Below are 72,089 nucleotides of genomic sequence, written 5' to 3' on the forward strand. Positions count from 1 at the left end.
CAACCAGCAAGGTAAACGACCAGCAAGATTTGTTGCCAGTGAGCAAACCTGACAAAAGCAGAGTCTCCACTAAGGCAACTGTACATTGGAGCAAGCAGCCATAATTCTAAACATGAAAACCACGAATTCCCGTTGCAAAATGTGTCACCAGGAGCTTCTTTCCCGAAGGCATTTTAGTCTGTGACTCCAAGAGGGACAGTGTTCAATCCCTAGCACAGTAAGCCTTTGAGACCAGGTGGGTGTTGTATACCCACACACACTTCAGTTGAGTGACCACATTTCACACGCTCCATAGCCACAAGCGGCTCCCGGCTGCCACCCTAGACAGTACAGCTCTCCAAAGATGGTTATGGCTCTGGAAGGCAGCGCAGCTCCAATGCGAGCTCCAGAGCCACAACCAAGAGTTTGCTCTTTAGGTAGGAGGCAGTCAACCCTAGGAAGAAGTCTGACCTCTGGCCAGCAGGGTCACAAGCAGAAAGCAGGTGTGTTTCCAGGAAGCATCTTGGGGAAATGAGGACTTGCCGCTCAGCCGGGGATAGTCAGCCTTGAGAACTTGCTGTCGGGGCTCACGGTTCAGTGACCAAGTGGAGACTGGCTGGAACATCTGTCCTTGGGTCAGCGGGGGTTCACCAAGTCCCACAGTTTGTTCTATCTGCCACGGAAAGCCTGTGAGCTCCAGGGGGGCTCGCCGCAGCATTGGCTAGAACAGAAGGTGGGCTCTCTGACCATTCACGTGTGATTCTCCATCGGTGACCAGAGACAGCATAACCAAACTATGCTAAAACTCTGTTTCCCAAAACTGCAGGCAAACCGAAAAATAAACAAACAAAAAGATGATGAAATAAGAAAACAGTTATTTAAGACAGATCATTCCCTTGATTCCCACGGGATAATAACAATGAAGCAATAATAAACAAACAACCCCAGAGAAGAAAAAAAAAAGGCATCCTTTGTTGTATAAGGCTACACTGGGAGCAGAAACAACCCAGGTCATACACACCACCGACAGATACCCAAAGAACTTCAAAAGGATCAAGAAAAAGGTTTGGCTGTACTAAGATCATTGCCATGGCTCATTGAGCAGCTGGAGAACCCTAGAGAAGGTTCTCTGTGTGCTTGATAAGTTTCAGTTCTACCTGTGTGGACTTTGATGGGAGTTCTTTTCCCACGGCTCAGGTGACTCTGAGAGTCTCACGAGGGCTCTAACCCGCCCGAGGCAAAACTGTGACGTGAGCCTTTGGCAGCTCCAACGTCTCCTTCCTGGGACTTTAGCTTGCCTGAAGACTCTTGAGTGAGTCCTCTCTGCTTGCCAAGCCCTCAGCCCCGACCATGGCAGGAGAACAGTCCCGTGGCTGCGGCTGAACTCAAAGTTCAGGTACCTGAGCCAAACTTGCTGCTTCCCCTGCTCGGCATCCCTGCCCCTTCCTTCAGTCCACAGCCACACTGCTAGGCCAATCATTCCTTCCTTCTCTCTCTGGGGTTGACACTGAACTGACTTCACCCCCGGAATCCGGAACGGGCACATGTGTCACCCCGAGAAGCACGTGCACAATCCATGGGTCACAGTGAACGGTGAGGAAAAGAAAGCCGAACAAAGCCAGCCAGAGGAGGGCTGCCCCCCACTCCCGGGCTTCACCACCAGCCCGAGCAGGGCATTGTTCTTCCAGCGAGGCTGCTGGGAGGACCAGCTCACCATCCTCTGACACCAGACTGCCTCACTGCAGCCAGAGAAAGACAGGTTCAAGAAACAGAGGCTGTGTCGCGTGCATCATTCCAACATCTGCTTCCGACAGTACAATTTTCTGCATAAGCCACTTTGTACTGCTTTGTCTGTCATTTGCAGCCAAAAGTATTGATGAGAAAGTAGCCAGTTCCTTGTGCCAACTATCCTGGATGGCCACACGGTACTTTAAATTCTGAAAGCTTAAAAAAAGCAAAACCTGCCTTCGCTGTGTGCTGAGTAAGGGGCTGAGGGAAGGACTTGTACGGACAGTGAGAGTGCTCTGGGGGCCCATGCTGCATGGCCTCCCCATCTCTCAGGCCCCCAGTCTCTCTCCAGCACCCTCGTTTGTGCACTGCTCACTCCTAGCCCCCTTGGTGCACTGCGTAGTGAGGCTCAATGATGGTTGTACCCTTGCTAAACGTGTAAAGACTTCTTCCCTCGGCATTATTCCCCAAACAGTATGATCTAACAATATTTACATAGCATTTACATTGTGCTTCTGTTACTCATATAAGTGATCTAGAGACAGTTAAAGTGCATAGGAATGCGTGTGTAGGTTCTATGCAAAACACAATGGGACCCTCAGAGGGATCCTAGAACCCATCCTTTTAGGATTGGACAGCCCTGCTCCATCCCACCACCTCCAGCATTACCCGAAAAGGACAGTACCAACTAACAAGACAAAGTTCACCAATGATTCCAGACACCCATGGGGAATTAGAAAAAATGGAACATTTATAGTCAGGGCCTGTTTCCCGCAGCCACACAGAACATGATGCCGCTGTCAACTCACACTGTCTCTGGATGAATCTCAGAGCTTTCTGACTCACTAAGCCCAGCTTAGAAACAGTCTCCACAAGCCAGGTGCTTTCACTGGATCAAGGCCGAGGCACAGTTGCAAGCTGAAATGACCTTATCTGCTGAGTTAACTTAGCAATGAATCTTTGATGCCAATCTCACCCCACCCATGCCTCCCCTGGCCAGACGCTCTGGCCTCTAACACTTAGCTACCTGTTTTATTGTCCTGCTCAGAATTCTTGCATGGAAGAAGAATTATGTCAAAAATCCTTGGCAATGCTCCCATCACCTTGTGGCGGGCTGCATGGACAACCCCCACTCTGTTAGTGCACTGAGTATGTGGGTTCTTCATCAAGTTATGAGAAAAAAATGGGTCTAAAGATAGGTTACTTCCAAAATGAAATGTCTTTGAAATCCAGAGTGCTTTTTTTTTCATAGTGCATGTCTTCAATGGGGTTTTTTTTAAGCCCCTCTGACATCCCTGCAGGGCACAGCACCCAAAAGCCACCTGTCAATGAAGGCTGTTCGTGAGTACGTGTCTCTGTACCCAGGTGACGTACAGATGTCTTCACCTAGGTCCTGCACGTGTGATTCCCTTAAGATCAGAGGATTTGGGGCCCAGCACGATAGCGTAGTGGTTGAAGTCCTTGTCTTGCATGCGCCAGGATCCCATGTGGTCTCTGGATCTAATCCCAGCATCTCTGCTTTCCATCCAGCTCCCTGCCTGTGGCCTGGGAAAGCAGTCGAAGACAGCCCAAAGCCCTGGAACCCTGCACCCATGTGGAAGACCCACAAGAGCTCCTGGCTCCTGGCTTCGGATTGGCTCAGCTCCAGCCATTGCGGGAGTGAACCATCAGACGGAAGATCTTCCTCTCTGTCTCTCTTCCTCTCTGTATATCTACCTTTCCAATAAAAATAAATAAATCTTAAAAAAAAAAAGATCAGAGGATTTTGTCCTGGTCTCCACGTGGCCAGCCGGGTCTCCAGTACCAGGGTTATCTTCCACCACTTTCTCAAGCACATTAGTGGAGAGCTAGATTTTAAAACTGGAACTGGCTTTCTGATACAGCATTCAAGTGGTGGCTTAACCCACCTGCCACAACACTTAACGTTTATATTTTTTACTTTTATAATCTTTGCTTGCATTTTCCCACAAGTGTCTTAAAGTTCCCTCGTGCTTTAAAATCACCTCTGGATTACATACAATTCTCAATACTAAATGCTGTATCCAGAGTTGCTAAGCTGTAGTGGACAGGAAATGCTGAGCCAAAGAAAAATCTATGTATTCAATACAGACACATCTGCTTTTCAAATATTGTTGACGCACAGTGGGCTGAAGTCGCAGATGGAGAACCATGAACACAGAGGGCAGGCTGACCAACTCGGGTCACTTCTGTTTGTGCCTAGTTTTCCAGGACACGGGCCAGCTATGGATCTGTAGCTTTCAAATCAGTTGTCACTCTCTGGTCCCAGAAGCTTGGCCAGTAGTAGTACTAGGGTCACATGACGTAACATATATCTGCCTAGCATTGCCCGTTATCATGAGCGGGTAAGTCATCCTTAACTAAGTAAGGCAGACACTCTCCAACTGTCCTCAGTACCCAACGCTATTCCCAGGAACTCCTAGAAGTCAGCAGAACCCTTCTGCCATTTTCCCCATTTGGAATCTCATCCTTTGTAAGATTCGAGTCAAGTATGGATTGTCTGAAGAAAACTTTAGCCAGTCTCCCAATTGGGATCAAACTCCAGAATCCTCAAAGCAGAGGATGCTTTCAATGTCACGTGTATCACACGTTGTCCCAGATGCTGAACACCAGCCTCTTATTTTCCTTTCTTATTATAGATTTCTCAAGGGCCAAAGCTAACACATTCATAGTTCAGTTGCCACAGGTTACACTCATCCAGAGCCTAGAACACAGGCCTACTCAACAAACTGCAAAATGAAATGAAATTCTACACGTGTGAGTTACAAAGTAAGGACAATTGGGGGGTTATTGTGCCTAATCATCTATTGTGCTTCCAGATTCTTCCCACTGCACTCACACAGTGCCTAAAACACATGCTACTGTTATCCCATTGCAGATCTCGAGTTAGTCTGCTCCTTCAGGTCTCAATCAATTCCTTCCCAAATCCCTCCGGCTGCTCCCACCCTCAGCCAGAGCAGGGAGGCTCCATTCCTCCAGGCCTGTGGTCAGGCCCCCCAGAGCCCAGCGGCCAGCTCACGGCTGCAGCCTGTCAGAGCAGCCTTACCAGTTCAAGACACTGAGACAGCTTCCCGTAGCCCAAAGTTTGGACATTTTGTTCAAAATCCCTAAACTCACCAACGGGATGTGCCATGAATACAAACTTGAAAACAAAACAGACTTTTGCTTTTTCACAAAAATGTACAAGGAGCTTAACTTAGTTCCCAAACAAGCGAACAGGCCCGCTTCTTAGATGAGGAACCTGCCAGCATTCTACACAACTAATGAAGCAATCTGAGATTTGCTTTGAAGGTTAAATCATTCTGAGCAATCTTAAATGCCTATGCTGGAAAATAGAACTCTCAACTGTTAAGAAATTTTAAAATAGTCCCTCCTGCTACACAGAGCTTTCATCACACCATTTCAGTGTCTGCCAACCTACCAAGGCAAAATAGCCACAGTTGTTGATTGTTCAAATACCTGATGGGCAGACTCCCTGCTTTTGGAATCCAATTCTCTCCTCTTTCGTGCTTTTCTGATCCCTGCTGGCAGAGGCTGAGTGGAGCAAAGTTTGAACATGAAAACGAAATGAAGTGTTAAAACACACTGTAGGCGGGATGGTGCCAGGCTCCGCAGGCTCATCCTCCGCCCTGTGGCTCCAGCATCCCGTCCGGGCACTGGTTTGTACCCTGATACTCCATTTCCTATCCAGCTGTCTGCTTGGCTTGGGAGGACAGCCAAAGATAACCCATGTCCTTGGCCCCCTGCACCCACATGGGAGACCCAGAGGAGGTTCCTAGCTCCTGGCTTCAGATCAGTTCAGTTCTGGCCATTGCATCCGTTTGGGGAGTGAACCAGTGGATGGAAGACCTTCTCTCTGTCTCTTCTCTCTTTCAAATTTTAAAAAAAAAAGTGCTTTTCAAGTAAAAACAAATAAGTCTCTCTCTCACACACACACACAGAGTGGGGAAAGGCCTTGGCATGGTGTTTAAAGTACCACTTGGGATGCCTGACTCCCGTGTGGCAGTTTCTGCATTTAAGCCTCAGCTGCCCTGAGTGCACACCAGGGGAAGCAGGAGATAATGGCCCAAGAACTTGGGATTCCACCACCCAGAGAGAGACCCAGGGTGAATTTCCAGTTCCTGGCTTTGATCTGACACAGCCCCAGCCGGCATCTGGGGAGTGAACCAATGAATAGTCAATCTCTCTCTGTCTCCTTCTTAGTCTCTCTTATTTGCTCTCTCTCTCTCTCTCTCTCTCTCACTCTCTGTCTCCTTTTCTCCCTCTCCACTGTGTTATAATCATCCTTTTCTTCATGTATATTAACTCTTCTTTGGCCTTTTTCATTAAGGAAAAAGTTCTTTTCTGTATGCCAGTTGCTGCTGTGATGTTGCCACCCTGCCAGCCCTGGGTCTATTCTGCAGACCCCAGGTAATCTGTTCCCAGAATGCAAACCAAGCATCCCTTCTGCCTGTGCGCTCAAGGTGGATGGGAAAGGTATTAGAAGCCAGTGAGTTGCAAAGGGCTGTCAGGGCTTAATGCTCTAATACTCTAGATTATTTTTATCTCAGCAAATAGAACTATGCACTTTTAAAAGGTCAGAGTTTGAATGTTGCAAAGTTCATACAGAAAAGCTTAATGACTTATCAACAGCTGGACACATCTACTGAGGGTTATTGTCACAACCCGCCACCTTTCCGTACAGCTGTTCTCAAACAGCTCCATTTAAGAGCTCTAATTCCTCTTTTTAAAGATGGCAAAGTCAGAGAGACAGAAAGCAACCATCTACCCTCTGGGTGACTGACTCCCCAGTGACAACAAGGGCTGGGGCTTGAGCCAGCTGAGGTCAGGAGCCTGGAAGCCCCTCCAGATCTCCCACATAGGTGGAGAGGCCCAAGCACTTGAACCGTTTTTCAGTACTTTTCCCAGGCACATTATCAGGGAACGGGATTGGATGTGGGATGCTGGCATGGCAGGTGTCAGCTTCATCTACTACTCCACAATGCCCGAGCCCTAAAATTATATTTTCCAAAACCAAAGGAAATTTATAAAGAAAATTGGTTTATACTTTGCTAATGTATCTAATGTCTAGCTTAACAGGAGAGATCTGGATTCTTCTATCTGCTTCTGCATTTAATCTGTTGCAATGTGTTGTTCTGGTTGAAATAGCTGAAGAGAATCTGGCTTCACATGATTGTGGCTGGAAAAGAAAGATCTCACAGATGCCCTGCAAGGAACCACTTTAGTCTAATAGTTCAGATCTCCATATGCATGTTACAGTGGCTGGGTTCGAGTCCTGACTATTCTTGAGTCCAACATCCTATAAATGAAGCATCCAGGAAGGGAGCCATCATGCCACGGCTGGTTAGAGCCTCAGTACGCATGTGGAAGACCTGGTTGGCATTCTGGGTTCCAGGCTTCATCTGGGTCAGTCTTGGTTGTTCCAGGTACTTAGAGGATAAATCAGGGAATGTGCTCTCTTTTCAAGTAACATAAATATACAAATAAACTTTGTTTAGAAAAGAAGAAGACACACTCTGAGAAACGCTGGCCAAATGATCTGCCTCCATTTATAGCGCGGTGCTGACTGTGTGACTAGCATCCGGGGTTTTGAGCTCTGCTTCTGCAGGCCATCCCTCTTGGCTGGAAACAAGGCGGTCTGGAGCTGGAATGCAGGCTCAGCCATTTTCCACTCCATGCTCTGGCCTAGGCCCCTTCATTCCCTCCGTAAGTGCAGTTGCTGGGAGGATTTCTAAATGCCTGGCCCGCAGCTTTGGCCTAGTGGGCAGTCTATTAGTGCTTGCTTTCTTCCTTTTCCCTTCTGCAACGGTCCGTTTTGTGCATGAACTTGACAGAGCCACGGGATGCCCAGATCTCTCCAACCTCTGCTTAAACACTGCCTGGTGTGCTGTGAGGCTGTTTCAGAGGGAGATTAACTTTGGAATTGGTGGACTCAGTGCAGCAGATGGTCCTGGTACGGGTGGCCTCAGCCTACCCTGGAGGGCTCAATACAAGCTCAAGTTCTGGCTCTGGCAGGTCGATTAAGCTCAGACATTGTCCTTGCCCCAGTCTTGGACTGGGGGCCTACATTCCAGTTCTCAGGCCTTTCACATCTACTAAAAACAAAACATGAGTTATCTGAAAGCCAGAGTGACAAAGATCAAAAGAAATAAAAAACACTGTCCACTTACTCCTTCACTCCCCTAACACCCAGAGCACGGCCAGACCTGGACGAGGGGGAAAGACAAGATGCAGGAACTCCGTGTGAGTCTCCAGGGTGGGCGGCAGTGCATGCGCTCAGCCCTTCAGCCACTGCCTTCCCAGGTACATCCACAGAGAGCTGGAGCCGAGGAAGAACTAGCGGAATCCACTGAGCTACTGTGCTGTGGAAACCAGCAACACTCACATTACCTGCGCGGCATCGCATCCAGCTCTGGCTGCTGCTAACAAAAAGATGTTTAATCAAGACAGTGGCAATGATGGGGACTCTCAATTGATACCGCATGATTAACTATTAACGCTCCCCAGTACTGTGCGTAAACCGCCACTAAGCCATTGTCTTACATTCTCAATGTTTGATTCTAAGCTGGACGGTTTACCCAAGAAAATATTGAAAAAAAAGAAAAAAAGAAAAAACATTGTTGTCTGGCACGGCTTGCTACAGAACCCTCCGGCCCGACTTGTCCACTCGCCACAGCTGTGCACCGAGCTGCCTGGTCTCACAGATTCGGGCATATGTGGGTGTACCTTCCCCTTTTTGCAATTTCCAGTGAGTCCCTTAAGCATTTCTGTTTTCAAGTGACTGGAATTTTCTGACGGCCTCCCTGTCAGCAGGAATGCACTTAGAGAATGCTGATGTATCAAAGGTATTCTTGCAATGTGTAAACTACGAGTAGGAAATTCCCCCACCACAACTGAGCTGCTTCCACGGGGCCGGGGTCAGCTAACTGCAGAGCAAGGCCACTTCACATCTCCAGCACTAACTAGCCGTTTTTTGTTGTTGTTGTTGTAAAGATTGATTTATTCTCATTGGAAAGGCAGATTTACAGAAAGAAGGAGAAATAGAGAGAAAGATTTTCCATCCGCTTGTTTGTACCCTAAGTGACCACAGTGACTGGAGCTAAAGCAATCCGAAACCAGGGGCCGGGAGCTTTCTTCTGGGTCTCCCACACAGGTGCAGGGTCCCAAGGACTTGAGCCATCCTCCACTGCTTTCCCAGGTAAGGATCAGCGGAGCAGCCGGGACATGGACGCCTGTAATGCAGATGGAGGGTTAGCTGGCCCAAACAACACCAACCATACAATTGGGTCGGCATCTTCAAACACCTTCCCCAGAAAGTGAAGAGACAAACTTCATGTGATCACCCCAGCTCTCGCCTCCTGTGGACCACCGAAACACAATCTAGCAAGAGGGAATTATAGTCAGTAACAGAGAGTAAAATTAAGGCTAAACTAGACATAGTGCAGCAATTTCCTGGCTTGACAGATTGATAACATTCAGCAGGTCACTTGAGTTTCTTCTTTCCATGAATACCACTCCCTATCACCCACCATCCTTCAAAGATCCTGTTGACCTGTCTCCATCGCCCACACAGCACTCTCCTGCCAGCTATAAGCGGGTCAGGGTTTCGGAGGCCACACGTTTATTTCATTTGATGCCCCTGTTCTAGAACAGAACAGCAGAAACAGAACTGGGGCGTTTGTAGCACAGTGCAGGGAGTTAAAGCCTCAGAATGTCACGGTGGCAGCCATGTCGGAGTACCAGCACGTGCCTGATTCCCCTGCTTCTGATCCAGCTCCCTGCTAATATGCCTGGGAGGCAGCAAATGATGGTCCAAGCCCTGGGGCCCCCGCCACCTACATGAGAGAGCCAAACTTTTTTTCTGCCTTCTGGCTTAAACCTGGCAAAAAGTAATCCTTTAAATTAATTAGTTAATTAATTTTAAGGGCTACAGGATCCTGCCACACAGACCCCTTTGTATCTGTAGGTTTTTAATAAACGTCTTTGATTTCCAAGAAATAGAGATTCTGCTATGCTCTCATTAGTTTCTCTCTGTGCTATCTTGATTTTTAGTGGAAAAATAATTTCTTTTGAAAAATCAATAAATTATAGAAACCTATAGAAAAACTCAAGTACTGGAATGTTCTATGTGAAACACCAACAAGTAGATTATCAGAAGTTGTTGTGTTTTTCCTGGTAAAGAAGCAATACTAAGCATGGACCAAAGACTTGGCATAACAGAACAGGAAGTCCATGGGACTAAGTCTCCCACACACCCACAAGATCCAGAGCGCCCACAGGCATCCCACAACCTCCTATCCCAAGTCCTGCTCTGTCTGGCAATCACTGCACAGATCTGTATCCCTCTCTGCCCTCCAGGAGAAATAAAGAGCATTGAACAAGTACTGTAACCCCCTGGGGTCTCACCCTGGCCGTTGGTGAGCTGTGTCTTCAGCTGTGACGTAGAAGAGATGCACTGCTCGTCTAAGTTGTAGTTTAGGAAGTCAACGTGTTTCCTATAGGCCGTGCAGACTGTGCAAATGGGTCCGTCTTCCAAGAATAGAGAGGTGCAAAATGGAAAGATTTTCAATAGTTTCAACTGTGGAATGTGGCTGGGACAGGCAGACAGAATGCAAGAAAGCAGAAAGCCCCACCTCTAAGGGAACAGGAAAAGCTCAGGATGAAATCTGCCTGGCTCAAAGAGAGCTCTGGGCTCTGAATCCACGGATTCAGCCCAGGGAGAAGCCGAGACTTGATAGAAAACCCTCATGTGTGCGGGCACACACACACACACACACACACACATGCACACACACGCACGTACACACACACACACACATCAGCTCAAGTCCCAGCTTCCTCTTGTCTTTCCATCTTCATTTTCAGGGAGAAAGTCTCCTTTGGAGTAAAAGATCACACTTTTTCAAAGCCCCTGAATTAATCTTCCATCTCCTCCCCCCCAAGATAAAGTTTCTCTCACGGGACCTATTTCTGGGAGAAAAGACCTTCCCCTCGGTGGAATGTGCTAGCTTCCCCACAGGAGTCGTGACAAGTGCATACAATGGAATGGATAGATGCGTTCCACCTGTCTGACACAAATGCACACATCCAGACTGTCAGTTCTAGAAGGCATCGCACCAATACCCCAGGGAGGAAGGCCAAGACTACTACGCCAACTAACAAACTCAGAAGACTCACAGAAACTTCCCAAAGCAGAAAACACTTTTCAAATAATCTAGTTGTTACAAAGAGAGAGGTAGGAAAGTATTATTTCTTGGGCCAGTGCGATAGCCTAGTGACTAAAGTCTTCACTTTGCACGTGCTGGGATCCCATATGGGCGCCGGTTGTAATCCCAGCAGCAACACTTCCCATCCAGCTCCCTGCCTGTGGCCTGGGAAAGAGGAAGTTCTGAAACCTTGGGACCCTGCACCCGCATGGGAGACCCAGAGGAAGAGGCTCCAAGCTCCTGGCTTTGGATCAGCGCAGCTCCTGCCACTTGGGGAGTGAACCAGTGGGTGGGAGACCTTTCTCTCTGTCTCTCTTTTCTCTCTATAAATCTGACTTTCTAATAAAAAAAAATAATAAGTTACTCGTATTAAAAAAAGAAAGAAGCTATTACTTCTGGAAGTTAATAAGGAAAAGCTGTGAAAAAAAGAACAATCAGAAAACAAGAAATAGATTCCTAAGAATTAAAAACCTAATTGCCTGGATTAAAAAGAGATTTAGAGTTTCTAAAATAAAGCTGAGAAACTCCCAGAACACATACAAGATAAGGGATTAGAAATTCAGGACACCCAACAGCAGCTAATAAAAGTCTGAAAGAATGAACAACGAAAATCAAAAATATCTACAAGATAATGGCAGAAGGAAAAAAGAGAGAGAGCCAAGAGGCGGTGGCTTCTGCGGGTTCTCTCGGAAGTGCCACACTGTCACGTCATTTGGACTGTTCCTGCTATTGGGAAAACTCTACAAGTCTCACATTATTTGTTCATTTCCACTCTGGGCAGGTGTCAGGACCAAGGGTGTCTTGGAAAGTTAAGGATTCCCATCACTTCAAAGCTTCCACCAGTCAAATCCATTTGATTTTTCCATGAAAGTAACTTCAAGACTTCAGACACCTTCAAGTGAAACTTCAAGTTCACTCTCCCTTTTCTTGTTAAATTGCCTTCCTAGTGTACCTTCCACATTGAAATTCTGGAGTCTTCTGTGCTCTGCTAACCTGCAAAACCGTTGGTCCAGCCAAGTGAGTGACACAAGCCAATCTCACTCGCTATTTAGACTCAACTACCGCAACACCTCTTCTATGCTCAGTTTCCTTCCATCCCTGAAGACAAATCGTCTTAAATAACAACGCATCTCCACCTATCGAGGGCTAAATCACCATGAGCATGAACTCTGAAGGGCTTGCACCCCAAGGACAAAACAGTAAGTAGAGGAGAGGAATTTTTGTCCAGGGCTATTTGACTTCAAAGCCCTCACTTTTTATATTTCATGGCAATGTTGCCTTAACAACTTATATTTGCATTCATAAATACCATTTATATGTGAATCGGGGTCTTTTGTTTCAGTAACACTGACATGCAATTACCTAGTCGCATTTAACAGGTGAAAACTGTGAGGTGCATAAAACTTCCTGATTTGCCATTGATCACACTATCCATTTAATCCCACTAATGCTTGTTGCCACAGCTCCTATCTTGATGGTAGTTTTCTGCTCAAATTTCAGCACTGGGCAAACATTGTACCCTCACGGCGTATAATTCAACTGCGACTTCTCGAATTCTGTTGCTGATTGTCTCATGGCTAAAGCCCTCCCTCTACCTCACAACACCATCCTTCATCTGGCACGGCACACACCCTTCACCCTCCAGGCACCTGCACTCTTAGGTACATCTCAGCTGATGCACCTAAACAATTTGGGCGAGAAAACACTGATTTCAGGTTACAGTTTGGAGGGTCACAGTTCAAAATCCTTCAGCCCCATTACTCTGGCACCGCGGTGCAGGTGACAATGGCAGGATGTGTGCAGAACAGTCCGGGACATTCTGTGGATGCACCTAACTTCCTGGTGAGAGCTACCATCCAAGGGCAAGCCCCTAGGGACTGACCAACCTCCAACTGGACAGGTCTCCACCCTTCAGCTCCCTCTGATCCATTATCCATTAACATAATGCTAAGGATTAAATCTCTATTTGCATGGGCTCAAGGAATAAAATCCCATTCAAATTATAGTGCCCGCTGTGCCCTCATGCTTAAACTTTGTCCGGATGCTACCCCCTCCTGGGACAACTTGCTTCTTCTTCCTGCCCGAATCCTTCCCATTCCCATCACAGCCATCTCAAATTGGAAATAAGCATCACGCCTATTCCTGAGAGCTCAAAGTAGCTATGCTCACCCCATCACATGTTGGGGATGTGTAGTCTCTATTCAAACGCCTTCCTCCTGTTCACTTATCCCCTGGAAAGGCTTTGTATTTTGCAGAACCGTCTAAGCCTTGTGAAGTTCACAAACAAAAACGTGCACCTTTTTATAACTTCCCTTCCCCTGTACCTTAAGGCCTATAAGGCATACAGCTCCTAGAAGCTCTCGAGAAACTAAAGGAGCTGCTTTTGAGTTGTGTGTCCCCACATCAAGCAACTCTCTTTCCCTATTGTTCAACGTCTCTTGAAAGCCGGCCAGATCCTGATGACTCCGCTTTGAGTCATTTGCTTCTCTCCCCTACATTTTTCAGGCTTATTTTTTCCACTGACCTGATGTTCTGATGTGCCCCGTGCATATTCCTCATTTATCTTTACTTTCTGCTCTTTCACAAAGCGAAATGTGAAGTGATCCATGCTTTCATTGGCACAGTTCAGTCTTGGGTCCCCCCGCCCCCGCCACCCTTCTAACTGAACCATTCATGTGGAGGAAGCTTTTGATCCAGGATTCAGATATTCAGTCACATTTTACATAACCAGAAACCATGCGAGCTGGTTATGTAAACTCTGGTTTTGACTTGAATAGCCAGACAAGATTCTTTATAATTTGACTTAAAGCGTGTTGTCAGCTTCCATTCATTCCTGATGATCTGAGTGTCAACGTTATCCCACAATGGTGCTGTCAGAGACACTCATGGGTGTGTCACAGAGAGTATTTGAACACAGAAAAAAACACATTTTTCCAGCCTCCTTTTACACATGTGCTGTCACTATCCCATAAAAATGTCCAAAGAGAGATCAAGTTTGTTCTATCTAACGGACAACAGCTAGACAGGATACCACACGGCAAAGCAAGGCATGGGGACGGTAGTCAGCATCCGGGTCCTCGTTGGTAAGAAAACGTCCAGGCGAGTGGCCACTTCATAGTCCACTGACTTTGTGTGGTCATCAACAACTCTGGCCAAGAACTGCTGTCCACTGCAACGTGCACTGTCACTTAGAGGCTGTCGCTCGCACCATTTGTGGAAGCAGACGACAACCAGAGCATAAAGCAAGGAGAAACGGAGGGACCCTAACCCAACCTGAACAAAGTCTCCCGTGTGCAATTGCAGATTTGCAGCCACAGTTCTTGTCTTTGTTTGCTAACTCCTTCCCCTTGTGCTGAGGCCTCTGCGTCTCACTACTCTTCTTACACTTTGGCTTCTCTAAAGAACGAAAGGCACTTAGGAGAGGAGTCTTAAAAGTTTGTAGAAAAAACGGAATTAAAATATAAGAGGATTTTTGGTACAAAACATTTTTAAGACACGTCCATCTTTTTTTCCATACAATTCACTTTCCATGAATATTTTGCATACACCTCCCTGCACAAATTTCAATTTTTTTTTCACCAAAATAAACGCGCCTTTGAATGCCATTTTCTCACAAAGTTGTTCAAGTCCCACACTGGGGACGGGCTCAACCTCTTGTCTCAGGCGTCTATATGAAACAGTTGACTCGCCCATTGGTCCGAGGATGACAGACGCACCTCACGTGACCACTTCATGCCAGGAGTCTTGAGCACGTGGTTGAGGTATGCCACGGTTGGTGTCCTGAACAGCATGGAGATGGGGTGACATGAGCCCCACTTTGCCTGCCCTGGGGTCAACATTGGCCCAGAGACTCCTGGGAGGAACGCTGCTCTGCTGTGCTTTGGAGATGACAGAAGAGTCTATACAGACACCTGTGACGCTGCCTGCTGACCCACAACGCCGCAAACACTGCCAGCCTTCCCATGACGTCAGCTCATTCAAGCATCCTGGTCCGTTACTTTAGTCAGTGAATGTTATCTTCCGAAATTAAACAATGCCGTGTCCTGTAGCAATCATTAGAAAACTTTGATGGGCTATCAGTACAGAGTTTTGTCTGAGCTTTGTTAAATTTTTATCAGTGGCAACACTTGTAACATAAAGGATCCCTAGATTTGATATGAAAGTCTTTAAACTCCCTTACATCTCCCTTACAACTCAAAAACTGCAGTAGTTCCCCAACCGGGTATTCAGAGCTGCTCTGTCCAAGCTGGGGAAACTTTTTACCATATACAAAACTAACATGAGTCAATAAGAGAAACATTAAGACACTGCTACATGAGTGGGTGTATGCAAGCAGGCTTTAGCAAGAAAGTTTAGCAAACATGAATGTAACACAGATTACTAAAAACTTTTAAAAATATAAATCATTTTCTTCTATCACACTTTTCTAAAAAAAAAAAGAACAGTACTCAGCAAGCGATTGCCAAAACAGGCAATGCCTTCAATTTGTCTTTTTTTAAGAAAAGATTTATTTATTTTTATTTAAAAGACAGGTACAGAGAGAAAGAAGAATAGAGAGTTTCCATCCACTGGCTCACGCCCAAGAAGGCCGCAATGGCCACAGCTGGGCTATTCTACAGCCAGGAACCAGGAGCTTCTGGGAGGTCTCCCACATGGTTACAGGGACCCAAGAACCCAGTCCATCAGCAGGGCCCTGCCTTGGCAGTGGAGCAGCAGGACCTGAAATGGGTAATCATATGGGATGCTGTGTCACAGGCAGGTGACTAGCATGCTGCGCCATGATGTCAGACCCACTGACATCCTTTCTGAAATCAACATGTCTTCCAGCAGCTTTAGAAAGAATTTCAGCAGAAATTATCAAAGACATCAAACCACTTTCTGACATTTCATCCCAAGGAAAGGATTTTGAATATGGTTGAAGTATAAGAGTGCATGTTTTACCGAGGTGTTCTTGGAGGGGGACAGAGTATATGATTTACAATTTTTTTCAATGATTATAATATTAAGTGCTACTTCCCCGGTACTCTGAAGCTGAAATCATTCTCAGCTTAAGTGATTAAGAAATTTATCCCTGCCGGAGTTCTACTAGCTAATTTTACAGGTGAAGAAATGAAGGTCCTAAGAGACTCAAGGGCTTACCCAAGGTAGGGCAGAAAGAGGAGGGACCAGAACAGCCACCAGGAGCTCCCACCCTCCCCTTCTCCCCATCGGGGTACCAGAAGCTCAATACAGAGAACTTCTGAAAATATGGGCAAAAATAAGTGAGAAGTTTCATTTATCATTATTATTAGAGGGAAGCCCTATCTCCTCTCAGTCATTTTGATATGCATATATAGAATTCTATCATGGAATTCAATCTTGAACTGGATTTATTCAGCAAGTAGTGGGAGAATGTTTCCATTCTCTCCCAGGAATGACCTGGGTTCTGCGTACTAGGACAGCAGAGGAATGGATCCAACCGCTTAGTTTCTGCTATGAAATGTTTTATTTAATAACACATTGAACATCTTTGTATGTAAGATTTTCCTGTACTTCCTTCCTAGAAGCAGGAACTTTCTCTTTTTTGGGGGGGGAAAGGGATGGCTACTTTTCAAACATTTGAAGAGGTTTGACTTAGAGTGGTTTCTCACTGTATGCGTGACGGGTACCTGCTAACCCTGAGTACACCCTAGTAATACCCTTTGTGGAGAATTCCAGCGTCCAGCTGCCATCTCAGCATCATTTTGGTTCATCAAAACTAAAGGCAGGCTGGCCGCCTTGGAGGCTGTCAACTAATTCCCAGCTGGGGAGGGCAGACCACCAGCCAGAGAACTAAGACTCCGTCCCCACCTTTGCTCACGGTTGGCCTGCCTGTTGCAAAGAAGAGAAGATCTGATCAGGCTGGATGCTGAGGAAGGAGGGAAGGCCACCTGCAGCCATTCAAGTTAGTTCCCCAGCTCTCTGTCTACCCTCGGCGGCCATCACTGTCCCTTTGTTAGCCATAGGCACGGCCACGCCATTCCTACTGACTGTGGCACTCACAAGCATTTTTCCAAAAGCCGCAGTATACCTCATACCAGAATTGAAATTAAAGACTGGAATGTGAATCCCTCCATCTTCCCCTTCATCTGTTAACCCTGAGTGCACACTGGAGCCACCTGCAGCCCTGGGAAGGAGGCGGAGTCAGAAGGACCCGCAGGGAATTAGAACCTGCAGCCAAGGTCTGAGACTCTCTGGGCAAAAGTAAGGCAAAAGCAAATCCAAAATGTTATTGGGAAAATGGCCCAGTACCCTTGTAGAGCTGCAGTATTTGTAAGGATTCAACGGCCTTCCAGGTTCCAGGACACCTCCGGTACCTCAACCTGCTTCTCTCTCTCCTTCCCCCATGTTCACAGACTGCACAGAAAAGGTACAAATAGGCTACCCAGTGTCCTCTCGCCTTACACAGGATGAGACATGGATAGACTGAATAACAGAATGGGAGCCTAAGGGCGCAAACCACAGCCTCAAGCCGTGCCTATTAATAGGTCATTGTTTACATTGGCGGGGAAGGGCTCTGGAATGGAATTGGTGGATGTGCAGAAAAGCGTTAACCCGGTGGAAGACTGAGAAAATATTGGGGAGAATTCTGCTGTTCTTCTCATTATTAATCCGTAATGGGGCTTTAATAAACAACAAATGGGAGGAGCTCCGGCCAATCGAAATAACGAGCGAAAGTCAGTGTTCTAACGGACGTTTTCAAGACAATTACTAGATGTGGATTCAGCGGTGAAACTTCTATCAGAATCAAAAGCCAAACAAAACCTCCCAAGTTAACAAAGCATGGAACCTAATGTCAAAAATGTTAGACTAAAATGAGAGTGATCATGAGCAATATAGATGAATGGTTTCTCCATTAATGAACAGAATGTAACTGACTCCCAAACTTGGCTAACGTAGTGATCTATTTTACTGATAACTTTATAATCTGAAAAGGGAACAGAATCTATAAGGAAAAAAAAACCTGTAGGAGAAAAACAAGAATGGATCATTTGGTGACTCTGATTCCTGTTTACATGGGAAAGTATGCCAGATGCTTGAAATATATTTCAGATTTCCTAAAATGATAAAAATGTCTTTAAAAAAAAACATTAAAGGAAGTTGAAGGGGAAACTTACTAACCTCAATACAGACTGTGTTGCCTTTCACACTGTAATTTGGTTGTGGGTACCTGTACTAGATAATTAAAAAAAGAACTGCAACAGGGGAAAAAAAAAACCCCACTTAATCCTCTTTCTGAAAAATATTTGTCAACAGGCAGTAACAATTATTTCTAAACGCCTGTTCTCCTGCACAGCTGTTTGTATCTCGTTAGCATGAAAGATCAGATACTTAAAGCTAAGGAGACAAGCAGGTATAATTAGAGCGGGAACTGGAATCGGCAGTGGGTGAACCGGGAAAGGCTGGGGAGAGGGAAGATTCGTTCTATTCTCTGTTCCCAAGACCTATAGTTAAGCAACAGGTTGAGAGAAGAAAACTCATGCTTTGCAGCTGGAGACAAGTTCAGCAGGTTCCTGGACCCAAGAGTGAATTCACGGAAATGCCAATCCATCCACAGTCAACTATTAGTGAAATGGGGTAGCTGACAGATCTGGAAGGACCCACTGAAAGCCTGGTTGAAATATTTAGTTGCGGAATAACACCAACAGAAAAACACAACGGTGGTGTGTTTGGGGGCTTCGGGGGGGGGGGATGAGCCTTGGTCGTTGCCCCCCCAAAAGGCCACGGAATGAAACCAGTGTCTGTACTGGCTGGAGGGGGATGTCCCGGGGGGCCGTGTTTACCCCTTAAGAGGAGTCCTTCTGCAGACGTGTGGAAGGGCTAAGGGTGCGCTGTTGTGTCTGTGAAATGTGACTAATAACTGCTTGCTGTAGGGGAGATGGACAACTTGATTACAGGAGGACCTCTTCTTTTGTTCTGATTTAAACCACACACACACACAAGTTAACTTCTTTTTAAATCCTGTCACATTCAGGGACACTTTCTACATTTTGTTACACAGATAACCAAACACTAAAGGCACATATTTGTAGCGTGTGTGTGTGTGTGTGTTAAGACAGGAAAAAAGGGGGATTGGAGAAGGGGCACCTGCCAAACTGGTTTATTTTAGAACCCCCAAAAGCTCATAAAATCAAAACTGACTGGAGCAGACTATGTAGAACTGCAAGCAAATGCCAGGCGACCTGTTCCCCCGGCTCGGAATGGCATCTGCACTCGGCAGCTGTAATTTCTTTGCTAACAAGTAAATCCTCCCCGTTCTCTTTGTGGCTTCTGATGTGTTATTATTATATACCACGACGGAGCGAGCGCCGAGGGTGGGCCAGAGAGGGAGGGGCCTGACACCAGCCATCAATCTTTTTACAAACCACAAGTTCTAAAAGAGCACCAAATTTATGGGCAAAAAAAAATCCAGAGCACCCCAGCCAGATGGTAAAAAAAAAAACCCTGTGAAGCTGGGATGACCGTGAACATGAACCACCTTAGAGGGGGGCGGGATGGTATGGTAAAAATGTCTTCCTTGTCTGTCTGATCACCTGACTTTAGAATTTATGGAGCTGCTTTTTTTCTTTTTTCTTCTTCTTCTTTTTTTTTTTTTTTGGTTAAAAAAGCATCTGTGAGTCATGTGTTCAATGTTTGGAGAGTACTTATATTGGGCAAATATCAGTGTGAAGCCATCAGCACCTGTCCAGTGCTTGGAAGGGTTCAGGTGCGTCTCCGGTAGATCTGCTCCACGGAGCATGCAGAGTTCTTCCCACAGTAAGGCAAGGCCAACGTGAGAGCATCACCTGAGTGGCACTGCAAACAACTGACATTACAAAACAACTCTACCCCTTTCCCTGTCTTTCATTGCTTCATCAGTGATCCAATGCTCTTGGAACACTCCCCCCAACACATCTCTAATTCACTTTTTTTCCTTCTCATTCCCAGAACTGCACCCATTCCCCATCACCAAAACAAAAAAAATCAAACAGCAGCAATAAAAAAAAAAAACACCCTGTGATGCCTCAACTATCGCAGCACCTGTCCAGCCAGTCTCCCAGCTTCTTACTGACCGCATTATTGCCAAGTTCGGGCATTGCCAAGTTCAGACAGTTGTCAATCATCGTGGGATGAAGCTTCAGTCCCCTTGCTGCTATTTGGAGTCCCTCACAAACCCATCTGCCCGGGCCTCTCCAGATGTTCAGCAAACCTCAAGAGGAAGTCTGTTTGCATCAAGCTCAACTCCTCCCTGGCCCACTGGGGTATCTGTGCATTTCTGTCTCCATGGCATCACTCTGGCTGCTCACCCACTACCCCCACCTGCCACTGTCTTGTCTTCTCTGCGTTTCACTTTCATTCCCTCCATGCTTTCTGTGGAGCCTGACCACCACACTGTTCCCTAAGGGAGCCCTTCAGAACTCCGGTGGCCCAGGATTGTCACTTGGTCTGCCCATCCATGCCTGGATATTAGAACGTCTTCTTTCAAGAAGTGTTTGGCTAGGTTCAGGATTTTGGCACAACAGGTAAAACTCCATCCCACATGGGCCCTATTTCCTGTCCCGTCTTCTTACTCCAGTCCTACTCTTTCTTCATAAGCTTGGGGAAGTAGCAGGGCATGGCTCAAGTGCTTGGACCCCTGCTCCTAGGTGAAAGACCCCCGATGAAGCTCCACACTCCTGGGTTCAGCCTGACCCAGTGAACATTACAGCCACCTGGGGAGTGAGCCATCAGATGGAACTTCTCTGTGTTTCTTCCTCTCTGGCTTTCAAATCATAACTGCTAAGTCTTTCAAAAAAAATAGCTGGAGTTTCCAGTAATTAGCTCAGAAATGACCTTATGACACAATCCAGTAAATAGGATCCTTGCTATGACAACTATGCTTTGATATTCTACTGGACTTGAACTTGGGAGCACACAAGTCTGAAACTACTGCTATCACCCACCTGACTGTCAGAAAAGATTTCCGTGTCAAAGTTAGAGTGACACGGATTCCTGAGTTTTCAAATCAAACCATGCCTGAAGCTTTTAAGATCCACCTTAGATTCTAATAAAGTTCCATGTGGTTTAATTCATCCCCCCACAATAATTTTTTTTTTGCATCTTTGAGCTGTTTTCCATTCTTTCCTCATGGTTTCATTCAACCTGCATTTATTGATTACCTGCATGGTGCCAGCCACCAAGAAATATTTTACAATGCAGGAGCAATGACTCCTTAGGGGTGCAGATAAAACATTCAGTCTTTCTGTTTGTCTTGTCCCCGTGAGGAAGGCTGCTGAAATGATAGCTTAGGAAATCTTTACCTAAGACAGAGATGAGGAAAACTTAAGAAAGGACGGGAAGGAATATGTAACTCACAATGTTCTTGGGAACACTTCTCGACTGCCCTCTCCTTCCATGGACTGGCCTGCTCAGTGGCCTGCGTTTGCTTCCAGCCTGGATTCATTAAAGTCGGAGTCGAGGAAAAAGGAAGATTCTCAGACTTGATTTCACAAGCTTTCTTCACCCTGGGCTTTCTTGCTTGCTTGCTCTAAAAATGACCAATAACAGAGTGCGTGGCAATGACGCGGCCACGTACGTGGCCTGTAACGCAGCCCCATAGAGCAAGCGCGATCCGCCAGCTGAGCTCCAGTGCCTAGCTCTTCCCTCCTGCAGGGCCCCGTGTACCTGCTCACCTCCCAGGGAGAAGGGGTGGCTTTCAGAGTGCTGACAGCCACGGCCAAGAGGGTCAGCTGCCAGGCACTTAGGCAAATGACATAATAGGATAACTACCCATCTACGTATCTGTGGCTGGTCATTTCACTTGGTCAAGAAATAAAGACTCAATTTTTTTTTAATGGGTGCTGTTGACACAACAGACCCAAAAGTTTCTGCAGGGGATCCCTTTTACAAAGCCGCATGTTGTTTGCATGGTGTCAAGGGCGCATTGCGCTCCTGGGAATTGTCTAGGATTACGAAGACTCCTTCCAGTTCAACTGGATGTCTGTGAGCTGCCTGTTCTCCCCAATTCCCCGTGTGCAAATCATAGTCTGCCCATTTGCGATAATGTTCCCACTGGCAGGTCTGGAAACTATTAAAAAACAGATGTCCAGCGCAAGGCCCAGCCAGCTGGGCACACAGCTACCTGGGCTGTCACACGCATGTCTCTGTGTGTGGAAGATGCACTTCCTGCAGGTGTCTGCGATTGTCTCATACTGTACAGGTGACCTCCAACGGATAAAGACAGCGTCTCTGCATCTACACAAGCATCGTCTTTTACATCGCTTAGCTCGAGCTGCCGAGGCCTCCAGAAAGATTACAATGAGACCACACATTCGGATCCTGTAACTAGAGATCGCACCTGTTTACATTACCCCCCCCCCCGAAAATGCCGCTCCAACTTCACTTCATCCTATAAATGCTGCATGGTTGGAGGGGGGAAGAAAGGAGGTAGAAGATGGATCACGGTTTTGAAACCAAGTTTGATTTCTTTTCACTGTTACTGCGAATTGTTCTTCCAGTATTTGCATCATTTCTGGAATTCCGTAAACCACACAACATTTGCCATAACATTTCTTTGGTAATCATGTTTTGTCTGTTCATACTATCAGAATACAGGGAGGGCTTCAGGCATGAACAAAAGCTAATGATTGGAGACTCCCAAAAAATCAACTTTTCTAAAGCTAGATTTACAACTGAGCTAAATCTAGCACCTTTATTCCTAAGTTAGGGATTTTTAAAGCTGATTTCGTTATTTATGGCTTGTTTTCCGTATTGCAGTCTTAGGAAATCATTCAAACTCATCCCATTTCAAAAGGAGTATATTTAAATTAGCAAGCATCGAGATTCTAAAAGCAAATATTTGCAATTGTCTCTTAGTTGTCATGAGAGATTGGCTCCAGGACCCCTGACAGTATCAGAGTTAGCAGATGCGCGAGTCCCCCTACTGGGTGTATACCCAAGGGAATTGAGATCACTTTGTCAACAAGACATGTGCATAAGCTTATGTTTCAGTTTTTTAAAAAGGGGCTCAGCACATTGAGCCACTGCCTGGGTTGCCGGCGTCCCGTTCCAGAGCACCAGTTCAAGTCCTGGATGCGCCTCTTCCCCCGCAGCTCCCTCAAACTCCCACAGGAGATATCGGTGGACTTCCAGGTTCCTGACTCCAGCATGGCCCAGCCCTGAGCCTTCCTCACTGGGAAATAAACCAACACATGAAAAATCCTTCTCTCGGGCCCGGCGCGGTGGCGCAAGTGGTTAAGTCCTCGCCTAGCACGCCCGGGATCCCATATGGGCGCCGGTTCTAATCCCGGCAGCCCCGCTTCCCTTCCAGCTCCCTGCCTGTGGCCTGGGAAAGCAGTCGAGGACGGCCCAAAGCTTTGGGACCCTGCACCCGCGTGGGAGACCCGGAAGAGGCTCCTGGCTTCGGATCGGCTTCGGATCGGCATAGTATCGGCCCGTTGCGCTCACTTTGGGACCCTGCACCCGCGTGGGAGACCCGGAAGAGGCTCCTGGCTTCGGATCGGCATAGTATCGGCCCGTTGCGCTCACTTGGGGAGTGAATCATCGGACGGAAGATCTTCCTCTCTGTCTCTCCTCTCTGTATATCCGCCTTTCCAATGAAAAAAATAATAAAAATAAATCTTTAAAAAAAAAAAAAAAGAAAAATCCTTCTCTCTGTTTCTCCTTCTCAACCCTGCCATCGCTTTCAAATGAAGTGTATACATCTTTTTGCTAAAAGACACAGTGTTTGCATAGGACCTCTGAACAGCTTCTCATGCGCTTTTAGCTATAATTAATAAGTTATAATACCTGGTAAAAGATACATGCTCTGTGAATAGTTTTTACACTATATTGTTTAGGAAATAGTTATCTTGTTTGTTTGTTTGTTTAAAGATTTTTTATTTTTATTACAAAGTCAGATATACAGAGAGGAGGAGAGACAGAGAGGAAGATCTTCCGTCCGATAATTCACTCCCCAAGTGAACGCAACGGCCGATGCTATGCTGATCCAAAGCCAGGAGCCTCTTCCAGGTCTCCCACACGGGTGCAGGGTCCCAAAGCTTTGGGCCGTCCTCGACTGCTTTCCTGGGCCACAGGCAGGGAGCTGGAAGGGAAGCAGGGCTGCCGGGATTAGAACCGGCACTCATATGGGATCCTGGCACGTTCAAGGTGAGGGCTTTAGCAGCTAGGCCACGCCGCCTGGCCCAATAATGATTTTTTAAAGTATGCATTTCCAGCATGCATTTAATTTTTAAAATGTTGTTGACCCATAATTAGTTGCACATCAGGATGCAAAACCAAAAAAGAAGAGTGAACAGTTTTTTCCTCACCTTCTCCATCCACACAATGTCCATCCTGCTCCCTGATGCCAGGAGCACACACCCCCTTGTGCAGCTTTGTCCTCTCTCAGGCAGTGGGTGATGCTAAAAGAAGCCCATGGTAAACACGGGGTTGGAGCCTCCAGGGATGAAGGGTGACTGCTTGCTAGCAGCTCATCAGAGACCCAGAGCACAGGGGCAGGAAGGGAGCTGAGTCTGCTAGCTGTCTTTCTACTGGGCCCGGGGAGTTGCAGAGTGAGGGTTATGATACCTAGTAAATGGTAAATCAACTCAGCATCCCCAAAAGAACAGGAATACAGGATGTTCACCTCGAGGGAGTTGTGTGCTTGTTTGCTTGCTTCCAGCGGGTCCCTTAAAGTGGTTTTGAAATGTTTGCCCATTTTGTAATAACCAGTTAATTATTGGTTATATCGTCACATTCTCATGATATTCCCAGGTTTTTCCTTAATGGGACTGAGGTGACTTTTTATGTCCTTTTAGTACAAAGGATCACAGATAAAGAAGAGAAAATAGGCCCACGATGGTAGCCTAGTGGCTAAAGTCCTCGCCTTGCATCTACCAGGATCCCATATGGGTGCCAGTTCATGTCCCAGCTGCTCCATTTCCCATCCAGCTCCCTGCATGTGGCCTGGGAAAGCAGTCGAGGACAGCGTAAGTATTCGGGACCCTGTACCTTTGTAGGAGACCCAGAAGAAGCTCCTGGCTCCTGGCTTCGGATGGACTCAGCTCCGACTGTTGCAGCCACTTGGGGAGTGAACCAGCAGATGGAAGATCTTTCTGTCTCTCCTTTTCTCTTTAAATCTGTCTTTCCAACAAAAGTAAATAAGTCTTTAAAAGAACATCTATTTATTAAAAAGAGAGAGAAAGAAAATATTCCTCTTATTTCACAAATTGAAAAAGATGAACAATGAACAACACACATAAACATACATTTATTTAAAGACACGAGCTAAACAAAAAATTGCCCCTTAGCAGGATGAAAATGTAAAATATTGGGGCTGGCATTGTGGCACTTGGGTTAACCTGCCACTTGCAATACCAGCGTCCCTTCTCAGAGTGCCAGTTTGAGTCGCCGTTGCCCTACTTCTGTTCCAGTCTTCCATTAACGTGTCAGGGAGGCAGCGCCAATGGCGTGGGACTTGGCTTCTGCCCATGTGTGAAATCCGATTCGCGTTGCAGCTTCCTAGCTTAGATCTGGCCCGGACCTGGTGAGTACAACCATTCAGGAAGTGGATCAGCACAGGTAAAAGTCTCTTCTCTCCTGCTTACTCACTCTGGCTCTTTCTCTCCCTCTGTCACTTGGCTTTGCAAATAAATAAAATAAACCCTCTGAGACAGAAGGTGCAAGGTGTTCCTGTGAATTCAAGCTCTTTCAGACACGTTTGAAGACGATGGAGGGGAGACCTTCCTGTATTTCCTTTCCACCTCTACCCCTAGGGCCTCCTTACCCACAGTCCTGCACATTCGGATCTAACCAGAAGCCCTCACTGGCTCCTGGATTATTAGGACGACCCCAAAAAACAGAGAGGATGCATCCAGCCAGCCAGACTTGGGCTTACTAAACAAAAACTTGGGGTGGGAAACAGAGATTATATTTGTGGTCATGCTTCATTTTCTTTCGAATATCGTTTCTCCTGTAGAGAGGGACGCATGTCCACGTGGGCCTCTGATCAGGAGGGGAGGGCCGGGTAGGAAGAAGGCGAATGGGACACGTGTTTCAGGGTTTTGTTTTGTTGCTGTTGTTGTTTCCTCTTGTCTCCACAGGAGAAGGCAGCTCCACGCTACAAACTACATCAGCACCCCGAGATGAAGGACAGTCCTTTGATGATGATGCTTTAGAGACCCCAGGGTGGGAAAGTAACACCCCAGGCTGTTACTGGAGTGGTGTTGATAGCTCTGGGACATTGTCAGCTTCCTAGCCAAGCCAACAAATCAGATGAAGGTGTACATCGGAAGTTTCTCCAAATCCTGCCCCGGGACCACCCACCTCAGGGCAAGATCAGGAGGGAGGAGAGCTGCTAGAAATCGGCAGAGAAGAATCTGAGAACAAGGGGGGAGACCGGGCCTCCCGGCAGCAGCCTGAACTGCTGAGAAACCTCCAGGAGAGTTCCCGTTTGTCCGCATGGCGCGGCACCTGCAGCGCGCACTGAAGGGTAGGTCTGAGGCGTTTCCCTGGACCTCACCCCCCATGCCAACATGTGTGGGAGCACCGTCCTATGCCCTCTCTGCCTCGGTGAGGGAGCAGAACGGCTGAGAACTGCGGGCATCCGGACGGAGGGAAACTACAAATCAGGACGCGTCGGACAACAGTGTGACCACACAACTGCAGGCGTGCTTCACTGAACAGCCAAGCAAGACGGAACACCAAATGCCTTTCCCTGCTGTTCACTGGCAATACAGAGCCCTCCCCTACTCGCCCCTGCAGCCCAGGGGAGAGTTTACCCCTAATTGACTAAGTTTTAATGCTGCCATTAGTGGATTAGAGCTCAATTTAGAAATTAAGTAGTTACCCTGTCTAGGGTTCCGAAGCTCCGTTTTCTGCACACTCAAGCTCGAGGCTGGGGGCACTTCTGTTCTTGCTACACCACATAAAAAGAGCATTTTAATAACCACGTAGAACAGCCCACATAACAAGGGCTGTCCAGAAATCTTAAAATCCTGATAAACTAAGATGGGTCAACAAGTTAGGTCACTCGCAGGGTCGCTTGAGAAATAAACTCCCTATGATTTAAGTAAGTCTGTGGACACTGAGTGATCTTGATGATCAGGAAATAATTCAACAAACTAGGAAAAAAAAACAATACAAGAAACGAAAAAAGTGAATAGTGACGAAAACCACGATGGAGTCAGGAAAAATTAAAAATGGCCTTCTATTGCTTCGAACATGATAAAGAATGATCATCTCCGCAATGAATGAGGATACAATAAACGCTGAGCACTTAGTATACAGTTTTTTATTAATAATAATACATTAATTATAATTTTTTTACAATTTTTGTTTTCATGATTTCAAGCTCTCAGTCTCACAGAGCCAAGGATGAGGAAACCCTCCCAAGGTCCGTTGGCCGACATAGTCCACCTTACGGTCTCGATTCGCCCAGATATTTGTTGTCGTCGCTTGGCTGGGGTAGTTGTCCAATTTGTTCTGCCCTCTCTCCTTTGCCATGATGCCAGATGTCCCCTGCGGGACCGGAGGGCTGCTACAGCCTCTGCGTGCAGCTGGGCAAGCCGTATACTGCTCCATCTTTCCACTGAGGAGGCCCAGCTCTGACACACGCACTCTACACTCAGACCTCCAATCCTGGACTTCAGTCTTCACGTCCATGCATACCCCCACCTGTACCTTCCCCAAGAGCCCTCTGTAAGCCCACACACCAAGCTCCCACAAGCACACTGCCAGGCAGCCAGTGGACTTTGCATGGCACCTCTGGCACCCCAGGCCTCTGGACCCAGGCCCTGCCAGTCCCTCCGCCACCAGGGACCATGCATCCAGCAGCCACAGTGCATGTGGGCCTAAGGACCCAGGCCACTGAACCCCAGCCCCCGGGCTCACAGACCCGAACCCCACACACTCATAATGCAACCTAGGCCATTGCCCACAGCTGAGGAGTGTGTGTGTGTGTGATATTTATTCTATTTTTATTTGAAAGGTAGATTTATACAGATAGAAGGGGAAACAGAGAAAAGAGTAAGATTTTACATCCTGTGCTTCACTCCCCAGATGGCAGCAATGGCCTGGGGTGGGCCTGGCCCAAGCCACTAAGCAGGGCATGCTCCTAGGTCTTCCCCTTGGGTGCAGGGGTCCAAGCACGCGGGCTATCTTCCACGACTTTACCAGGTGCATTAGCAGGGAACAGGATTGGAAGTGGATTCGAATCATCACCCATATGGGATGCCCGTGTTACAGGCAGTGCCTCTCCCCAGGAAGCAGTTCATGTGATCAATAGCGGTAACTATGCTTTAGAATATGCCGTATACATCCATAAATATACCCGTAATATTCCCCTTTACATTCTTCCCCTCCTTTCTGAAAAAAGTTACATTTGAACCCTTTCAATTATTACTTCAAAACATCATTACGTCATGTCTCTTTTCTAAATTCTTTCAATCTTTATACATGAACTATTTCATTTACACCTGCAACGATTTAGCAACTCTGTATTCAGTTCTCGGTTATGCACCAAGCAGTGTTCTAAAGTTTTGCAAATCCATCAAAGGAAAAAAAACAGACAGAGATCATGCCCAAGCAAGCTTTACCTTCTAATGAGAGCGCCAGACACTGGACAAAAAACAGCAGAAGGTAGGGGCCATGGAGAACCTCCAGCAGAGAGGAGAACCAGAAGTGTCGAAGGAGGTACATGACAATCCTAACTTCAGTGACGGCATCACCAGAGTCCACACCCACAGGAGGTGAGTAAATGAGATTCACAGGGACCATCGGAGGGATGCGGTCCTGCGGGATGGACCATGGGCTGCCAAGGCCACAAAAGGGCCACAGACCTGGTGTGTACATCGAAGGACAAGGCGACAGCTGGGGCCGCAGCAGACAGAATGCAGGGAGAGGCGGGGCGGAAGAGATCAGGCCAGTCCATCGAGGGAACCACATGTCAGGATGACAAGGCTGTCACTGTGACTCTGCGGGACTGTAAGCAGCGGGATGACACGGAAAGCGTCACAGCCTAGGTGGGCCCTCCTGGCTGCTCCCTGGACTGGGACTAAACAGAAGGGGCAAGGGCCAGGAGCGAGCCAGGGATCCAGCATATGTAAGTGACAAAGCGAAAGCATGAAGATGCAAGAAGCATGAAAGAGAAAGGTTGAGGCAGAGCAGCCACGACAAAAGATCGGATAGCAGCTATGGCGTTATTGAAAAGCAACGTTATTATTTTACAGAAGAACATTTCTGAAAAGAACAGGTTTGCTTTATGAAAGGTCTGCAAAAAAGTTCATGAAAGAGGCATATGTTGTAGCAAATGATAGGCAGCTTTCAAAATTTTGTTGAAAATGAACTTATCTTTTAGCTCCATTTTTTCACAAAAGGTTTGAAGTGCCTTCGCATTAGCGCAAGCTTCAATTCACACACAAAAAAGAAGAAATAATAATTCTACATTTTACATGTGTAATGGTAGACTCCTTAAAACATAGCTAACAATACAACTATGGCAAAAACTCATAAATCAGCCATATCGATAATTAGTAAACCAAGTAAATAAGCATATTTTTTAAAAAGAAAAACAGCCCAATTAGCTAGTTTGGATTTGCATATTCCAGGAGAACAAGTATGCGGCTTGAGACACCCAGTGCATTTTCTGAGTGGATCACGTGCTTTAACATAAAGTAAGTTTTAGCACATTTCAAAGAATTCATATCATATGTAGGCCCAGCACAATGGCTCACCTTGCAAACACCAACATCCCATATGGGCAGTGGTTCGCATCCCAGCTGCTCCACTTCCCATCCAGCTCCCTGAATATGGCCTGGAAAGGAAGTAGAGGATGGCCCAAAGCCCTGGGAGGAGAAACAAGTAGGAGACACAGAAGAAGCTCCTAGCTCCTAGCTTCAAATGAACTTAGCTCTGGTTGCTTGGCCATTTGGAGAGAGAAGATGGAAGATCTTCCTCTCTGACTCTCCATTGATCTACCTTTCCAATAAAAAAATAAGCAAATCTTTAATGAAAATAATAAAAGATTTTATATCATATGGACAAGTTCTTTTGCAAGAATGAAATTGGCTTATATCCACGGCCAAGGGGTCCGGCACAGTAGCCTAGCAGCATAAAGTCCTCGCCTTGTCTTGCAAGTACTGGGATCCCATAAGGGTGCTGCTTCATATCCCAGCTGCTCCACTTTCTATTCAGCTCTTTGCCTGTGGCCTGGGAAAGGAAATGAGGACAGACCGAGTCCTCGGGACCCTGCACCCACGTAAGAGACTTGGAAGGAGTTCCTGGCTTTGGAAGGGATCTCTTTCTTTCTCCCCCTCATGACTAAGATGAAAATAAATAAATGAACATTTCATAAATAAGAAAATCAAACTAAAAATGTAGAAATAAGGTAACAATTTTAAAAGAACAGAAGTGGGGCCAGCCTTGTGGCATAGGTGGTAAAGCCACATGCCATCCGGGTTCCACTTTTGATCCACCTCCCTACTGATGGCCTGGACAACCGGTTCAGCCATTTGTGTCCCTGCCACTATGTGGTAGACCCGAATGCAGCTCCTGACTCCTGGGTGCAGCCTTGTTCAGCACTGGCTGTTGTGGCCACCTAGGGAACATGTCAGCAAATAAAAGCTTTCCCTCTCTCTTTATCTAAAGAAATAAATGTTTTATTGCAAAAAGAACAAAATTGATAAAACAGAAGACAAGCATACAATAGAGAAAATCATAGTCAAAAGTTAAATTGACAGCTTCCTGGCCAAGCAGCGGTTGCATCCAACAATGCGTTTACGGACTGGTGCTGCACCAGCCGATATACGTGAGAGAGCCAGGTCTGAGAACCTCCCCGTTGTGGTTGTTGAGATGACTCCCCAGCTTGACCACTGTGCTTGGTCTCCAGCCTCAGGAGAAATTACAGAAACATGTGGTCTAGCCCAGCGGCACATGAAAGACAAGACAGCCAGCTAAGTCTAAGCCCATCGAGTACCTCTTCAAAGGATGGGAGGAACAGGTTGAACAACACTCCTGGCCAGGTGCCACAGCAAGCACCTAGGTCTGTGCACACACTGAGGTATGCAGGACTCAGAAAGAAGCTCTCAGCTCTGATGCAACAAAGCCAGCAACTTCTCAGAACAATCAAGCCCAGTCAGGTAGCACCCTCAGGACACCCTTGCCCACATCAGGGCTTCAAAAGTGATATCAAATGACCTTCTCCCTTCCCGGGTGCTGACTGAGCCTGACAGCAAAGAGCAGTGCTCCACCCCTCCCCAGCTCCAAAGACACAGGACGGACGATGAAACCACGGTCCTAACCTCCACCTTCTCCTTTGTAACAAATTTTCAAATAAAATTAAGAAAGACAACTTCTTGTAAGATTGAATAAAAGAAAGGAGATGGTGCAACAGTGATGGGGTCCCTAGGGGGGTATGATCACAGATGCCACCAAGATCTTAAAATATAAAATTACAGAGAATAAGTCAATAAATTTCAAAACCTACATGAAGTGGAGAAATTCACAGAAAGAAACTTGACTTACCCAAATCAATTCAGAAAACAGAAAAAGCTAAATTTGCCCTGTAACCATTGTTATAGTCAAAATTCCATGGCCATTAATGTGACAGAAAAATTGGTTCCATAACATGTAATGTGATCACAAAGGTGAGAGTCTCACCTTGCTTCATGACATGCTAGCAAGCTTTTTTTTTAAATTATCATTTCAATTTTATTCAATTTTCAGGAAAATAGAAAAGTGGAAGGCTAGCACCATGACTCACCAGGCTACTCTTCAAATGCCAGGATCCCATGGGTGCCGGTTCATGTCCTGGCTAGTTCATTTCCCATCCAGCGCCCTGCTTGTGGCCTTGGGAAAGCAGCTGAGAACGGCCCAAAGCTTGGGACCCTGCAGTTGCCTGGGAGACCTGGAAGAAACTCCTGGCTCCTGGCTTCAGATCAGCTCAGCTCCGGCCATCGTGACCATTTGGGGAGTAAATCAGTAAGGGAAAAATCTCTAAGTCTCTCTTCTATGCCTTTCAAATAGAAATAAAAATCTTAAAACAAACAAACAGAAAAAAAGTGGGACCTCTCTACAGTTCAGTTTGTGATGTCTGACACCAGCTTAGACAAGGATTGTATATGAAAGGGACATCACAAGACAATCTCATCCATGGACATGGTTGTAAAACCTAATATTATTACAGCGGGCATGTGTTTAAAAGACAATGAGGTGGGCATGGCATGACAGTGCAGTGGTTAAAGACCTCGCCTTGCATGCGCCAGGGTCCCATATGGACGCCGGTTCTAATCCCGGCAGCCCTGCTTCTCATCCAGCTCCCTGCTTGTGGCCTGGGAAAGCAGTCGAGGACGGCCCAAAGCCTTGGGACCCTGCACCCACGTGGGAGACCTGGAAGAAGTTCCTGGCTCCTGGTCTTGGACTGACCGAGCTGCAGCCCAGGAGTCCACACGGGTGGTGGGTGACCAGAGGACGGAAGACTCTCTCTCTCTTTCTCCTCTGTCTCTTCATAACTCTGCCTTTCAAATAAATAAATAAAATGCGCTAAGAAAAAAAAATTTGAGCAAACTGCAAATTGGCAGGAATACCCTTAACCTCATAAGGAGAAATGTATGTGAAAGGACCTGCTTGATGCAAATTTATGCAAAAATGGACATGCCGTACTTAAAAGCACTGGCTTTGAAATAAACAAAAGAAGACACATTGGGCCTCTTTTCTTCACTACGTACTGGAGGGCAACACCAGCAGAGAAAGTAAAGCAAAAAAAAAAAAAGACGCAAAAAGAATATAAATCAAGAAGAAAAGCTCCACCCTTTCTCATCACAGGAGACTCTACGAGAAATTACCAGTATTAATGTTCAGCAAAGTTGGCAAATAGAAAATAATTTTCAAAAAATAGAGCGCACTTTCTAGAGCACTAACCGGCCATTAGAAGACACCATTTTTAAGCGCTGCTATTTACAGGAGTGAAAACAACAGGGAAACGGTCCATAGGAAGAGAGAGGCACCAATCATCTTTAAGACAACAAGGCCTCCCCCCCCCCAACCCCCAGAGTAAAGGGCTGTGGGCAGAGAGGATGGCTGAATTTGAACTGAAGAGTTTAGAGATCAAAGTCAGCCCGGGTGACACCCAGGCTGGAGGGGAGCTGGGGAACCAAGCAACTTCACCACGACCTTGGATGAGGCAGGCAGCAGGCACAACCATGCAGATTAGGTGCTCCAGAGTCCACGAGACACATCTGGGAGCTGCTGTGGAATGTCTTGACTGAGACCAGTAAATGTGGCCCACTTGCTTTTATTTCCGTTTCACTGTAACAAGTAGAAACCCCGTTGATCTGCAGAAGCCAGGCTTACAGTAGGACTACATCCCCCGAGAAGCCCATCATCGTATGTTAAAACAAAAGAATATCGTCAGATGGAAAACGCAGAGTACACCTGCCGTCGCTAGCCTCCTGACTCAGCAAGCAACGCAGGGCGTAGCTGCGGTGGTCCCCCCACCTCTCCAAAAGACGGCGGGGCTGCCTGGGAGCGGCCACAGCTACCCAGACCGGTGGGAGAGGAGTGGCCACTGAGGGCTGGGCAACGACAGCCGTTCCCAAGTCCGCTTGTGGCTAAATGCATGTCACTTTCACACCATCAAAAACAGCTAGGAGAACCGCGGTGTGCCTGGCTTGGGAGCTGGGTGCAGCACCACAGCACCCAAGGAAGATTTAACCATCTCTCTCCAGCAAGCAACTCCGCGACCCAAATGCCCAGTGTTCAACACTGGGGAAGACAATCAGGAACGCTTTCGACATAATTTTGAGGACAAAGAGATACTTCGGCCACGCACATTTGTGTACTTGTATTTTCACGTGTGTTGGTTCCTTGCCTCGGACTACGATAGGCCCATTTTGGTAACCTAAGAAGTCAATATCAACTATGGCTTATGATGGAACCTGTTATTTCCTGAGTCTGCCCCGTGAAAATGACTGAGCAGGACCGCCTTGCTTTTAGACGTAAAGTGGGGGAGGGTAGGATACAGTTCTCCAGGCTTTTACAGAGAAAACAAAACAAGCGCGGGAGCTCCTTAAGTGCCAATTACATTCTGCTACTATTACCAAGAGGATTCTATTAACCGTGCTGAGCAAAGCTAGAACGTTGAATATTTTGCTGGTTTACATCTGTGGGCCCACTTGGATGGATATTATCTCTTGACTAATGAAAAGGGGCTCGTTGTATTATATACCGCAGTGGTCGATTTCAACGCACATTATACGTGTGCAAGAGCTAGCCGGCACAGATTCTAATTCCAGTGTTTTTATGTAGGCCTTGCTTCTCTATTAAAATTGGAAGTGTTAATTTGCCAAGTAATCCACGTTCTCCTATCGTCTAGCTGAAAGGACAGAGCCTTCCTGCATGGGTAAGATGCAGTAATGTACTTAGCGTGAGGCCATGATTTTAGACCTCCAGCTGTTTTACTGGTTGTGTAACTAAAAATAAGATAATGTTATGCTGGGTAACCACGGCTTTTGTAGGCATTCACATTTTACAAATCACTGCACAGTATGCAAACCATTATATTTTTAAATGCTGCAACCCAGTCTAGGAGTCTGACGCTTCCATTAGGAGCGGGGCACTGGCTCGGCTGCGCAGTGGGACGGATCCTGCGCGGATGCCGGCCCGGTAATTCCTCTGGGGTAAGCATCGCTGTAGCCCGGTTGGGAACAAGCATTGCTCGGTCTCAGTGATGTAGAACCAGTTCTGGAAAGGTTGGCGGCTTCTTTCTGTTTTTCAATTTTGATTTAATCTGCAAACCCACTTCTTAGTCAAATAATGCAAAGCAGAGAATTGCACGTTGCGTGGGAACAGTGGCGAGGAGAAAATGGTGTACTTCTCTGAACAGGCACAAAGGGTGCGAGGGGCGCTCGGCAGGTTCACCTCACGCAAACACATAAAAGCGCTGTGGTATTTAGACTTCTGTGATCTCATCAGAAGCGCAGAGCATGTTTTTAACCGAGTATTTGTCTTGCATGAAAGCGTTGACACATCAGCAGAGCCGTCCCACGCCACATTGTTACAGCAGCATCAGCTTTCAGAAACACCAGCGGCTCAGAGCTCATGTCCCTGCGGCACTCTGCTCCATGCTGGCCCACGTGCCAGCAAGGACTTGGGGAAAATTTGCACACCACCTAAAATGGTCTCCCTTGTTTTTATATGAACTACTTACATGTAAAAAAAAAAAAAAAAAAAAAAAAACCTGTTAGCTCCCCCAAATCCTGCGTCCTATTAGAAACTCTGGTTTACATAAAGTCATCTAAACATCGCATAAATGTAACTCAACATGCACCCTTTGGCAGGGAAGCTGGTTTCCCTATGGAAAACCAGATGGCTCAAGGGTCAGTGGGTCCACAAAGGTGAGACCCAGAACAAAGTATACCATAAAAAGGAGGTGCTTGTCCTGGCATTGCTGGCGGATTCTGAAATGCAGGTGTGTAAGGAATTCGTATGTATTCAGCCCGTGAGGAGCGAGGAGGCTGCTCGGAACAAGAGGAGGGAAAATGTTTTGTGTGGCGGCTGTCAGGACCAGAGAAGGACGGGGCTGGAGGAGGCTGGCAAAACGAAACTTCAGAAATGGGAAAGAAAATCAGAAAGCACTGCCCGGCAGCGCGTAAGATGGAGTTTTCCTGCAGGATTCATGGAAGGAGAAGATGGAAGTGGTTCCACGTAAAAAAAAAAAAGTGAACTTCATGAAAGACCAGCCAAAAACACAACGATGCCGTGTGTTCAGAAGAGCTAGAATGCCAAGCTCTGGTCTTTTTCTAATAAGCCCCTTCAGTTTCCCAGTAACAAGCACTGGAGCCCCGTGCGTCTCCAAGCCCGCTGTGCAGCCGCGTTGGACAGCCGGACTGTCCAGCAAGGCAGGGATGGGCAGCCCCAAGGAGAGAGAGAGAGAAGAAGAAGAAGAAGAGAGAGAGAGAGAGAGAGAGGGAGAGAGAGAGAGAGAGAATGAGAATGAACCCCCATTGACAGTTTCACTTTCCAAATCCCTGCAGCCTTGGGGCTGTTAGATCCTGGACGCTGATTCATTCTCCACAAGCCCGGAACTGTTAGGGCTGGGCCAGCACAAAGCCAGGCACCAGGACCTCCGCCTGGATCTCCCACAATGTATCAGAAACGCAAGTGCTTTAACTATCACCTACTGGCTCCCAATGTGTGCCTGTCGAGCAAGGAGGCACTCTGACAAAGGATGTCGATGACCCAAGCAGAAGCTTAACCTACTGTGCCACAGCACCCACCAGAAAACTAAAAAAAAAAAACATTTAAACAAGCAAAAACATTTATTTTTCTATCAGATCTTTGTTAGATCCAGTGTGGTGGTGCAGCATGCTAATCCTCAGCCTGTTGCGCTGGCATCCCATGCGGACACTGGTTCTAGTCCTGGTTGCTCAACGTCCAGACCTGCTAATGGCCACGGGAAAGCAGCAGAGGAGGCTGTGGGCATCACAATACACTTCTGGATCCCAAAAGAGACTCCTGGCTCCCAGCTTCAAACAGGCTCAGCTCTCCCTACGGCAGCCACGTGGGGAGTGAACCAGAGGATGGAAGGTCTCTCTCTGTCTCTCCCATTCTCTTTTTTAACTCTGAATTTGAAGTGAAATGAACAAATCCTTCAAAATACATAAATATTTAGAAAATCATACATAGTCATCCTGTAATGTACAAAATGAAATTCAGAAGGAAAAATGATGTCATCCTGCTGGAACCGGGAAGGCGCGCACGAGGTCGAGGCCCCTGGGTGGCCAAGAGGCCGCCACCTGGGTGTGACTAAGACAAGCAGGGTGTGGACAAGCGCCTTTTCCTAGAACACGGGCACTGTGACATCTTGTCTCGGGTCACAGGGCCACACCTCTGCGCCTGCGTGAGGGTGCGGTGAGTTCTTGTGGCTCTCAACTGGAAGACTTAGCTTCCCTTTTTTTCAGGGAAAGTGAAAGATTCGAAGCATTAGCTTGAGGTTTGCTTATTCTCTCACCGCTTTACAGTATCTCCGTGTCTCCCACCAAGCTTACGATGCCACACGGAGCAGTTCATTGTTAGTTTTGCCTTTGTTTTCTGAAAAAAAAAAATTTTTTTTTGTTTTAATGTCCAAAGAAGCCCTCGGACTTCTGAAAGCATTTTCAGATAATATCAAATTTTTGAGCTCATCTTTCCAAGCCCTACATGTTCCAGTAACTTGGCCCATGCGTGCCTTCAGATTTTAAGCGTGACTTTGCTTTAGAAAAGGGCAGGCGACAGACACGTGACGGGAAGTGGCGTCATCACCCGGCTGCGATGCTGCCACGCCCCCACCAGTACTGTGCGTGGTCCTTCCTGGCCAGGGCGGCCCCTAACACGTCCTTGTTCTGCAAATCCCCCTGGCTGCAAGCGCACCACACCCGCGCTCGCCCAGGCACCGGCTTCCCAGCGGCCCCACGCCGTCTGATCATATCAAACGAATATGCCCGTTCATTTCTTTTTCCGATTCTCTCCTTCCTGGGAAAGCAGTGGCCAAGGCAGTTTGCTTACTGAAGCCAGAGGCTAAGGGGCTGCTGCTCCTCAGGAATTTAGCCATCCCTCGGCCGGTCCGCCATGCAGGTCCCCTCCCTGGAAGGTGCTAGAAGCTGGGAGACCCTTCCCTGAGTTCTTCCTGAATCTTCCAGGCATTCTGCAAACCAGAAATGGCAGAAAGGCATCTCATCCTCCCACTTGGGCAAAAACAAAAATAAATAAATAAATAAATAAAATAAAATGAAACAAAACAAAACAAAAAAGCCCATGCCCTGGGGGGAGAAGTCTTTAACGGAAAGTTTTCCAAAGCAAATAAATAAAGCAGCTTCCTTTCTTTTAAACTCTCCCTCCAGTCATTACAAAGCAGATACAGTGTGCAAAAAGTCACCAGAATCAGGCTTTCCTCAACCGCCATCACTCCAGCACAAGCCTTGATTTTCTAAAGGTTTTAATTTATTGATGCCAATGTTGTGTGTGGTAGCAAGAGACAAAGAAAGAAAAGGGCAGGAAAAAGAGAGAGAGAGAGAGAGAGAGAGAGAACCATGTCTGTTTCTAGTTCCTTCCCCAAAAGGCTACAACACAGCCAAGCGCCAGGACCTCCACTCAGGCAGATGTCCCACATCTGCAGCAGCCACTCCAATACCTGAACCATCATCGCCTAGCTTCCGGGACACCTTAGCAAGGAGCTGGATCAGAAGCAGGCCCGAGAGGCCCTTCAGAAAAGCAGGAGGCCGCTGGCCGTGCCCACAACCCCAGTCTCCAGAGGAAGTGCATCACAGAGCGCGATAGCTGCCTGCTGATGACGCCCCACTGTTGCAGCTCACCTCTGGGACCACCACCATTCCGGAAGCGGACATTTGCAGCTCAAAGAGTTAAGGACCAAGTCTTCACCTACAAGACTTTTTATAGCTCTAAAGGACCTTTCGCTGCCTCTGAATTTCGCACTCTGAAAAATATTTCTACGGATCAAAGTTTGAATATTATGTTCATCCCCAAAAAAGTCCTTAAAGTACAAACGTTGAAATAGCGTTTGTTCAATTTCTCTTTCAGAGAAGGAAATGAGCAGTCAGTGAGCTGGACTCCTCCTCATTAGTGAACCCTGTTTCACATCTTCCTCGGCAGCAAACGAACGAGAGCGGGGAGCACGTGGGCCCTTCTTGAAGCAGGTGCTCCAGGTCCCAACTGCGGCTCGCTCAGCCCTTCCCTTGCTGTGTGACCTCGGGCAAATGACTGAACTCCTCTGAGCCCAGCTACCTTCACAGTCAATGTATCCAAAGGTCACTAGGATAAACTGTGGGAAACAATTAGCACAATATTAAGAGATGGTAGCCATTATTTGTATTAGACCCATAAGACAAAACCGTTCTACACCGCTGGTTCAGTCATTCTGTTGGAATTTGTTGGAGCTTTCATGCCACGTGCCTAAAAAGTTGAGATTCTCCACCAATTACTGTTAGTTCAAAGGCTTAGGAAGATCGTCTTGACCCTACTCAGAAATACCTCTCAACTCTTCTTAAAGCAGAAAAAAGAAAAAGCAACACATCTGGAACTTGATGTGTTCCTTATTTATAGAATAAGAAAAAAAGGGGCCCAGTGCAGTAGCCTGGTGGCTAAAACCCTTGCCTTGCATGCACCAAGGGATCCCATGTTGGGCACGGGTTTGTATCCAGCTCTCTCCACTTCCCATCCAGCCCCTTGCTTGTGCCTTGTGAAAGCAGTCGAGGATGGCCCAAAGCCTTGGGGCCCTGCACCTGTGCAGGAGACAGAGAAAAAGCTCCGGGCTCCTGGCTTCAGATTGGTTCAGCTCTGGCAATTGCGCCCACTTGGAGAGAAAACCAGCGGATGGAAGATCTTTCTGTCTTTCCTTCTTTCTGTAAATCTGACTTTCCGATAAAAATAAATAAATAAATAAATCTTTTTTAAAAATATGTGTTTGTTATGGACCTTGTCCATTTCCTCTGGAGATCCGCCCCGTCTCACTCCAGGTTTTGTCACGAACGTGGAGTCCCTGTCCCATCTCCAGAGTGGACTCTGACTAGCTGTGCGGGTTGATTGATCACTTCGGGGATGTAACCCAAGCCTAGCTCATCGCAGGGATGTCCGGGGGTTTGTCAGTGGGTGAGGGTAGAGCGGTTCTCTTCCTCCGGGAAGGCGGGGCGTGCACCTGGAAAGCCTAGGGCTCCGGCATCCACTTCCTAGTCCCACACGATCCTGGCTAAGGAGGAATCCAATCCCCAGGAGAAGGCAAAGCCGACGTAATCCCGGGGAAACTCGGCTGGAGAGCTGATCAAAGCACTCCTGAGCCTCCCTGCACGTCGGGTTTTCAATTGCTTGAATCCATAAATCCACTTAAACCCACTGGGAATTGGGTTATGTGAGATGTGTGGCCTAACACACCTTCACGGCGCAGCTTCGGTGTGACTCATGGCAACACTCGCTCCCTCGGTCAAGGCTTGATGCAGAAGAGTCCCATCACACAGGTTTTGCTGAAACCTTCTGGATAAGCAAGATGCCACCACTGTCCTTTCAACTTGAACATGTATTGTGCATTTATTCCAAATCTGACATTGGTGAGGAAGAAAACTTACTCTTAAAGAAACAATGTGCCATCATTCTTCAAACTAGGAGGGCTAAATATCAGCATGTTTTGCTCATCTAGAATGGCAGAGCCATGCAATGTTAGCAGACTTGGTCCAGGACACTGGCAGCATCTTGGAAACACGTGCGGATGGGAAGAGGCTGGGAGATGAAGAACTGAGGACCGAGCAGCGAGTGGCCCGGGTCTGACAATGCTTGTGAAGATGTGAGGTTGAGACTGGCAGACAATGTCTTCAAAGGGTACCCCGAGTGGCGCCTCGCTGCCCCTTAGCACGCAGCAGTTCCGAGCAAGTGGGCAACAACGTGCCTCCCCTGTTGGGAATGCGCATTTGGGAGACTCATGGCAAGGCTACTGAACAGGATAGGCTACTGAACAGGACAGGCTACTGAACAGGATAGGCTACTGAACGTGGTTCCTGGGAAGCTCTGGGAATCTGAACCTTCCCTACACCCCAACTGAGGGGACGCATCTGCAATTAATACTAATCCAGAATACTTCTCCACTTCACCCCCAGAACGCATGAGTAGCAATCCCCAACAGAAAGGTATAAAAATGTTCCTATGCTGCGAGCACATCGGGGAATTCTTGTATTCAGATATGTATTTTTTAAAATGCTCCCTGGGCTGGCGTTGGGGTGTAGCAGGTGCAGGCTCCACCTGCGGCTCCCACATCCCATGTGGGCACCCGTTTGAGACCCAGCTGCTCCGCTTGCCAGCCAGCCAGCTCCCAGCTGACGGCCTGAGAAACAGCAGAGCAGAGCCCAAGAGCTTGGACTCCTGCAATCATGTAGGAGACCCAGAGGAAGCTCCTGGCTCCTGATTGCAGACCCACCCAGCTCCGGCTAAAGCAGTCGTTTGGAGACTAAACAGATGATGGAAGATGTCTCTATAACTGTGCCTTTGAAATAAAAATCTAGAAAATCTTTAACAGAAAAAGAAATATTTCCTGTTTCTCAGGGTTCCACAGTGGTCCTATCACCTAATATGAGGTTGGAATTTCAACATATACATGGGAGTGGGAGAACAGAACTTCCCTAAGAGTCCTAGGACCCCATGGGCACTAGGACCCAGCGGCTCCCTCACCCCAGGTTTGCTGGCCATCAAAGAGCAGGATGACCACGTGACACTAGAAGATGTAGCCAGGTCATCAGCTCCAAGATCTGGAGAACACGACAAGCTGTCCTACGACTCGAGATGGTGAACTTACAGCTGGACACCCACACACTGGTCACACATGCCAGGTGCAAAACCAGGCCTACACACGCTATTGGATATCAGGATTGTTGCTCCACGCTGGGCAAACCAAAGCCAGGGCCTCGGAGGTGCCCGTCTGCAGCAGCCCAGATCCCTCGCACTCCCATCCCATTGAGTCTCAGTGGTGTTGCTTCAAGTCACTTGAGGAAGAGCTTTAAGTGAAATGGATAAAGGACTCTGCTCCAACCACGTCAGAACAACTGAGGCAGAGAGGATCGCATTGTCATTGTAGAAGAATTTCCCTAGTGGTTGACACAAATGGATTGGGAATACATTAAACGATTTAAATTGGCTCATTAATTCAGTCATTTTATAAATATACATCATTTGATAGGTAGGCTTTAAATATAAATATATATCCTTCCTTGAGGCCAACGTTGTGGTACAGCTGGTTAAGCCACCGCCTGCAGTGTCAGCAACCCATATGGGCATTGGTTCAAGTCCCAGCTGTTCCAATTCAGCTCCCTGCTAATACTCTTGGAAAGTCAACTGAAAATGGGGGATGGCCCAATTGCTTGGGTTGCTGCACCCATAAGGGAGATCTCAAACAAGATCCTAGCCCCTAGCTTCTGTCTGGCCAGCCCTGGTCATTGCAGTCATTTGGAAAGTAATCCAGCATCCCATATGGGCACTGCTTCATGTCCTGGCTGCTCTGCTTCCCATCCAGCTCCCTTCCCATCCAGCTCCCTGCTTGGAAAGGCAGTGGAGGACGGCCCAAAGCCTTGGGACCCTGCAGCCACTTGGGAGACCAGACTGAGATCTGGCTGTTGCAGCTACTTGGGGAATAGACTACGGATAGAAGAGCTTCCTCTCTGTCTCTCCTTTTCACTGCCTTTCTAATAAAAAAATAAATCTTTTTTTTGAACTGTTCCTTCAATGATGGAATACAAAGCATAAGGGATTCTGAATATAGAATTCTGGATGTTCTTACTGCTTTAAGATTCACTATTTATCAGCCCTGGAGAATGAGAAAACCAATAGACGTAAACTCTAAAGAAGCCTTGACCTTGCCCATGACCCGTGTCTTTCGCCTCCACTCTTGGCCACACAGGTGAGGTTACATTCTGAGATGCAGAGAGGGGAATATGTAATCCCCTCCCTGCTTCCTCACAACAAAGTGTCCTCGTTAATGGAAACAGTGAGCCAAGAACCCTAGAGGCAAATGTCTCTCATCACCATGGATCCCGAGAAGTAACACTCTACATCCGTACCTCTGAAATAACACGGTCCTAAAAACATCTCTCTAAGAAGCTTACATGAAAGCTACACTCAACCCGACCCACTCAGCCTCGCTCACCACGCGTCAGGCAGAGCACGCAGGGATCCATGAGTCAAACGGAAGCATTTGGTAAGGTTTTGTGCAGGAAAATTAACGAAACCAATCCAGCGGCTGAGCTCATGCGAAGTAGAGCAGAAAATTATTCAGATGGCCACAGCCTTGCGCGTGGTGTGTAGGCACGGGCTTGGGGACCGTGGGAAGATCACTGGACATTGCGACTTGAGCTCCAATCCCCAAGCGTGCCACGCCACAGCCCTGGACCTCAGGCAAACCTGCAAATCCTCCTGGAGCTGCGTCTGCCTGTCCCCAACGGGAAGGTGATAATCCCCGCATCACCACATCATACTGTGTATCAAAGGCAACACCATCTAAGAAAATCCCTTGAAAACCACCTTTGCTGTAGAATAAGGGAATAAGGGGCCATCCCGTTGCGTTCCACATCGTAAAAGGGTTTCCCTGAGAATGTTGAGCAACGAGGTGCTCCACAGCGGCACGAAGGACACGGAGAACTTGGACAAGGTTCAGAAGACAGCCACAGAGATGATTAAAGGAACGGAAAATCAAAACCACGCTTCGGGAAGGTTAAAAGAATTGCGTTCATCTTGCTTGGAGAAGACAAGTCTACAGAGTAATTTACTAATTGTTTGCAAGCACACGCGGCCTGGTGTCCAGCTGTTCTTCTCAACAGACGCAGCCGAGGAAAGCACCCCGAGCCCTTGTCCCCGGCAGATGTGGGGTTTCAGATCATTTTGCATGGCTCCGAAGCTTCATGACGTGGAATCGTTTGTACTTTTTTTTTTTCCTTTTTCGAAGTCCAGGTGCGTGCCGGGAACATTGTGCCTGCTGGGTGGCTCAGTGTCTGAGACCGTGCAGCCTAGAACTCCCGGGGAGAGCGCATTGCTCTCCAGGAATGATCTTCCTCACGGTGATTCTCAAAAACAGCCGCACCAGCAACTACCCCGCAGCGTTCACTCTGCTTTACAAAGCGTGGGCCAAGAGCGTGCCGCCATGTTAGAGAAGGGAACTGTGGCCTGCTTAAGTTCATGAACCTGTCCAAGGTCATGGTCACCAACTAGTCATCAAAACATGTGGTATTTTCATCCCTGCCTAATCCGGAACCCAAGGTCTTGATGTGTTCTTGGTGAGAAAAAAACGGGGTGTAGTGCCAGGCTGTGGTTTGGGGGTGTCCCTGCAGGGTTCAGGTGTCCACATGCCCTCCCCGTAGTGGCTAAGGATGGGACTGGAGGTTGAGGAGACAGTAGGATTAAGTAAAGCCATGAGATGGGGCCTCCATCCTGTTGACCCTCTAAGAAGACAAGGAGCACAGGAAAATATGTGTGCGCTCTCTGGCCGACAGAAAATCTCTCTGTACTCAGAGGTTTCCTGGGTCGGCAGCCCTGATCCAGACCTCTTGCTCCCATTCTGGCTGCACTCTGATCACCTCGCTGCCAACACAGCTCATCCAGGATGCCCCTCATAGCACAGGACGCCGCATCCCTCATGTAGGATGCCCATGTCCATGCTTGCCGTCTACACAACCGCGCTAACTCACCATCACACGTTCGTGGCCAAGTCAGAGATGATTTGGGCCTGAACGTGAGCTTCTGAGCTAGTACTCACTTCCAGATGACCTTGAATTACTTCCCCAAAAGCTTAGAAATCTACTCATTCAAAGTAGAAGTGAGAAACTAGGCCCAAGGAATACCAAGGCCCAGAAACCCCCAGTCCCCAAAAGCCACCGTCACAAACAGGGCCGGAAATCCGCAGCCCCAGAGAAGACATGGGGGGGTGGGCAGTGAGCGTCACAGCATCCACAGGACAGACCTGAACCAAACCATCGGCGCTCACACAGTGCACTGGGCCTGCAGACAGACTGGCAAAGCTCGAAGCTCTGTTTGGGCCCGCAGAGACGTCCCCGCGTTCTGACCGTATGGAAGGAACAAGGATGACATAGCCACAAGCAGCGCATGTGGTCGCCTGCCACCGTGGGAAGCACAGGTGGGCTCGGGAGTCACAGCGCACGCGCACTCAGGAGTCTCTTGGGAAGGGGACACAAGGGGGAGATGTGTGAGAAACAGAAGGGCAAACGTTCCAGAAAAAGGAACCGAAGCATAGGCGAAGGATTCCACTGCTGGTCCTAAAGACAGGTCAGAGACAAAGGGTCAGTGTGACCAGAGATGTGAACTTCAGGATGTGATGAGGGGTGGCGTGATGAGGGATGGCGTGGGCATTGGGCACAGCGCTGCAGATGCCACAGCCCCTCTTGGGATGCCTGGCCTTGAGACTCTGTCTCCACTCCTGACTCTGCATCCTAGATACAGGAGTAAGCTGAGTTTGCTTAACTGGCAGCCCCCAGTCAGCCTGGCACAGGGGACAGAGGGCACTGCTGAAGCAGGAAGCCCCAACAAAAGCAAGAGAAGAATCACTGAGAGGAGCAAGCCCACAGCCTTCCTGAAGATTCTTTGGGGGAACACACCCACAATTGACTCCAGGGCGGTGCTTCTAGCTTGGGGGGGTGCCCTCAGCAAGTCCACTATCCAGCCCCAGGCTGAAACAGACACCAAGGAGAGCCAGGAAAAAAAAAAAAAAAACGGGCCCGGTGCAGTGGCCTAGCAGCTAAAGTCCTCACCTTGAACGTTCTGGGACTCCATGTGGGCACCAGTTCTAATCCCAGCAGCTCCACTTCCCATCCGGCTTGTGGCCTGGGAAAGCAGTTGAAGACAGACCAAAGCCTTAGGTTCATGCACCCTCGTGGGAGACCCGGAAGAGGTTCTTGGCTCTTGGCTTTGGATCAGCATAGCATCGGCCCGTTGCGCTCACTTGGGGAGTGAATCATCGGACGGAAGATCTTCCTCTCTGTCTCTCCTCTCTGTATATCCGCCTTTCCAATAAAAAAATAATAAAAATAAATCTTTAAAAAAAAAGCCAAGGGCCTAGCATGGTAGCCTAGTGGCTAAAGTCCTCATCTTGAATGCACCAGGAACACATATGTCCCAGTGGCCCCACTTTCCATCCAGCTCCCCGCGTGTGGCCTGGAAAAGCAGTCGGGGACGATCCAAAGTCTTGGAGCCCTGCACCTGTGTAGGAGACACAGAACAAGCTCCAGGCTCCTGGCTTCAGATCAGCTCAGCTCTGGCCATTGCGCCCACTTGGGGAATGAATCAGCAGGTGGAAGATCTTCCTCTTTGTCTTTCCTCCTCCCTCTGTATATTGGTCTATTCAATAAAAATAAAATAATTTTTTTTAAAAAATCAAGCAACCAGCCACGAGAAAAGTGCCTGCTGCCCAGTCAGGCACGTAGGTGGAGTCCTGAGCTAGCCGGGGAGTTCAGCCGTGTTGAGTCTTTTAGAGCACGCAATGTCTTCCGAAGGACACATACTGCACAAAGGTGACCTGCCAGCAGCAGAAAGGCGTTCCCAAGAAAGGGACAGCAAACAGATACACCGCTACAGGGCGCTCCTCCCGGCCACGATGAGGTCGGATGGATTTTAGAATACATGTGCCTTTGTTGGCATAAAACACATACGAATCAAATTAGTGGCATAGACAAGTGGAAATGTCTGCTGCAGCGACAAATGGGACCCTAATCAGGGTTTCTCATTTAGGACACGCCTACTGTGCTTTCTAATAACAAAAACGCCACGTGCCTCAAGTTGAATCCATTTGTTCGACTGTCCGCCTGCTGTACAACCAGTCTTGTCCCTCGGAAGGAGAACTAAGAGCCCATTTCTGACCACTTAACGAAACCCCGAAAGACGACCTGGGCTGAGGGCCACTGCTGTCCCATTCAGCCACACAGGGGTGGCCTGCTGTCCAGCTCCCCTGCCCAACTTTGCAATCGCTTCCTGCTGCAAGGCCGAAATCCCGGCCGAGTCGGACAGATTCAATAAAACCTACTTAAGCAGCCGAGGTTCGTCCTCAACCTTTGTTCCTGTCTCACAAAGCCGAGTTGAAATCCTTCTCTGACATCTACCCAGACGCCGCTGATGACTCTCCCATCATGCTGTTTACAATCCAGAGTCCACCAGAACTCTCTGCCCAGCAAGCCTCAAACATTGTCACTCTGTTCAAACCAACCCTAATACAGAGCCGGGAATTCCATCATTTGTCTTCAAATGACTGAATGAGGGGTACCCTGGACCCCTCTGCTTCCCTGCCTTCATATTTCTCCTCTCCGTCCCCTTCTTGTCCTCCCCCCGACCACGCTGACCACTGCTGCCCAGCAATCCTGTCTCAGAGTTTTTGCCCCTTCTGTTCCCTTAGGTTCAAACGCCGTTCCCTCCCATTCCCTACCACATCCATGTAGATCATTCTCATAGGTCCTTCAGGGCCGTTGGTCATCTGACAACTTCGCAGTGAGATCTTTGTCTCCCAGCAGACTCTCGTCCCATCCCGGCCATGCCCACACCTCAGCAGCTCCCCCACCTCCTTCCCCGCCTTCTGTTTCTCCATGGCTTTTGTCCACATCTGACATTGTCATATTTCATTTGTTTGTTCTCAGAAGCTTCCATTTAAAAAGAACCGCTGTGACCTTATTTGCCACAGTCCGCACGATTCTAGGACAGTTCCTGCTCTTACGTGACACACGATGAATGCATGAATGAATGAAGGAATGTTTGCATGAGAAGGAAACTCGGTGTCCGAAGGCAGCAAACAAGAGATGACTCAGGGGTCCTGCTTGGGGTTTTTGGAGGGAAATTCCTTCTTTCCTGATGTCTGGTGTGAGCTCTGCACACACAGCCAAGGAATTGCTATTGTGAAATTAGACTATTTCTCAGGTCATCGGGTCATTCCATAAAGTATTTGTAACCTGAAGCCTTCAATGATAAAGCTAGTTGATAGGACTTGATTATAATGTGGCGGCTTGAATTTAGGCAATTGCGTTAAATGAAACCAGGGGTTCGTTGCTAAAGTACTAGTTGGGGGTATGGTGAAATAACTGGCTGGGTGATGTGATAAGGCTAGGCTCCTGTGACCAGTGACCTTCTTGATAAGAATTTGGATAACACCCAGCTAGGCCCACCAGGGAGGGCCCCTGGCTGTCACCCTGCAGATGCTGAAGGCAACATTACAAGCAACCACCTCTACACCTGCTGGGACTGGCTCCAAGAAATGCTTCTGCCACTGCAGCATCAACAACTCAACTTTCTCCGTGATCTGCCTGCACCTACCTCTCATTTATCCCTTCTGGAAAGAAGCCATCTGCCTCGGCTCCCCTAGGAACCTCGCTACTCCCCAGCTTTTGCCTCCCTGGCACTCAGGAAAATGGACTGGCTTCAACACTTGTGTTAAAAGCAAATAAACAAATAAACAAAAGAAATGTGCTTCTGAATTTCAAAATCACTCCCTCATCAAACTGATTCACGGAAAGGGGCAATTGCAGTTGCTATAACCTCAAATTAATAGCCACAAATATTCACTGTGCCTGCTGCCACGGGGGGGGGGGGGGATGTGGGCAGGTGGTCCTCACAGGGGCCTGAAGTGACAGAGACCTATTGTCTACAGTGGAGTGGTCCGACCGATTCCTCATGCCCAGCGATAAAAGATGAAATGCCAGGATAGGTTTTGAGATGACTCTCTCGATTCTGGGTGAAGTATAGTAAATGAGACTTTAAGCTACAGATGAATGAATCCCACTCTGGACCCCCAAAGAACATGGGGGTGGCAGGAGGGCCAAGAGCTTCTCTCGAGTCCGGGAACACCTGAGGATACAGACCTCTCCCTCTACGAGGACACCGTTCTGCATTTGGTGAAAAACATTTTCAATGGGATGACAGGTGCGGTCTCTTAAATAAAGATCCAAGGCTTTGAGATACTTCTTAACCTCTCACCTCCTCTTGGATCAACATGGAGCTGAGACGCCGAGGGTAGAAAACGGGTAGGGGGCAGGGATGAAGACAGGAAATCAGAGGCAGGGGACAGACCTCCCCCCTTTCATCTGAATCACTTTAAGAGAAAAGTCATCGATGCTTTTCTGCATCCATGGTTGACAAACTAGGGCCCATCAACAGGTGTTTCACTAATCAGTTCCACCATCAGTTTTCTTCTTATTGTCTAGGATGCTTTGGGACTTCAGCAGAATTGTTGAGACATTGAGATGGAAACTATATACTCCACCAAGTCAAGTACATCCACGGTCTGACTCATGACAGAGAGGGGCAGTTTCTGATTCCACACACACAAGAGAATTCCTCCAGCCCAATGAGTGCGTGGGATGAGAAAAGATTATGTCAGGGGTTTCCAGCTTCTTCTCTATTACCCAGTCTCCTTATTCAAATTCCTTTGAGTGCCCCAGACTTCATCTTCCACCTTCCCTGGGGGCAGAGTCAGAAGGCTGTGTGCACCCGTAGGTGCGGAGGTGTGCACAGGGCGGGAGAAGGGGGCAGGAGGCGTTACCCATTCCTTCCCAAGACATGAAAGGCAGTGTGAAGTATTTCAAGAAAACCAGTTCTCTGAACTCTTCTGCAAACAGATTTCATCAACAATTGCAAGAACCTTCCTGACTTTGCATGTCTTTGAAAGTGCATTTTTTGTTACAATTAGCATAGCTAACCTTTACTGAGCTGTTCCGGGATGCCCCCATTGCGTTTCTTAAGAACTTCGTTTGAACTACCTGATAAGATCGTCACCAGAGCCCTCAGAGAGAGAGAGAGAGAGCTTTCGTCATCATCCTTCTGTAGATGAGCAAGCTAAGGGGCAGGAGATGACAACAGGCAGCCTTCCACATCCACATGTTGGCCAATCACAACTTCAAGATAATTTTTTAAAAAGTGTCTGTGTGGGACATGAACCATTTTTTTGTTAGCCTTATTTCTAAACAACACATGATAGCAACTATTTAAGCAGTACATTGTACTAGACACTGTGAGTAACCTAGAAACGATTGAAAGCATGTGAGGGAACTGTGTGTTCCATGCAGACACTGTGCCATTTAAGTCAGGGATTTGAGTGTCTGCAAACACTGATATCCACAGGGGTCCTGGAACCCCCCTCCCCTCCTATGTACCAAGTGAGAGACAACCACACACAGGAAATGGGGAGCAAGATTTCAAACCACCGTGAGCCCTATCTTTGGCCTATATAGTGTATTACAGTACTATTGGCGTCAAGGAAATGTGAAAATATTATTCAAGAAAACTCAAAAATTGTATTAAGAAGTAAATGCTCATCATACATTCAACATGTAACTACAAAATGTTAAAATGAAGGATGACATTAGTTTTTTTTCATCTACATTTTATCTTTGGTCTTTCACATACAGTCTTCCATGAGACTAAAAAGTCTAGAACTTTCAATAATTTTCATTTTCTTCTGGGCTTTTACTGGACTTTGATTTCTTTGTTGAGCTGAGAAGGACTTCTATTATTACCAAATTCAGTTATACAAAGCTAGCAAGCTAGCAACTTTCTTATTTTATTCTCAGTACAGACACGGAGAAGGGCATTTAGCTTAATGGGGAAGCCACCTGCTGGACACCCACATCCGATGAGTCCGTGCTCCATATCCAATTCCAGACTCCCGCTAATGCATGGACATCCGGGGAGTCTGCAAGTGATGGCTCAGCCGCTGGGGTCCCTGCACTCGTCCAGGAAACCTGCATGTGGCTCCTGATTCCCAGCTTCAGCCCATCCAGACTCCACCTGCGACAGGTGTTTGGAGAGTGAATCAGTAGATCTGAGCGCTCTCTCTCTCTCTCTCTCTCTCTCTCTCTGTCTCTCTCTCTCTCTCTCTGTTCATCTGTCCCTCTACCACGCAAATATATTAAAACAAGTAAATAGCATATTCTTTAAGTAAATATGGCTTTCATAGAATTCCAGTTTGTTCCACCTTTTCTTTAGCTGTGTTTTCCAAGACACTTCCGAAACCTTTGGAATAGCCAAGAGCATCTCAGCATCAGTAACCTTTCTGTTCTTTCATCAGGGGCCTCCAAGTGCCAAGTCCTTATTTATTCACCAATTACTGATCAGTGAATAGCAAATGCATTCATGACATTGCAATATTTCAAGCAAAGTTTTCTCATGGCTGGGTTTTTTATTAGTTTATTGTATTTATGAGAGAGAGAGCAATAGCTTGCACCTGTTGGTTGACTCCCAGTCTGGGTCAGGCGGAAGCCTAAGTATTTGAGTCATCCTCTGCTGCCCTTGATGTGCATTTTGCAGGAAGCTGCATCAGAAGCAGGTGCTGTGGGCCTGCATTGTGGCACAGGGAATTAAGCAGCTGGTTGCCAGGTTGGCATCCCTTCTTGGAGCAGCGGTCATCAGAAAATGATCCAAGTGTTTGGGATGCTGTCAGCAACGTGGGACACTAGGATGGAAGTCCAACATCCTGGCTTCCACCTGGACCAACTCTAACTTTTTTGTTGTTTTTAATTTTTTTAACATTTTGTTATTTTTTTAACTTATCTTTAATAATAAATTCATTTTTATGGTATTTACATAGTTGAGACAGATGCATGCAATATAGACATTCAATTAGGAAGGATCGAGGAATGAAGGAAAGTGGATGAAACAGCTTACTCCAATCTCCTTTTTCCTTCTGGTATCTGGGGAAAGTGGAGAGAGAAGGGGAGAGTCGCTCCCAGCAACTTGACCACATCAGTACCAGGAATGGGAGATGGCCACTCAATACCAACCCAGGATCCCCTGTGTGGAGCATGTTCTAAGGATACTGCTTAAGTGGTTTTGATAGTACTGAGATGCTGTTCATTCTGTTGCTCCAAGAAACATCTTCCACCCACTTGTTCACTCCACGAGTGGCTGCAATGACCAGAGCTGAGTCCATCTGATCATGGTAGCCAGGAGAATTTTCCAGGTCTCCCATGTGAGTGCAGGGTCCCAAGGCTTTGGGCCATCCTTCTCTGCTTTCCCAGGCTATAAGCAGGGAGCTGGATGGGAAGTGGAGCATCCAGGACACAAACCAGTATCATACATGATCCTGGTATGTGCAATGCAAGGACTTAGCCACTGAGCCATCAAGCCAGGCCCAGCCCTAATCTTTATAGTCATGTAAACTGTGGGAATAAACTAGTGGATGGAAAACCTTACTGCTTCTCTGTGTCTCTTTCTCTCCATTTTTCAGATAATATTTAATTATTTAAAAAAAAAAACAAGAACAGCAACACCTGTACCCAATGTTGGAGTATTGGTTCAGGTTCTGGCTTCTCTACTTTCCATCCAGCTCCCTGATGGTGGCCTGGGAAAAACAGTGCAAGATGGCCCAGGTGTTGGGGAACCTACAGAAGAAGTGAACAAAGCTGCTGAATCCTGGTGCCTAGCTCCTGAGCTCAGCCTGGCCCGGCCCTAGCCATTACAGCTAGATGATTCTGCATGTTAGAGATTATAGCTAGATGATTGGGGGTGTGGGGGTGGGGGGGAGTCTGTGTGTGTCCCTTTCTGTAACTCTAACTTTCAAATAAACAACTAATTTTGAAAAGAAGAAAAAGAACATAAACAACGGTACAGGTGCGGTGACAGAATATTAAGCTGTTACTACTTCAAAACCCCTCCCTGACCATCCCGTGTCAAAGTGACTGGGTTGATTCCTAGAAATTCACTGGGGAGGCAGATAATGGCCCAATACTCGTGTCTCTGCCACACCACTGGGAGATCTGGGTGGAATTCCTGATTCTTAGCTTCCCAGCCCTTGGGTTGCAATAAATACCAGCTTTATTGCAGGTATTTGGGGAGGGGGGGGGGTGAACGAACAGATAGAAAATCTCCCTTTCTCTCTCTCTGTCTTCCCTTCTGTCATACTGCACTTACAATAAATAAATCTTTACTAAAAGAAAAAGAAAATGAACAACCCCAATTAAAAATGAACAACTGACCTGGACAGGCACTCACCAAAGAAGACACACAGATGTCAAGTAACCCTATCAAAATATGTCATATATCATCAAGAAATCACGCACTAAAGCAGCGATGCCCACCACGCCTGTCTGAGTGGCCGACATTGAGGACACCGAAAGCAACAACTGCACGGAAGATGTGGACCAGCAGTAACTCTCATTCTTTGCTGGGAGGAATGCAAACTGGTCCAACCACCTGAAGACAATTTGACAGCTTCCAACAAAACTATGCACAGATTCCCCACAGGATCCAGGAATGATATTGCTTGCTTTTTACTCAAATAAATTGAAAACTATATCTACACAAAAACCTACAAATGGATATTTATAGAAGAGTTACTGCCAAAAGAGTTAGTTGCCAAAATTTCATCACAACGAAGATATGCTTCTGTAAGTGAATAAACCGTGCCACATCTTGACAGTATGGTGTCATAGGTGCTTAAAAAAGAAACAAAAATAAATAGAGAAAAAGTAGCTATCAAGCCATATAAAAACATATGAAGGAAACATAAAGGCATTTTACAAAGTGAGGGAAACCAAGCTGAAAAAGCTTCCATATGCTCCCAACAACATACAATTCCAGAAAATACTGTACACATTATATTTTCCAGGGTTCAGGGGGAAAGAATGATGAATGAATTTTTAGAACGTTGTATTATGCCGCAGTGGTAGATACTTATCATTATACATATGTCAAAGCCCAATCAACACCAAGAGTGAGCCTTGCTACAAACCAAAACCAGCCATGTTGAGAGATGATGTCATTTCAAGGGAGGTTCATCAGCTCAAACAGGCACAGTGCTTTCATGAAATGAAGACGGGTAAGGGGCTATCTGCATGGAGACAACGACTTATAGGAACTCTCTGTGGTTCCCATTCTGTTTTAATACTCAAACAACTCAAAATCTGCATACCATATGACCCAGCAATAGCACTCCTAGGAATATATCCAAAACACCTGTTTTACGACAAACCAACATGCATCCCTATGTTCATTGCAGCACAATCAGTAATTGCGAAAACATGGAAGCAACCGAAATGCCCATCAGCAGAAGATTGGATAAGAAAGCTTTGGTTCATCTACTCCATGGAATACTACTCAGCTATTAAAAAAAACAAAATGCAGTTCTTTGTGGCTAAATGGGCACAACTGGAAACTATAATGCTAAGGGAAATGAGCGAATCCCAAAAGATTAGATACCACATGTTTGCCTTGATTTAACCTGTAATTTTTTGTTTGGTTGTTTGTTATTTTTTGAACCTGTCATTGATACTGTCTCAACCCAGATGTTTCGAAGAATGGAATTTGCATTATTTTTAACATATTGTTTACCCAATACTATGTCAATTAATTCCATAATGTTGTATAATGATACTGAGGCCTTGTTGGGGCTTTTAACTGACTGGATCTTTACTCTGTTAGACCTATCTTCAGACCAGAGAAGGTCTCCCCAAGAGGCCACTGAACTTATCTGGACAATAAGACGCTGAACTTTATGCTAGGCATGTGTTTGCAAGCAATGAATCTCAACTGAACTTGAACTATGGTTATGCAACAAGGTGGAGGAATCCACCATGGGGGGAGGGGTATGGGAGGGGTGGGGGGATCCCCAGCGCCTATAAAACTGTACTACATAATATAATGTAAGCAACAATAAAAAAAAAATATGAATCTCAAAACTGTTCCTTTGGAAAAAAAAAAAAAAAACAAATCACTGGGGCCAGTGTTGCAATGCAATGGGTTAAGACTCTGCTTGTAACACTGGTATCCAATATTGCAGACCCAGTAAAACTCCCAGCTACTCCACTTCTGATCCAGCTTTCTGATAATGAGCCTCACAAAGTGCCAGAATGTGGCCCCCAAGCATTTGGGCCCCCACACTGAACTGGGAGATCTGAAAGAAGCTCCAGTGTGAACCAGAGAATGGAAGCTCTCTCTTTCCTCTCTCTAACTCTCTAACTGAACAAACAGAACTTTTAAAACATTTCACATTATTCAGCAGACATCACACACACACACACACACACATCCTAAGGAATCTTTAAGGGAAAAATCAAGAAGCCTGTCACAGTAGTCAGTCAAAGCGTATTCACCTGGGCTCGCATTCTGCTGTCATGAATGGTACATGACCCTCTGATAGTGCTACGTATTTTTCAAAGCTTGGATTTTCTGAAGTTCTGAGTATTGATTAAAACAGGAGAGAATAAAAAAAAATTGACACTGGGATTGATTGGCCTGCTTAAGTGAAGGAATCTCAACCCCGTCGGGAGGTTTTTAGGTCATGCTCTTGACAGTGACTTAAGGAAATAGCCAAAGTTGAGGCAGAAAAAGACAAAAGCTTTGTTCTTGCAGAGTCTACCGAGCTGTCTAACTTGTTTGCACTCTACTGTTCTTGCTGGGAAAAGAATTTCCTCATTTCAGAGCTCTGGATTTCCCATTGGAACTCTGGTTTATACCACACCGGAAATTAATCATCCTAGAAAAACTTGAGAAACAAACTTCTTCAGGAAAACTAGATTCCTTTACATTCTCAAAACAGAAGGTTGTAGTCCTTTCTGATAACTTCTTTCCAAATCAAGTTTCTCTGCTGAAGATCAGCATGTCTTCTCAATGAGAAAAGAAGAGAGAATCTCATTGCACAAAATCTTGACAATGTCTAGCAAATTTGCAGCGGTGGATTTGTGGGAATGTGACGGAGTAGCCCTGCCCGGGGGCTGTATGCACGTGCTGTCCCTGCCTCACTTCCACCAGGAAGATGCAGATAGGAAATCGGATGGATTTGGGAGTCAAGAGAGCAGCGTCAATCTCGATTCTGCTTCTAGTGTGCTGCTGGTCCACACAGCCTGCTCACTTCCAACTCAGCACGCCAACAGCCCTCCAATGCCACTGTGACACTGGAGTGGGGAGACTAGAAATGCTCTAAAAAAACAGACAAGTCATCCAGACACAAGAACACCTAGGCTTACTCAAGATAGGTTTATCCGGGGGCCCGGCGCGGTGGCGCAAGTGGTTAAGTCCTCGCCTTGCACGCCCGGGATCCCATATGGGCGCTGGTTCTAATCCCGGCAGCCCCACTTCCCTTCCAGCTCCCTGCCTGTGGCCTGGGAAAGCAGTTGAGGACGGCCCAAAGCTTTGGGACCCTGCACCCGCGTGGGAGACCCGGAAGAGGCTCCTGGCTTCGGATCGGCATAGTATCGGCCCGTTGCGGCTCACTTGGGGAGTGAATCATCGGATGGAAGATCTTCCTCTCTGTCTCTCCTCTCTGTATATCCGCCTTTCCAATAAAAAAAAAAAAAAAAAAAGATAGGTTTATCTGGCACTGTGGCTCAATAGCTAAATTCTCACCTTGCAAGTGTCAGCATTCCACATAAGTACTGGTTTGTGTCCCCAGCTACTCCGCTTCCCATCCAGCTCCCTGCGTGTGGCCTGGGAAAGCAGTGGAGGATGGCCCAAAGCCTTGGAACCCTGTACCTGCATGGGAGACAAGAAGAGGCTCCTGGCTCCTGCTTCCTGGATCCTGGCTGTGGATTGGCTCAGCTCCCACCTTGGCAGCCATTCGGGGAGTGAGCCAGCAGATTAAAGAGCTTTCTCTCTGTGTCTTCGTCTGTGAATCTGATCTGCTTTTTCAATAAGAATAAACTAACTTTTTTTAAAAAAAAGATTTATTTATTTTTTATTGGAAAGGCGTATATACAGAGAGAAGGAGAGATAGAGAAGAAGATCTTCTGTCTGATGGTTCACTCCCCAAGTGGCTGCAACAGCTGGAGCTGAGCCAACCCAAAGCCAGGAGTCTCCTCCGGGCCTCCCACGCAGGGTGCAGGGTCCCAAGGCTTTGGGCCGTCCTTGACTGCTTTCCCAGGCCACAAGCAGGGAGCTGGATGGGAAGCGGGAACACTGGGATTAGAACCAGAGGCACCCATGTGGGATCCCAGCGTGTTCAAGGAGAGGACCTTAACCGCTACGCTATCACGCCAGACTCAAATCAACTTTTTTTTTTTAAATGGTCCTACACCGTTAATGCTGCAGGTGGCACTTGTTGAGTGTGTTCCCTTTCGCATTGAGTTTCTCTTTTAGAGATTTCCCATCTTTGGTCAAACATTCTAGGAACTGTCCCAAGTACATTCCCTCGCTCTTACTCTCATTTTTACCAACCACCCCAACGTCACTGAGTCTTGCCCATTCCCTCTTAACCAGAGCCCCAGCTTCAGCTCTTTACGGTGGCCGTCAGCGAGCTAATGGAGAAGACCGGGAAAAGCATTCATTCTCATTGTCCAGACATCCCAAAACGAATATTTTTAACCAGCAGTCCTAATTTTGTTGTCTGTTCCAGAGGGGTAAATGCTGATAGAAACCTTAGCCTGAAAAGTTGAAAGCAGACAGTTACAGTACAGGATAAAGGCAGTATTTTACAATAGCCAATGAACAATTAACATATCACCTCCTTAGAAATATTCTGAGCCACTCTGCTGACTACACAGGATCATAAATTGCACTCCTGGAAAAGAGTTTTCCAGAACCACATAAATAGCACCCGAGCAGAGAAAGAGCCAGAGACTTCCTGCTCATTCATGCCTGCTGGGGGCAGGAGGTCCCAGGAGTGCCAGAGCAGCTGTGTGCAAGTCGCTGGCTTCCCAGCGACAAAGGGGTTGTACCCATTGGTCCCGGACACAGAGAGCTGGCCTCGGCTTGAGTCTGCTCCTTGAGAACCAATCCCATCTTACGAGTTGAAGGCTGGAAGGAAACGTGGTTATCATCTCATTCAAATTAAAGACTAACTCTCAACAGAAGTTAAAAGCCTTCCCCAAGATCACATGGTCCCGCAATGGCAACAGAAACAAAGCAGGGTTTTGATAATACAAGCTTTGATTTGACTGAATTAAGGAAATGCTATAATCATCATTATCGTGACTGCTACTATTCATTAAACACTCGCTACCAGATTTCATGAAATCCAATGGCTTCATCTGTCACAAGACAGTTTTGAGAACCACCAAGAAAGAAAATGTCACTGATTAAATTATGGCATCATCGAGGAGGAAATAAAGGTTGGAATCTTCCATACATGACAAAGCCAAGTCCAGTTGATGTCTGCTCAACTCCAGGGTCTCAGCTTGTAATTGCCACACCTCTCTGAGGGTTAGAAGCATCTTAGAACGGACAGGACCAGTGCAGTGGCTGGACAGGATAATCTTCCTCTTGCCAGCACTGGCATCCCATCCAGACACTGGTTCATGTCCTAGCTGTACACTTCCAATCCAGCTTCCTACTTATGGCCTGGGAAGGCAACGGAGGATGGCCCAGCCCTTGGGGTCACTGTACCCACACGGGAAACCTGGAGGCAGTTCCTGGCTCCTGATTTTGGATCAGCTCAGCTCTAGCCATTGCAACCATTTAAGAGGAGTGGGGAGTTAACCAATGGATGGAAGAGCTTTCTTTCTATGTCCCCTCCCTGTCTCTCTCTGTCTCTGCTCCCTGAAAAGGGACTGTTCACAGGCTCCCACTCAGACTGGAAAATACCCTCTCATGTATCTTATGCCTGGAGTTTGAGTTTTTCATTAAAAGACCAACTAATCCAGTGATCTTTCCCCCATGCTCTATATTATATGCTCATGCCCTGTGTCTACCAGAACTTGCAGAGCAAAGAACTGAATTCAAACTTGATCTGCTGCCTCTGCCTTAAAAACAGCATGGTATTCTGAGAAGCTACTGAATGTTTCTGGAATTCTTCCATGATTCCGTTCGCTACACTTTTGGGGGTTTTACACTTTTATAACAAACAAATCTTGAGGGCTGGGCACACCTTGACTCTGGGCATGTGACCAGAGCCAGAGGCTGGCTCGTCCATGCCACTCCATCAGCCCGGCCTGCCCTGCGGCATGCATACAGGCATGGGGGCTGTGGATTGCCCAGGGAAGGGGATCAGGGGATGTGTGCAAAGGGAGACCACTGAGATAGTATGTTACAGGTGAGGAATGACTTCTGGGCAATCCCATAGACTGGACCACTAAGCTCATAGGTAATAAATGAGGGGCTGAAACCCAGCAGTTTGGAGCAGAGAAATCAAAAGACATGTCTGGGTCAGACCAAGGCACCCACCCATGTGGGAGACCTGGGCTGGGCTCGCTGGCATTGACCATTGCACACCAGGACACATGAAATCTAGGGCAGGAACCTACCAGGAAAGGCTAGGCCACAATTCCTATCAGTGAGTGCAGGGGAAAGGGGTGACCACATTAGGCCTGGCCATGACACTAACCAGAACATGAGAGACCATGGTGTGGGGGCAGAGTCTGTGGATATTTGTGGGTTAACCTGGGGACTTGCAATACCCTCTAATTCACCCAAGAGCTGGGAGGGGTGGCAGACCAAGCTAGACATGACCACTAACTGAACTCACCAATACTCTTGGGAGTGTAAGTGTTTTTCAAAGCTTGGATCTTCCAAAGCTACTACTTACTGGTGGTGAGCAGGAGAGCCAGGGCTGGGAGCAGACCAGGCTGAACAAGGCAGGGTCGTGGAGTGGGTGGGCTGTTTAGGTGTTTAGGAGAGCTGCATGGCATATGGGATGAACTGGACTAGTCTGCTCACATACTGACATACACAGGAACTGGGGCTGGGAGCAAGCACAGTGGGGGTTATTGAGGGTTGCCCTCAACTAGGCTGCAGTTCTCACTGACGTGAGAAAGGGCCGGGTTTGTGGTGAGTTGGGTTGGCTGTAGCACCCATCTGTTTGTATATGACATGGAGCTGGGTACAGAATTGCAGGCAACTGCAGTCACCAGTGTGTGCATAGGCTAATGTGTCAACAAACTGAATTACACTCTGCGCTAGCTGGTGCACACAAGAATCAGATGCTGAGTCACCCCAGGTGAGGTTTCCTGGGGACACCCCCAACTGAACCACTGGACTCAAAACTCCGGTCACAGAGAAAAGCATAGGATGTGTGGTCCAAACTTGGAATGTATGCATCAGAACTGGGCCTCCTCGACTGCTGATGCCTGAGCAGCAGACAGCACGCCCAGATGCACGTGGGAGACGTGACAGCCAGATCATTTAGGCCAACAGAGGACATCAAGTACCATGTCAGAAGAAAAAAGAAGAACAAGTTTCCTGGCCAAGCTTTGGCAGCAAGTATCAGGGTGAGTGGATGCACTAAAGTGGACTTTGCCAGCCAACAGTCCTTGGAAAGATGTTCTCAATCTTACAGCAATGAAACCAAAAACATCTCAGAACTATCAAAGCCACCCAAGCAATACCCTTGGAACATTCCTCTCCACATCCATCAAGTGGTCATCCCCTAGCCCCAGGTGCTGATACAGTTTGGCAGCTGGGAACTGCCTCCTCCCTACCCCTCACCACCACCCACCAGATGCAGGAGAAAAGGGGAAAAAAGTGGAAGCATTTGTCCCACTCACCTTCCCCTATGCCTCAACCCTCCCCATCCAAATCATTGGTCCTCACGGGACTTTCTCAGGAGTATAAACAACATCAAAGATTAAAATCTAATTCAAGGGCCCCACACAATAGCCTAGGAGCTAAATCCTCACCCTGGGTGAGCCAGGTTCCCATATGGGCTCCAGTTCATATCCCAGGTGCCCCACTCCCCATCCAGATACCAGCTTATGGCCTGGGAAAGCAGCAGAGAATGGCCCAAAGCCTTGTGACCCTACACCCGTGTGGGAGACCCAGAAGAAGCTCCTGGCTTCAGATCAGCTCAACTCTGCTATTGTAGCCATTTGGGGAGTGAATCAGTGGACAGAAGATCTTTCTCTCTCCGTATCCCCTCTCTCTGTACCAAATCTGCCTTTCCAATAAAAGTAAATCTTTTAAAAGTATTAATTTGATTCCAATGTTGTGTTAGTGGCAGCATGTATTAAGCCTTTACTAATATGAGAAGCAAAGTTACAGAGACAGTGGGAGAGACAGGGAAAGATCATCCAGACACTGGCTCACTCCCCGCGTGGCTGTCACGACAGATGGCCAGTGCTGCACCAGGCCACAGTCAGGAGCTCATGGTCTCTCATGTCGGTGTAGGAGCCCTTGGACTGCCATTCACTGCTTTCCCAGACATATTCACAGGAAGCTGGATGACAAATGGAGCTGCCAGGGTTCAAACCAGTGCCCTACGCAATGCTGGCATCGCAGGCAGAAGCTTAATTTGCTGTGCTATCATACGGGCCCCCGCAGTATTAATCTTGTTTAAGATTACACACATCAGAAAATAACTTAGCCTAAAAAAAAATCTACAAGATATTGTGCATGTAGAGTGAAGAGGGTAGCTTATTTTTATGTTTCCTAAGAAAAAAAAAATTCATCAGAGTCTTGAGGGCAATTTGTGATTCATTGTTAGGATGAAATACGAAAAAGCACTGCATGCACAAAGACAAGGACCAACACAACACAAACCAAAAACTACAGGGATGCAAAAGGGACAATTCCTAAGCAAAACTCCGCTTGTGGTGGACAACTCGTGCTTCCCTGATCCCGCCCCTTTATAATTCATGAGCTCCGTGTGTCTTTCAGGAAGTACTCTGGAAACATCACGGAACTGATTCCATTTTACTCATACAGAGAATCAGTGCTACACTTGGAATGTTTTTCCAGGACATCTTGAAGGCAAGAGTGTCTTCATACAATAGAGAAATCTATTCTCTGTGTGTGTGTGTGTGTGTGTGTGTGTGTGTACCTGTGTCTGCGTGTCTGTGTGGTTTTATATTTCTAATATACATGAGCTGGTGCTGTGACATGGTAGGTTAAGCCACTACCTGTGATGCCAGCATACTACATAAGCCCGGATATGAATCCCAACTGCTCTACTTCTAACCCAGCTCCTTTAATGTGCCTCAGAAAGCAACAGAAGATAGGCCGAGTGTCTGGGCCCTAGGACCCAGCCTCCTGGCTTTGTCAGAGAGCAAGAGGGATATTTGGAGAATGAATCCATGGATGGGAGCTCTCCCCCTCTCTCTATCTCCCTCTTTCCTGCCCTGTTTCTCATTCTCTCTGGTTTTCAAATAAATTGAAATAAAATAAACTATCAGAGAGAACTTTGGACTTAACAAGTCTAATCAAAACATGTGTGTGTGTGTGCTTAGCTAATTTGCTTTTTTACAAAACAAAAAACAGGCAATCTGACTCTAGTACTTTAGGACTTTTTAAAAAAAGAAGTATCTATTTTTCTGTGAAAGGCAGAGTTACCCAGAAAAGGAGAGGCAGAGACAGAGAGAGATTTTCCGCCCTGTTTCACCCAACAAAAGGGCACAGTGCTCAAAGCTGAGGCCGCCTGAAGCCAGGGGCTTCTTGTGAGTCTCCCAGGCTCAGCAGCAGGAAGCTGGGTGGGAAGTGGAGCAGCTGGGACTCAACCCGGTGGCCACATGGGATGCTCCGGGCCTACAGGAGAACCTTGAACCATCCAGGCCCCTTTCAGGCCAAAGCCCACACGCTCAGGCTGCGAGTGTGAAGAGCAGCTGGAGAGACAGCTGGAAGTAGGGTGATCGGGGACAGGTCAGAAACAGACAACGTGGAGTGAAGGCAACAGGAGACGGAGGACTCAAAGATGAGCAGTCCCTTGTGCGTGTGCTGTCAACAGACAAAACCCAGCTTGAAAAAAAAAGAAAAACTCAGTGCTGAGTTCTCCAGACACATAGCACAAGAAGCTCTTGACATCGCTCTGCCTAAAACTATTTTTAAATATCAAGCTGACATAATGTTCCATAAGCCGCACTGTGGCCGTGGGTAGCACATTTGCCTTCGAGTGATACGCATGCATGATTCTTCTCTCTCACCAAATGTCTTCGGGACCGTGGGGGAAACAGGTATCTGTGGTAACAGGGTTAATGTGTTCGAGTTGCTGTTCTCCAACTCTCTGTTCTGCTCTTTTTGAGGTGTGGACTGGACACGCTGGAGGAGAGAAACTTTCCCATCATCCGTTCATCTGCTCTTACTGCCCCATGATAGCCAAGCAGTTCATAGAAAACTACACAACCAAGTGGATGCAAAGGGTTAAGTTTGCATCTCACGGAAGGATATTATACAACTGACAGTTGAACATGGAATGAAAAATGTGCACATCCTAAGAGGGGATATTTCTGCAGAAAGTTGACTTCAAATCCTTGGTTGCATCACAATAGTCAACACCCTACTGTTTGCAATAGACTCTCTTGTCTCTTTACACGTGGTTTGTGCATTTCTTCATGACACTGACCTCCAGCCAGGTATCTGGGCGGTAGAAAGATGATTTCTTTTCCTCTGGACCCCTAAAGCCTATAAAAGCAATCTACAGAGCCTGTCACTGCGGCTCAGGAACTAAATCCTAGCACTCATTGGGCATGGAGGAATCTGTGCTTCTCGTGTGACTTAGCACTACCTCTCATCTCACTCAGCCCATGATGATCTGATGCGCAGCCAGGGACAGCAGCCACCACATAACACCTGTGACGGCTGAGCTGTCCTGTCCATCCAGGCCCTCGGCTGGATGGCTCAGCTCTCCAAAGGCTACCAGCTCAAGCTTCTCGTGGCCAAAACTGCCAAATCACCAAAGCTGAGTCAGAAGAAGAAGTTGGATGCCCAACTTTTCTGGTTTTTTAGGAGTGTGTGTGTGTGTGTGTGTGTGTGTGTTGGCAGAGTTGTACCATTCTACACCGTTTAGTGATATGACATCTATCTGGCCCCCAAGTCTCAGGTTATAAACTCCTGGACTTTTCCAGATCTTCTCTTACAATCAGATTCATGTTCCAGGTGCTTCTGAGAAAGAAAAAGAAAGAATGAGGTTTGGGGATGAAGAGAAAGAGAGACAAAAGGCGAAATCCGGCCTTCACAGCGGGAATCAGAGATCCCAGGCTGCCCGGGGGAACAGATGCAAGTCTCCCAGGCTCCAGTTGAGCTGTGTGCACAGGCTGCAAAGCAGAAATCAATCACACAAAACTTGCTCTCATGCTCTACCTTCCCTTTGACAGAGCAGGCGCTTGGCTGGCTGGAGTCACTGTAGTTTCTGATCGAAGGCTGGAGACCGGTGCTGGCAGCACCACCTAGTTTTGAACTAACACCTCTGTGTGTTCTGCATTGGCATCTGATTACAATAGCCTCTTTCGCAAGCAGGAGGCTGGGGCAGTATAACCAGCGGCCTCAGCGGACGCCTGTTCCAAACGCAACAGTGTATCGCGGTCAGTGAAGGGTCTGCAGGCGTGACTTCTCCCAAGGCAGGGGAGAGAGAGAGAGAGAGAGAGGGACAGAGAGAGAGAGGGACACACAGAGAGAAATGTGTTAACTGTGCTAACAGTGCCAAGTAATATGCTTCGTTAAAAATTTAATCACCTACAAGCGCAAAACAAGTGCAAAGCAATCATGTTGTAATTAGCACAGCAATTAACACCTCCCTTTTCCACGGCGCATGCGTCCTAGCAAGGGCAGGATTGTAAGTGTTTATGCTGCTGACAGGCTAGGTTCCTATGAGGGGGTCGGGGGACTGCTGAAAGAGAGTTTTTTGCGTTTCTGGCACGCGGACAGTTAGGCGTTCCTGGAATCTCAGAAGCAGCTGCCATTTTGGGGTTGTACAAGAGTTGTCGCGCCGCGTGGTGTGACCGTCCGACTGGCCGTTTCGCATGCCTTTCTAACATCGCCCCCCTCTAATACTAGCTATAAATAAACCAGTATTGGTAACAAATTTGTCATGCACATCAACACAATTTTCGTATGAAATGATGCCTCCCACGTAACAAAAACATGGATAAAATGATCTTTCTCTGTTCCTTGTCAAAAACAGATGAAAACAAACCCTCAATCACAGGACCAATGGCTGCTGGGAACTACAGTCCTGTAAGCTATTATTCTATCACTTCAGAAAACTTAACATCTCTTCTATACCCCCAAGATCAGCCTTCTGAACTAAGGGATCATAATTTCTTTAAAACATATTGAATATTAATTAGCTCGAAAGACAGATCAACAGAGAGGGGAGGAGACAGCAGAAAAGAGAAAGATCTAGCATCCGCTGGTTCACCCCCTAAAAGACTGGGACAGCCAGGGCTAAGTCAGGCTTAAACCAGGAAAGAGAAACTTCATCCTGGTCTCCCTTTTGGATGGTGGCAGGTCATCTTCCTTTAGCAGGTGGCTGGACTGGAAGGTGGAGCAGCTGGGGCTTGATCTGGCACTCTGCAGTGGAATATATGTATCAGTTCTTCAAGCCAGTGGAGCAGGGAAGGCGGGTAGACAGCCCAGCCTTCTGCTCCACTTCATAGCAAGACCCAGTCCATTCATCGACTAGCTAGAACTAAGTGGTGGAGCTGTTTACCGCTGCCTGGGAAACACCTACTCCAGCATGTCCTGCTGTCGGTCTGGTCCACAGGCAGCCCAGAGCTCAGGTCCACACATGGTCATCTGTGGGCAGATGAGCAACTGGTCTTCAGGCCCCACACTGGAAAGAACTAAGTTAGCTTTAAGCCTCCAACCTCTCAGAGAGATGAAAGCATGGGCCAGCATGAGCTCGGAGTCCCCACTTGGAAACCGGCCTGAGGCCCCAAAGTCCTTGCTGCAGATGCAGAAATGGCTCACTGGGACGATGGAACCTTCCTGGTGAGGACAAAACTTCACACGTTTGAAGAGTCTGGTAAAGACCCTTGACGAACATGGATTTAAGAAATCAGTAAGAAGGAAAAAGCAAATCAAATTTATTTCCCACTCCCTGATAGCGTGTGTGGAAAGAAAGGCAGCAGAGGCTGAGGCCAGCACCTGGGCCCATCCCTGTGTCCACTCACGTGGGAGGTCCAGAAACTTGCCGCTCCTGGCGTGGGCAGGGTCTGCACCTAGCAACTGAAGCCACTTGGAGAGTTAAAAAGTAGATGGAAGCTACCTCTCTCTCTCTTTCTCTCTCTTCCTATCTCTGTGTGTCATTCAGCCTTTCAAATAAATAAGATAAATCTTGAAAAACTCAAAGTAAAATCAGATAAGAGCAGTAGTGGCCTGAGCCTGGACTTGACACAGAAGATAAGAAAGTAAGGCTGGGGGCTGGCTCCCATCTCAGCAGTTGCCATCTGAAGAAAGTGCCAGAGTTCACTTTCCTGGCTTGCTATTTCCTTTTCCAAGCATTTCCCTTGTCCAAGCTCGGAGGCCTCTCCTAGCAAGCTGAGAAAAGAAACCTAAGTGAGTTAGAAGGCACACTCCGTAAGCAGGACACACCGTGACAACAAAATTCACCCTGGAAGCCTCAGTAGCAAGTGAATGAGAACCCTGTGTCAGCTCCAAAGAGGAGGACAAGCATCTTATTATGCTAAAAAGCCTCAAAATAACTGTGTAGGGCTAGCTGCAACCGACAGTTCCCAGAGTCACAGGCTTTCTTCTTACCAAAAAAAAAAAAAAAGAGTCTTTTGGGATGTATGTTCTCTAAACACCACCATCATTTGGAAAACTGGTTGAGAATGTCTGCCATAGCGTAGTCTTAATTCAGAAACCTGGAATATACACAGCCTGGCGTCGCATGTATGTTGTGTTTCTCTGCTGCTCAGTTTTTACTTTCTTTTTCATTAAAAAGGCTTAAACACCAAAAAGTTTGTAAACAAAGTCATGGTGCAATGCCAGCAATCCTATCACCGCACATATTTGCAGTCCGTTCCTCCCTGGAAGGAAGAAGAGGCGTTGATCTGGGACCAGGCACCCTTTGCAGAACAACAGCCGTAACAAACCAGTAAGACTCTGAGGTTTCAAGGCCTCCTCTTCCTGCACTCCCAGTGCTCCACACGGAGCCCAGCAAGCCTTGGAAATCTGCTGAGCGAAGAAATCAATAGTGATCGGCCACGCTCATCCTACACACTGGGAGGCTAGAGCAGGTGCGCACACAGATGTACCCAATAGAATTTCTAAACCGATGAATGGCCCAAGAAAGAGCCGTTGGAGAGACTAGAGGAGGATGGAAAAGCCCTTCTACTGTAGCTGAGAGAAGAAAGAGTTCAGACAACAGAAGTCACGGGCATCGACATTTGCAGGAGGCTGGTGTGTACCTCGTGCGAATAATGCAAGAATAACATGGAAAGTTAGGCAGAGGCACATCCCAGAGCCTTGAAGACCTGCCAAAGCAAATGAAGTTCGGAATAGAAGCCAGCAGAGCGAGATTAATCTGGCTGCAGTGTCTAAAACTAATGAAACCGGAACTACACTGGCAGTAGGGAGACCAATTAGGGAGCTGCTGGGATCATCCGGGCAAAAATTCAAGTTTACCACAGCCGGGAAAGGATGGGTACAGACGAAGCAGGGGTTCAAGCAAGAAACAGTGAATTTTTAGCAAAGGGTAAAAAGTAAGAGCTTGTGTCACAGCGTGAATGGAGGTCTCATTGAATGGTGGTCTCATTGAATGGTGGTCTCATTGAATGGTGGTCTCATTGAATGGTGGTCTCATTGAATGGCGGCAGGGTTAGAACAGGTTCTGTTGACAATCCAGGGCCAGAGATTCATGGGAAACAGTAATATCCAGAAACAAAAACACTTTAGGAAGATAAGATGAAGGTCTGCCCTGGGCTTTAGATAATTCTATTTCTGAAAGGTCAGCTGAGCGTTTGGAAGCGAATGAAAGGCACTTGGAAATGTCAAACTAAGGCCCAAGGAAGAAGTTAGAACTGCAAGTTTAAAAAAAAAGAAGAAGAAGAAAAGGAGGATCCCTTACATACAGCTTGGAATCAGTCATGTGGCTGAAACCACATAGGACTAAGTGAGAGAAAAAAGTAAAGAGAACGCCTTGAAGATGAGCCAATTCAGGAAGCGAAGAAGCCAGCGAGGGGAGGGGATAATCCTGTGCCTGAAGTCAAAACAGAGTGGACTCAGCCAAAGCTTGGGATGCCAAATGCTACCCACTAGGCCATGGGGTCAACCAACACAAACTGATGGTCAGCCTTTGCAAACACAGTCTCACACAGACCTGTGAGGTCAGTAGAACAGCCATCAGGGATAAAAGGTGGCAGCCAGGCTGGCATTTGGAGGAGGCAGGAAAAAGGGACTGTCTATTAGGAAACAATAGGTGAAGAGTCAGCATCCTCATCAGGAGCCTGCCTCCAGGTGAAGCAGGGCACTCACTGAGCAAGAGAGCAGGTGCAAGGAGTCTTTGGGGGTGCAGGCTTTTCCAGGCAAACAAGAGAGCAGATGGCGTGGGCGGCACAAAAGGAAGGTAGAACCCTACAGAACCAAGTAGAATGGCTTCCTCTGAAACAATGGGAAGTAAGGGGAAGCTTTAAGAAAAGAGATACTGATGTGGGCAGGTGAGGGGGAAGGATTAACAGAAGGACTTGACATTCTCTTATATTTGTCCTGTTTCTGCTAAGTACAACTAACGATCCTAGATATAATATATTTGGCAAATGTTAGAAGACACTGAAGGGACTGACTCTGTGTTCCGCAGCACCGGCACCCCATAGTGGCAGAGGATCAAGTCTAGAGCAGCTGCTCCACTTCTGGTCCAGCTCCCTGCTAATGTACCTTCAAAAGCTCCTGCACTCATATGGGAGACCTGGAAGCTCCTGGCTGCTGGCTTGAGTCTCGTGACCACAGAGCTGGAGCTTCCTGACCATGGGCATACTGGGAAGGAGAAGATGATGCTGGTGGCCTAACACCTGGATCCCTGCCACCCGTGTGGGAGACACAGATTGAGTTCCAAGCTCCAGGCTTCACCCTGCCTCAGGCTCAATTGTTAGAGCAATGGAAGAGCGAACCAACCAGCAGATAAAAGATGTCCCTCTCTCTCTTTGTCTCTTTCAAACAAAATCAAAATACAATTTTCAAACTCTGTTCTATATTTAAAATGATTGGAATGACTTTGAAATGCTTGAAATCTACATTATCTATGTCATGGAATCAAACCAGAATCAGTAACAAAAAATCTTCCAAAACTTAACACACTTCTAAATATTCTGCAGACCAAAAAGAGCAGAGACTATCTCAAATATATTAAGAAAAATACATGACGAGGAGAATCAAGATGGTGGAATAGGGTAAGGACACGTTTAAACGGACAGAGAATCATTTAATCAGGATGAAACAGAGAGGACATATTTCAGGAAATAGGAAAGGACAGAACAACAGCAGAGGGGTACCTGGAGACTGACAGACACAGGAAAGCAGTGGGCACAGCAGTGTGGTGTTGTAGTGACGGATACTCCAGCAGCAGTCAGGAAACAGCGATCTGAACTCCACCAGCAGCCGGAACTCCACCAGCAACCAGGTGGGAAGGGACTTTCACTGGGAGCTTGGGAGGTGAACCTAGACAAAGAACTGTTCGTCCTGCTGGTCCGTTTGATTTGAGAAGGAGCAGAGACACAGCAGCAGATCCCAGATGAGCAGTGCGAGAACAGCATGGATTTCACAGCTCAGTCAACCCCCTAGAGCTGAATTGAGCGCCATTTTGCATAAGGAGGAAAGGGCAAGGGAAAGGACTGAGCATACCCTGAACTGGGAGTGAACTCATTTCTGATGCGGTGAACTGCAGCTACATGGCATTCTACAGGTTCCACCCGGGGCAGGTCTGGGTAGCCCTCAGACCTGACGGCCAGCAGATCAAGAATTCTAGCAGTGGTACATCAGGCACCAATTTGTACACTGTGGCAATAGCTTTAGGACTGCAGGAGATAACAGTGAACTGCGCATGTGCTGATCTCCCGAGAACTCACTGAGTTCAGCGAATTGCACTGGTCCCACAGGAAAATAATACCGACTGTGGCATGGAACGGGTCAAAATAAATCCGTGTGGCACCCAGACCTAATGTCCAACAGGTTCTGGCAAGATCAGCACCACCAACAACCTAACTATATAGCACACCTGGTGTCCCTCTAATCCTGGGACCTGCTCCAACCGGTAGTGAGAGAAAGGTTGCAGAGACAATGGTGCAACCTCAGCACGGCATCACAGGAGGTGGAGATTGGTGAGCCAGGAGCCAGGGCTATGGAGACCATGGTGGAAATCTAACATAAGAACCCAGACCTGGAACTCACTGCAGGTTATGGCACAAGTGGCTGCAAGCAAAAATTATGTACCACCTGCAATAAGTAAAATCACATTGTAGACTTGTGGGTGACACAGCTTAGAAACCTGCCCCAAGCAGAAAACTCTGCTAACCAAAAGTACAATGATCAAGAGTAAAAGAAGAGACAAAGGCACAATGAATATTACCGAAAACTCCCCAGCAAAGAAGCAAAACCCTATGCAAACCTCAGAGTTAACTGAGGAAGACATCGAGAAAATGGGGGACACAGAATCCGTAAGACTCATTTTAAAGCTTCTGATCAAAAATGAGAAACACATACAAGAGTTCAAAGAATTTAAGGAAGCAATAAAGCAAATCAAGACTGATATATCAGAAATTAAGAACACAGTAGAGCAAATTAAAAATACAGTGGAGAGTCTCCAAAATAGAATGAAGCAAGCAGAAGAAAGAATCTCAGAATTGGAAGATATTTCCTGTCATTAGGGGAAACAAACAAAAGGCTGGAAGCAGAGCTAGATCAGGCCAAAAAAAGTACACAAGAATTGAAAGACACTATTAAGAGGCCAAATATAAGAGTTATGGGAGTCCCAGAAGGTGCAGAAAGAGAAGCTGAGTTAGCAAATGTATTTAATGAAATAATAAAGGAAAATTTCCCTAATCTGGAGAAAAAATTGGAAAACAAAATCCAGGAGGGGCACAGAACTCCCAACAGGCTTGATCAAAAGCAATCTTCACCACGACACATAATAATCAAGCTCTCTTCAGTTGAACATAAGGAAAAAATCCTTAAATGTGCACGTGAAAAAAATCAATTGACATATAAAGGAATGCCAATTAAACTCACAGAAGATCTCTCACAGGAAACTCTACAGGCAAGAAGAGAACGGAGTGACATATTCTAGATTCTAAAAGCAAAAAATTGTTGGCCTAGGATAACATATCCAGCAAAGCTTTCTTTTGTCTTTGAAAATGAAATAAAATTCTTCCACAGTAAAGAAAAGTTAAAAGAATTTGCCTCTTCCAAACCTTCCCTACAAATGATATTTCAAGATGTTCTCTTGACAGAGAAGAGGAATAGCACCTACCAAAACCAAAGGCAAATGTGAAGAGCATCCAAGTAAAATAACTACCGAAGACTAAACCAATGAACAACCCATTCCTAAAATGACAGGACCAAAGTACCACCCATACATGTTAAGCTCTGAATGCAAATGGCTTAAGCTAATCACATGTCATAGATTAGTAGACTGGATTAAAAAACAAAACAACATCTATTGCCTAGAAGAGACACACTTCACCAACAAAAATCAGCGGAAACTACATCTCATGGATTTTGTTGTTTTCTGTTAGTTTCATCTCTTCAAAACACTTTCTTCTGATTAAATCCTTCAATGACTCGTAGATCATACAGCAGCATCATTTTCTTCAAGAAGGTTCTTGATTTTCATCTCTTCAGCGACACGTTAGTCATTTAGTAGCATGTTATTTAACTTCATGGTGTGGTTAATTTCTTTTTTCTCCCTGATGTTGATTTTGTTTTGTGGCTTTTCAATTAAGGGGATGTGTAGTAGCTGTGTAATGGAGACTGTCATATGTAGTAACATGTCATTTAACTTCATGGCATTGTAAATTTCTATTTTTCTTTCTATTGTTGATTTTGTATCATGACTTTTCATTTAAGGGGATGTACAGTAGCTGTGAAATGGAGACTAACATCCAGATGTGAGGATACAATGTAGTATGCATCTCTACTTTCAGACAAAGATGGACTCCCAATAAAACTGTACACTATATCTTGACAATAGGATGCTGGACTCTCTGCCATTGTCCATGCCCGCAATGATGGACATATGATTGTGTATAAAGAACTATATTTTAGCAATGATATAGAGGAACTAGGTGTGTGTGGGGGGGGAGGTAATGGGGAAGGGGATAAGGGAAATCCCAGGGGCCTATGGAACTGTATCATAAAATGATAAGAATAATAATATGCTAAAAAAATACATGAGATAAATAAATACTAAAAGAAAATATATCATAATTTGAAATAAAGTTAAAATAAAAATATAAGTAATCTTAAGTCATTTGATATGAAAAATAATGTTAATAGCCCTTCTAACTGTTAGAGAAGTTTAATTTGTGAGTTAAATGCCTCTCCCCAAAAACCAAAACAATTGAAATGGTGGGAAGCTCTCAAACTCCTTCCGTGAAGCCAGAACCACCCATACCGCAGCACCATGAAGCCAGAACCACCCATATCGCAGCACCAGGAGAAGATACAACAAAGAGAACTACAGATCAATATCCCTGATGAATACAAATGCAAAAATTCTCAGCAAAATGCTAACTGATCGAATCCAACAACATATCAGAAAGATCACTGACCCATTCCAAGTGGGACTTATCCCCGGCATGCAGGGATGGTTCAAACACTCACCAATCAACAGACACGACACATCGCATTGCCAAACTGAAAAATAAAAGCATGTGATGATTTCAATAGATACCGGAAAAGCGTTTGATAAAATACAACATCCTTTCAAAATTTAAAAAAACCTTAAGCAAATTGGATATGAGAAAAATGTTCCTTAACACAAACCCACCGCCAGCATCAGACTGCAGGGGTAAAGGTTGGAAGCATTTCCACGTAAGAGCAGGGGCCAGATAAGGAGGCCGACTGTCACCGAATGCTTCAATAGTGCAGTTCTAGGAGTTCTGGCCAGAA

Source organism: Ochotona curzoniae, unplaced genomic scaffold (assembly GCF_017591425.1).
Source record: "Ochotona curzoniae isolate NIBS_2020 unplaced genomic scaffold, NIBS_Ocur_1.0 contig_4064, whole genome shotgun sequence".
In the NCBI taxonomy this organism is placed as follows: domain Eukaryota; kingdom Metazoa; phylum Chordata; class Mammalia; order Lagomorpha; family Ochotonidae; genus Ochotona; species Ochotona curzoniae.